The sequence below is a fragment of the Rattus norvegicus genome, chromosome 4 (genome assembly GCF_036323735.1).
Source record: "Rattus norvegicus strain BN/NHsdMcwi chromosome 4, GRCr8, whole genome shotgun sequence".
Classification (NCBI taxonomy): Eukaryota; Metazoa; Chordata; class Mammalia; order Rodentia; family Muridae; genus Rattus; species Rattus norvegicus.
The window spans coordinates 78866344-78936378 of record NC_086022.1 but is presented as its reverse complement, the minus strand read 5'-3'; the positions used below and the strand labels follow the sequence as shown (position 1 = coordinate 78936378).

The window sequence follows — 70035 nt, the reverse complement described above, 5'->3', positions numbered from 1 at the left end:
TGACAAGATAAGGAATATGTGGCTCATATACACAACATTGACATGGTGTTCTGGTGGAAGCAGGAAGTTGGGAAGAAGAGTGAGGGCAGGTTCCCTTGTGGAGGAGGGGTCGTGGAACATAGGTAGAAGGAAACTAGAAAAGAGTCGTTTAAGGAGGGAGGGATGTGTATATTGAGAAGATGAGGGAATGCAAAGAGGATTAGCTATGGAAAACCTTACGGAAATCTACTGCCTTACATGCTCCACCCAAGAAAACTCAAAGGGAAAAACATATTATTATTTTCTACTTGTTATTTCTTTCAAAGGAGGGCTCCTTCAGTACAGGAGAGCCATATAGTGTGGTGGATAGAAGCAGGTACTGGAGAGAAGCCAGCAGCCCTGGAGATGTCTTTTTTTCTCAGCCGATCATCAGTGTTAGACCTTGTCTGAGCAATTCACTGTGAGAGTTTTAGTTCTTAAACAGGGCAGACCCAAAAATAAGCTAAAAAATATCTGTGACTTCATAGGCCAGTATGTCCTCACTACAGAGATTCTAGCTACTATTGCGTAGTGACCCATGTTGCTACACAGGACACACAACTAATGGAAGTCAGTACAAAGATACTCTGAACCAGTGAGAAGTGTTTCCTGGTCCTGAAGTAGAAATTTCTGGTTTCTTTGGAGACTCAGTTGTGTAGTGGGATGTTTTTCTGGAAACTGTCTTATGAAAGTATGTATTTCCTGAAACAGACATGTGAGAAGATGCTTTGCTGAGGACAGACATGTGGTGCTTTTCTGGAGGCAGCCTGGGAAAGAGGCTTGGGATGTTTTGCTAGAGCAGATGCTCGAGAGAACACGTGATATTTGGAAAGGGTACAAGGATAACCAATGGACAGTAGATGATGCTCGATGGTATTGGTTCACCTTGCCATTCTTTGTTGGTAACCATTTGTCATGACTTTATAGAGAGAAATGCACCAGAAAACTTCTGGTGGTGTTCTGGTGATTTCTTGCTGCTTCTACAGACTCAGACCAATTGGCAGAGCCTTGTGGTTTCTTCTGGATTGACCTGCCTTTGCTGACTCAGTAATGGCTTTTGTGAGACCTGCCATTGCTGATCTGTGTTGGTGTTTTGCTAGAGGACTGGACTGTTGATATCTTGACAACAAAGACTGGACTCGCCCCCAAAGAACTATTTTTAAACAGGTTTACTTCCCCCGTATCCTAATAACTTTTTCCCCACTACTCTAGTGTATGGTGGGCTAGAGGGGAGGTTGAATGCTAATTAAAGTAGTTTGGAAAAAATGTATGCCTACATGGTCCCCATCAGGAATGCTAGACTCATGTCCAGGAAGAAAAAACTGAGTTAGGCAGAGAGCCATGGAAATCAAGGCTGGCTCCATAGAACAACAGAGTCCAGAGACACTGGCAGTGTGCTGCTGTACTGATTCGCACACATACAGACACATGTACACACACACACACACACACACACACACACACACACGTCAGGAGTCCTCTGGGAACAGAGAATAGGTCTCCATGTGTATTTTGTTTCTTATTTGTTAGTTTTCCCACTTTTCTTTGGATGGGGCAAAGCATTAGAAGAATATAGACCTGAGTCTAAATGTTTAGGTGATCAACTTACCACACAGATTGTCTCCTTTATATGTCACTCCAGTCCCACAACCCTAGAAAATAAAGGGGAGGATGACACACACACACACAGGAGTAAAGGAGGTCATCTTTTCACACATTTGGAGACAATATCTGCTGATAAGGAAGTGGTCACAGTAAGGTCACTGTCCTCAGTTTCCTTTGTGCGCCTGTCCAATTTTCAATCTCACTGATGCTGTGGGACAGGTTCCCAGAGATGGAGGCATTTCCTGCACCCCATTATTCCCTTGCTGCTCTCCAAATTGGGGATGGAGCCTCTGACATGAAGTTAAATTGTGAATACCTCGCCAGGTATGGAAAATCAAACACATAACTAATGTGAAAACAATATCTTTCCATCTTGAAAATTGACTTTTCTTAGAAACTTCCTAGGCTCCATGTTATATCTGTTAATAATCATGCCAACCAGAAGAACCAGCCTCTGCTTCCCTACCTGCCCTCACCCAATATCTTTAATGCATTATCTCTCCCTCCCTTCCCCTTTCTCCTCTCTCTCTCTCTCTCTCTCTCTCTCTCTCTCTCTCTCTCTCTCCCTCCCTTTCCCTTTCCCCTCTCTCTCCCTCTCCCCCCTCTTGTTTCTTGTTTCAGTATAAGTATGCTATGCATACTATAAAATTAATAACCTTCCATATCCAACTCACAAGTGATTGCCATCAGCACTTACATATCCTTCTATATTTCTCTGTGTTCACCAGGCTTGCTGTTCAGTAAACTGCTTGGTATCAGAAACTTCACACCTGCACAAGTTACTATAGATGGAGCTGCCCCACTCTTTCATGGGAACAATCTGCCTTATCCTATGGGCATCCTCTCAGTGATGGGTCTTTGGGTGATTTCTGATTTTGCTATTCCAAAAGATGCTGTGGTAATCATGCAAGAAACTCTATTGATTTAGGCGATTTAGGGTTATGTTCCTCCTACCAGTCCTACCTGGACTCCACTGTTTTCCGTTTTCAAGGGCTCAAAATATGTCCCAGGGCTCTCCATCATTAAAAATTCAATTGCATCAAGAAACTGGGACACCTGCAGTTCCTGCTGCTTCTTGTCCGCCTTGTTGTTGAAAGCACAGCATCGTTGACTTCCAATGTTTTCAATCAACTTCTTCAGATACTTCTTGCTCTCAATGTGGTTCTGCAGTGTGTCTTCACCCAGCTCATCTTCCCGAGTGAAGACCACAATCATATGTCTGTAGGCTTGAGGGCCAAACACACCCTGGATACCCTCAATGGTCTTCTTGTCCTCCTCTGTAGAGTGACCAATGGGAGTGACCAGAAGTAGCACATAGGGGTCAGCTAAGAGGTCCAAGCACTGCCGCAGGTTCTGCTGTTGAACCTCTGGACAGCCCAGTGAGGAGAAGAGATCTGGAGTATCAATAACAATGACCTGCTTCCCTCTTACTGACACACTCTCACTCTGGCACCTCTTGGTTACCATGTGATGACTGAACCTGGACTCGAACACGGCTTTGCCCAGAATGGTGTTTCCTGTGGCGCTTTTGCCTGCTCCCTGTTTCCCTAGCAGGAGGAGCCGTAGTGTGGATGTTCCCTGGCTCTGCTTGAAGTTGCTCTCCTGGCCCCGACTGGCTCTGTTGAGACAAGAGCAACAACACATCAGTGCTCCATCCATGGCAAGTGGAGAGGGCACAAGAGGAAAGTTGTCCTCCTTGTTCCTGAGAATTTAAACCACTAGGTTGGGAGGCAGCTCAGCTATGAGGTCTAGCTTCACAAGAATGAGGCTCCCGAGCTCAAAGTAGGAGGTGCTTGTAATGACGGAGCAGCAGAGACAGGTAGTCACCCTGACATCAGTAGCCAGCTAGTCTAGCTTACATAGGGATTGAACCAAGGGCTTCGTGCTTTCTAGACAAGCTAAGCCTCATCTCTAGACCATGTGGTCCTGATTACAAAGTTTTATAATTACTCTAGAGGGCTCAGTGTACTCAGAAAATTTTAAGAAAGAGCACAAAATCTCCATAAGCTCATCTCAGAAGTAATCGATGCTTCATACAAAAGCTGGGGCAGTGTGTTAAGGCATTAGAAGGTATTGGGATGAAATGAGCATAGTCTATATGTAATTCAAACTCAAACTTGAGGTCTAGGGGTAGAGTTTTATGTTTTAATGCAACTATTACTAACCAACAACTTGGCTGGATGATGTAGATTTGGAAACAACATGGCTGGGAAATCAATGGTAAATTGGTCTGAAAGAGGTATCTGGAAGGACCGCAGGGAAGACAACCAGGAGAACTTCTGAATGCTCATCAAAAATTGACCTCAGCAAAGGAAGAGCTCAATCACCAAGTTGATGGGATGACCCATTCTGTTGGTGCCAGTCAGTCTCTTCTCCAGTCACCCAATCATCAGCCAATAGGCTCATCACAATGTGACTACAGTAACGGGGTAGAGACTATACACGGGCCTGGTAATATCAGAGTATACAGTGTCATCTGTTCATAGTCAAGATTCATTGGTCAGAATTCATGGGTAGAAGTCAAGTGGAAATGATACCACTTGACATCAGCAAAATTTTGTTTCCAGTCCCCAAGACCTTACACTCTGCTAGCACAGAGGTCTTGGTTACAGTGAGCAGAATGTTTCCACCAGAAAATAATCATCACCCTGTACTGGCAGTTAGGTCGGTAAGTCCATAAGTCCCTCTCTGTCTTCCCCGATGCCACTCAAGGGTACCATGAGTTCAACCATTGGAAGAAGCTTCTGTGATACAGGGATTGTCCCATATCAAGGTGCAAGTGGTCACAGAGAAAAGAGGTCAAAGGGACCCCCAGAGCCCAGCAAGGGAAGAAATTTAGTCCTAGGCAGTGAGCCAGTCAGCATAAGAAAAGGGGTTAACAGGTGAGGGCCAGTTTGGATTAAATGTACATAAACTCAAGATTTCCTTCAATACATGACTAACTGTTTCTGTGAAACGACTGGAAAATGTGAGAAGAAAGAAGACAGAACATGACGATGCCATCTGCTTCTCCAGGAGACCAACAATCCCAATAGCACCCACTGACTTCCTTCTGGGTATCCGACTCCTGAGACACTCCCTGCCGGGTCTTAAACCCCACCCCCATCTGCCACACTTCTGTCCTCTTCTTCCCCCTTAGCTATGAAGCCCTCCCCCACAGACCTCTGGGGCAGGCAGCTGTCCTGCATTCTTTCTTAGGAACAGTACTGTGCATTCCAACTGCAACTGGTTGGAGCGGCATGATTCCAGCCAGGGGAAAAACCTTCCTAGGGCTCTTAAAATCCAACCCAACACCGGGCAGACTGCCTTTTCTGTTCTAAGCTCATCACCCCCCAAAGCTATAACAGTACACACACATGCGCACGCACACACACACACACACACACACACACACACACACACACACACCCCTGAAACATACCTTGGTCTTTCCCCCTGTCCTATTGATGTTTCACAGAGTCTGTGCTCCATCTGACTTCCTGCTGCTGCTCCTTGGTGGGATGAAGTCGCCATCTCTGCCCTCAAGCCAATGGAAGCGAATCCTAAAGAGGGCTAGGAGAATTAAAGATTTACCAGGTCACCCCAGTCTCCCTGGCAGGAGGATTTCCGAATGTTTCTAGGAAGAAAGAGTTTTCTAGAAGCATGTCTTACATCGGTAGAGCCCGAGAAGTTATTCAGAACACACAGGATGAACATGCAAGGGGCTTAGGGAGGGGCCGGTGTAAACACACAGGCACAGGTTTTTCTGGAGATACCCTTGGGGGCCCCCATGTGGCAGAAGGCTGTGGGAGCACAGTCATTCATACTGCTGCAGACAGAAGATGGTAACAGAAAGGCCAGCTTGGGTCTCGTCCTAGTGAGCTTCAGCTGTGAACGTGACACAGATCTAGAGACATTTGAGAAGAGAAAACCACAAGTGAATGACTGCCTGTGGCCATTCTCTTAACTGTTGATTCATATTAGAGTTCATCATGGTGTCCCGTGTCATCCCTCCGCAGGTGGCCTAAGCCGTACAAGAAAGGTAGCTGAGCAAGCCAGAGGGAAGAGTAAGCAGCATTCCTTCCTGGTCTCAGCTTTCACTCCTGTCTCCAGGTTCCCGCCTAGAGCCCCTGCTTTGGCTTCTCTCCTGCAGCTGATAACGTGTAAACTGAAATCAACCCTTTCCTTCTCAAGTTGCTTTGATGTTTATCACAGCAACAGAAAAGCAACCTAGAGCAGGTCTATTCTTTGTGAACACCAAAATCAGAAGTTTTAGACAAAGCCAGTTTGGGGGTAAATCCCAGTAGTTTTCCCTCTTGGCTCATTCCCACCACCACTTCACTCAACCTGGACTGCTGACAAGATGTAGGTAAAACTACAAAGAAATCATTTGCTTGCTCCCTCATAGATAAGTAGAAACTTTCCCTCAGCCAGCAAAACACAGAAATGTTTGAACCTGAGTGTGTTCAAGCAAGGGGCACACTGAGAACATGGTTTCCTTGTTATAAATTGAAGGCAAACCGTGCTTATGCTATAAGGATTCTGAAGGAATGGGGAACAGGGGACACACAGACTCATACATTGGCAAAGAAAACTGCCCCGCCCCACCCCCACATCCACCTTAATAAACAAGGTCTACTCTAAGAACAGTCCCCACCTCTCCTGGGCACCAACCAGGTCAATGCATAGAAAACCATCTCATTAAAATGTTGAGGTGAAAACTTTAGACTAGCACGTGCCTACGAGAGCTGAGCTAGCAAGCTTCTGCTGCTCCAGAACTGAGAAAATCTGAGTAGACCTTGGTGGAGCGGGTGGGGGAAGGGGAAGGGGAAGGCAGGGATGTTGAATGAAATAACTAGTTTGGAAGAGTGCTTAAAGTAAAAATAAAGTTTCACACGACTTCATGATGTAACAGGTCAAGGATTGACTTGCCGAGCTGGCCTCTATGCAGAATGATCTTTCCACAAGATTTTGCTCCGCGCCCTTTCTAGTTTGGCTCTAAGGAAGGATGGGGATCTCCTGCCCTCTAGTGGCCGTGTCTAATAGCACACGGTGCAAATGAGAACTTGCAATGTCCCGGCTGACTCTGCTAGCTTTCAATAGGGACAGGACAAAAAGGGACTATAAACCAACAGAAATTGCATAGGGAGAAAGATGCGGTATTGCGGGTTGGAGTGTACCATGCCCATGAACTGTGTTAGACACAGAGGATAGTCTTTGAGCCACGCACTTCAATCCCAGCACTTGGGAGGCAGAGGCAGGAGAATCTGTGTGAGGTCCAGGCCAACCAGAGCTACATGTTGAGGCTCTGTCTCCAAAAACACACAAAACAAAACAAAAACACAAACAAATAAAAAAGAAGAAAGAAAAGGCCTTTGCAAGGATCCTACAGTCTCAGGTCAGGGAAGCCTGGTATGTTGGCGAGCCTGGGAGCGAGGGAGAAAATGTGCTGCACACCTGTGAGGTGCAGAAATAACCTTCACTCTAGTGCTTGTGGTGGTTGTTGGGACAGCCATGAAGTGATGGTAAACCTCTGTCTGGGGTAGCTCTCTTGTGAAATCAAAGGGTAGATGGACTGCAATTCCAGGCCACCACTGCATATTAATGTATGAGCTAAGGAGTTCTTTTAGCTCCTTGTGGAAAACCCCACTTCCATTCTGCAGCTGACAGACCTAGCTGAGGCTACATGTGGTGGAACCTGTAATCAAGGAGGAAAAATAGCCCTCTGTAGTCTGGAAGGGTAAGCAGCTACCTTTCCCTCTGGAAGGGTAAGCAGCTACCTTTCCCTCTGGAAGGGTAAGCAGCTACCTTTCCCTCTGGAAGGTTTCTTGCAGTTGGTGTATGGCGTGAAGACATCCAGGGAAATTTTTCTGGAGTACGTTGAAGATCTCTTTCCTTCCCCTGCCTGTCCCTGCCCTGGCACTCAGTGCTACTTTTGAGAATGGGCACAAGCAGACCGTGTGGCCGTGGTGTTTGCCCTGCCAGTTTCCTTCCTGCCAGGCTTTCTCGGGTCCTCCTTTCTCTCACACCTGATTTATGGCAAGTTTGGGTTTGTGAGTGTATCTTCTGGGTCAGTCCAGTGTCACCAACCAGATGGCTTTAAGTGAAAACTGAGACCATCAGTTGCATCCCCACAGACAGGGAAGCTTCCTTCACTTGTGGGAACCCAGGAAAAAAAGGTGCAACTTGAGTTAATGAGGTAGGGTTGGCTCTTCTTTTCTCCTGAGAGCCAGCCTTCAGGGTAAACATTGACCTCTGGTCGAACCCGTAATGCAACCTGTGCCCTTTTACTTCCCTTTAACTGACCTCTAGAATTGGCCTACATTTAGTCTCCAGGCTCTGACCTTAAAAAACTGCCAAGCCTCTCCCCCCAGCATAAGTGAGCCCCATCTCTAGTTAACACTAACCAGTTCACTTCGTTAACCTAACCATCAGTAACTAACCTCACTTTGAACCCTTTGCCTTCACTCAGCTGTTCTGAAGACTCAGGTTAAGCTCTGCACTGACAAGGTACAAACTTTCTATCTTGATTCTGCTAAGCATATTCGCCTATTAAATGTAGCAACTTGTACGTTCTAGAGTTTCTTCTTACAATGTTCAGTATTGTTCGCCCCATGTGATTGCTCTACGTGTCATTTGTGTGCAGGTGCAGGGGTTAGCCTGTATCCATGACTACTTGGGTTTCAAACGTCTATTTAACTCAGCAGGTGGGAAGCACTCATGAATATTGAGGTCAGAAGACAACTTACAGGATTGGGTTTTCTCTTACCACGTGGGTCCTGGGAATTGAACTCAAGTTGGCAACAAATGCCTTAACCCCTTGAGCCATCTCATCAGCCTTGATTCAACATGCTTGTTATCAGTATATAGGTTCTGTATGCCATAATTAAAATATATGTTAAGTTCTATGATTTCATGATAAAGTTTCTCCATCCTCAAAAAGAATTTGATGCAAATGGCCTACAGATATGCAAGAGTACATGACCCTTTTCAGACGAGCAGGGCTGTCCAGAAGAGGTTCAAATTAACCGAGCCCCCTGCAGTGGCAGGAAGAAGCTGCATGCTAGGCAGTGAGCTCCAGGTCCCAGCTTTCGTGTCAGTGGGTAAGCTTTGGGGATACAGTTGTCTTTGAGTCGCTTTTGATCCTGTAAGTAACCCCTCATCCATATGCCTATAAACAATCCCAATAAAACTCATGGCTTCACACGACTGCACATCCTGGCTTTGGTCAGTTAGTCAGCTCCCTACATGGGAGTAGACATTTGTCTCCCCAGGAGAAGTGTCACATAGCAGTAATAGAAAACGATTCCTATTGAGCCCCATTTCACTCTCAGAAAAATGACATATATTATTTGAATCAATGGAACGCTGACTTCTCACAAGACCTCTCTCTCTCTCTCTCTCTCTCTCTCTCTCTCTCTCTCTCTCTCTCTCTCTCTCTCTCTCTCCCTACCTCCCTCCCTCCCTCCCTTCCCCACCCCTGTCACAAATAATAACTGGTACACGGAGAGTCACTCTGTTGGAAGAGAATGCAAGGAGATGCTGTATTGTTTCCCAATTTCTTCTATAATGTGATTGTCCATTTACTTCCCCAAGCTAGAATCTGGTGAAATACCAAAATAAAGTGACAGATCAAACCATTATCCTCAAATAAAATTTAATACAAAATTTTATTCAAAAATAAATAAATTTAAAACAAAATAAAATAATAATTAGATACAAAGGACTAATCTTTTCTAGAATTATAGCTAGCTACTCCCTATGAGATCGTAGCTATGTAATCAAACCGTCCAGAAGAAAACTAGATTTAAAGACTGTATTGTCTGTTGATGTGATAAAATACCATACCAAAGCAACTCAGAAAAGGAAGAGTTTATTTGGCTTAAAATTGCAGAGCAGATGTATGGTGGCTTAAATAAGAATGGCTCCCATAGGCTCCTGTTTGAATCCTTGATTCAATCAGTTCCTGGATCAGTTTGGGAAGGGTTAGGAGGCATGGCCTTCTTAGAGAAGACAGAGGACACCAAGGCAGACTTTTTTCTCCAAGAACCATCACTAGAGGGCGCTATGTTCTTCATAAACCAGCGTCCATGCCTGTGAGATTTCTGCATCCCTCGTAGTCCATTCATTGAAGAATTCCAGACAAGTTGAACTTTAAATGGGAAACAAAGGGTTGGGAGTTGTAGCCCAGCGGTAGAACGCTTGCTTAGCATGAGAGATAATGGGTCAATCCACAGACTGGAGAGAAAAAGCAAAGGAGTTAGATCAAGGGCGTGCAAGGACAGAAACGGTATCACTCCCAAAGAGGTTTGTTTTCCAGAAAACACAGTAGAGAGAGTCTACGGATTGGGGGGGGAGGCGTGGGGACTATAAAATTATGAAAGCTAAAGACTGTTCTCACCTCAATTTTTTAATAAAATATACCAGCGATAATAAAGTTAGTTAAATGTTTATAGTACAACTAATTTAATCGGTTGTCAATATGATTTTCTCATATTATCAAACTCCTTAGTTAGCTGAATGATGGCCAAGAAAGCAGAGCCAGAGAGCAGACAAACATCTGACAGCAAAAGTGTTGCGGATGCTGCTGTGGGGAGCGTAAGTCTGGTTCCACACTCTGGGAGCTCAGAGCTCAGAGTTGAAGGGGAGACGATGGGGGTAAGGGGGGCCCAGCAAACAGACAGGCAAGTGCTACGGTCTAATCGACAGGACATTTGTTGGAGTCTTGACCTACACCTGATGGTGTTGGTGGGAGCTGGCAGGTAGAGAAAGGCAGCTTCTAGTCCCTGCTGTTGGGTGTGTGCCCTTGAAGAGGACAGTGTCAACCTCAGCCCCTTCTTCGTCCTCTCTTTACACCCTGTCCATGAGCTGAGCGGTTGGATTTTTTTTTCATCTTTTGTTGTTTTTGGTTTTTCTCCCATCAAGGTTCTCTTTACCACAGGCCCAAAGCAAAACAGCCAAAGGACCGTGAACCACCCCTCCCTCTCAAACTGTGATCAAATAAACCTGCTCTTCACAAGCTGATTCTCTCCAGTATTCTGTTGCAATAACAGGAAGCTACCCAACCAGGACACTGGTGGGCAATGCTAACAGGGAAGTAAAAGCGGGTAACACAAAGAGAATAGGTGTGTGGTGATTTTGATAGTGTCCTTAGTCAAAGCCTTCTGAGATGTCGACAGCTGTACCGGGATGTGGGAGCAAAATATTTCAGAATGGCCACACAGAGGAAAACCACGGGGGAGCTTTCTGTGATGCAGTATGAGTCTTAAATCACAGCGAAGGGCAGGGGAAATAAGCCCATAACCTTGACTGTGGTGGCTCTAGTTTAAGTTTTCAGTGTTACCGTGATGCATCGGTTAATATAAATCCAGTAGCAACGTTGAAGTTGGAATTTTGAGGTTTTCTGGACTAAGGGACACAGGGCAAATTCTTTCCCGTACTGGGCAACACCAAAAAGCCACAGCCCCCAGTCAGCCCTACTGCTCTGCAGGAGACCATAGTGTACCAAACACGCCGGACCTGCAGCGCTTATCGGACTATGATGGAGTTATCAGGAGAGAGCGCCATCGTGAGTGAAGGGGCATTTGTGAGCTGAAGAGCTGGGGAATATGGGAGATCAACAGAAATGACCAGGGGACATCAGTTCCGGGTTTGTTTGGGTTATTTTTCATTCTTTTAAGGGAGCCAGAGGACAACCCCAGGTGTTGTTCCTCAGCAACGGTAACTGCCGGTTTTTAGGGGGTTTGTTTTGTATTTATTTATTTGGGTTTTTTGTTGTTGTTGTTTACTTATTTATTTTGAGACAAGCTCTTGACTACTAGGTTGGCTGGCAGAGCAGCAAGCCTTAGGGATCTAGCTGTGTCACTCCTGATATTTTTATACAGTCTCTAGAGATCAAACTAAGTTCCTCGTGCTTGCGAGTCAGCCACCGTATGAGTGAAGTATCTCACCAGCCTTCTTTAAGCTGTGTTCTGGGGTTAAACCGTCATTATATGAGTGAGAAGACACCCCAGTCACGGCAGCCCTGTAGATAGATTTCTGGCTTTAATTTGCTAATGTTTTACTGGAGAGTTTGTAATTACAGTCCTAAGTGAGAGACTGGCCTAGTTTCCCTCCATGGTACTCTCTGGTTTCGGGAGTCTCCTTACCTGACTTTGAAAGTGTTTCCCACATTCTCTGGGACTGTCCAGGAAAGCCATTTAATGAGGCTGTGGAAATAGAGATCTTATTTTTCTACTAAAAATCCAACTATTCTGGGTAATTGTGATCCAGCATATATTCAGACTAGGACCACTACAGGAATTTTTACAATTTTCTAGAAAAGTGTCTATATCTTGTAAATGTAAAATTGTTTGACGATTTGTCCATAGAGTTCTGTGGTGTTTATAGAAGCACTGTGCGCATGGCCATCTCCGCTTTGCTTCCCAACACTATGTGGGCGCTATGTCCCTCTCTCCCCTCTCCACCGCCATAAGAGGTTATCTGTTTTGTCTTACCAAAGAAGTAGCTTTGATGTATTCTATTTCACATTATTCTATTCTGTAATCCATTATTTTTATTGCATTTCTGTTTCTATTTTGACATTTTAAATTTTTTTCCAATGCTGGAGATCACACCCAGGCCAAGTATTGGTGTCCTGCCCCTGAGCTATACCCTCTGCCTGCTTTTGCAAATTTAAATTGGATTTTTGTTTGTTTGTTTGTTTGTTTGTTGTTATTGTTGTGTTGATGGAAGTTCTAGCTACTAGTACAGGCTAGCCCGGAACGTAGCCCTGATGCCGTCCTCAGTCTCTGGGGTTCTGCAATACAGATATGCACCACCAGCCTGCCCTTAAGCTGAGCTTCTCACTTTTAGATTTCAGATTTTTCTTCTTTCCTAATGAATGTACTTACAGCTAACATTTTCCTCTAATCACTATTTTAGTTATGCCTCACACGTTTTTAATGTACTGCTCTCAGAGTTTCATGTTCATAAATATTTATAAACTCCATTGCCATTCTTTCTTTGACCTGAATTATTCCATACATTTTAAAATCATTCACTATATAGAAGCTTTTGTCTGTAATACATGAGAGACAATGACAATTTGAAAGTACCCAGGATTTACACTTTGGGACTCTGTCACCTGCCAGAGCTAAAGGATGGGTCTTCTGAGGCCATGCGGGTGGCGTAGCAAGAAAGAAGTCCCCTCAAGAGATACCCTGATGAGGACAGTGACCAGTCACATCAGTATCTGCTTGGGACATCCACAAGCAAGACAACAGGGAACAGGGGAGCAGAGTAGTGGCAACAAGCTCTTCTCCTCACCCACCACAGACCCATGGCGGAGGCCCTACAACGAAGGCAAGCTAGGGAGATAAAGCACACAGAGCTATCTCATATAAGCTCTATGTGCCGTGGGAGCCTTCAGAAATAAGAAACTCACGGAAGCAGGGAAGCCTGTTGACTGTCCATTCAGACAGTCAGTTCTACCAGACGGTGACTGGAGAACAAAGGGTTGTTCTTATCTAACAGTAATGAATGTAAGCAAGACCAGCTGGATCCAGTTCTCCCCAGCATCTCTGGCTCTCCATTCCCCTTGTATAGGGAGGACTCCTCTGGAATGCCATTGCTACGGCCTACTTTAGAGGTCAGAGATTCTTTTGTGGAAGTAGGGAGAGAGGGAGGTGGAAGTGACCATCTGACAGCTTTCATCTTCTCAGTTGTTAAGAGGTGGTGTGTGTGCACCAAAGCCATGAACTGTGGTACAAAGAAAAGCAAGCATGAGCCATGGAGCTGCAGCTACCAAGGGAAGCACATGGACCAACAGCATGAACTACAGTCCTTTTGTGATCAATAAATGATGTAGTGTAAGCTTAGATTTTTCTAACCTACTTTAATTCGTGTTACAGAACACTTCAACTTCCCTTCTAGCCGGCCTACCAGAGGTAGGGAAAAAGAAAAATTAATAGGAAATGGGGTTTGTAGACCTGTTTAGAAATAGTTCTTTGGGGCAATGCCAATCTTTGTTGTCAGGATATCAACAGTTCAGTCCAAAACTTTAAACATGAGTCAGTAATGCCAGTCCAGTCCAGGAGCAGCAGTTCCATCCAGAAGAAACCACAAGGCTCTGCAGAATTAGCACAAGTCCAAGGAAGCCACAAGAAGCAGCCAGAATACCGCAAGGTGCATTTTTCTCTATAAAGTCACAACAAGTGAAAACCAGTGAAGACCAGCAAAGCTTTGCAAGGCGAACCAATGCAAGAGCATCCTCTCATTGTCTGTGGGGTTATATCGATAGTCTTTCTAAACATCACATACCCTCTCAAGTGTCTGCTCCAGCAATATCACTCACTCCTCAGAAAAACACCATGTGTCTATTCCAGTAAAACATTCTCTCGTAAGACAGCTTCCAGGAAAACATCACATGACACAACTGAGTTTCCAAAGAAACCAGGAATTTCCACTTCAGTGTGGTCTTTCCCAGTCCAGAGAATTCGGTGCCTTCCCTCCAGGGGCCCACACTACCTGTGATGGTTTGCATATGCTTGACCCAGGGAGTGGCACTGTTAGAGTAGGTGTGTGGCCTTGTTGGAGTAGGTGTGTCACTGTGGGTGTGGGCTTAAGACCCTCACCCTAGCTACCTGGAAGTCAGTCTTCTACCTGCAGCCTTCAGATGAAGATTTAGAACTCTCAGCTCCTCCTGCTCTGTGTCTGCCTAGATGCTGCCATGCTCCAGGACTGAATCTCTGAACCTGTAAGCCAGTCCCAAATTTATGTTGTCCTTTATAAGACTTGCCTTGGTCATGGTGTCCGTCCACAGCAGTAAAACCCTAATTAAAACACTATCTCTGTAGAAAATTAATAGTATTCTGATACAGTCACTCTGCCCATCAGCCAACTCCTCTCTCAATTCTCAGGACACCTAGTACACCTCCATGCCACCCTCCCCAGGAGCCTTCCTTGTCAAGGCTTCTGCAAAGGCTCTCTGGGATCCACATCTGCAAAGGCTCTCTGGGATCCACATCTGCAAAGGCTCTCTGGGATCCACATCTGCAAAGGCTCTCTGGGATCCACATGCTGAAAGACCCCCAGAGAGGACCTTTCCCTCAGGAGGAGTCCCAAGCGCCCAATGACCGAGCTGAGTCCACTGGGATGCAATCAGCAAGAGGGTTTATTGGAAAACACAGGTACCTGCGGGCACACAGTCTCTTCGGAGGACTTGCGCGCCCAGCAGCTCCAGCATGGGGCTTTTATAGGGATTGGGGAAGCAGAAGCGGGTGTACAGAAGCAGATGCATAGTTACGGGGATTGGTGGATTCAAACGAGGCACATAGACATGTTCACATATGATTGGCTATTTCACATGATGAGGTAATAAGGTATAGCTACACACATTGGCAGGTTTGGGGCGTCCTGGATGTCAGGGGCTGGGGGCTTATCTCTTCCTGCCAGGTGGCCTGTGAGTCAGATCCGGTACTCCTGGTCTGTTCTGCATTCCTTTCCTTATCTTTATGGCTTGCCAGTCCTGCCTAGACAGTGTTTCCTGTGCTCCTTTATCTTTATGGCCTGCTAGTCCTGGCTGTAGGGCTTAGCCCTCGGTCTGTGGCCTTTTGGGGTTTATTCTTTTAATTTTGTATCTCCAAACCTAGAATTCGTATAATTCTCCTTTCAATGCTAATCTTGAAGCAGCCTTTCAGTCTTCTAGCATTTCTCCAGATGCCAGAGAAGACCAATTCAACCCCTTGTCAGGAAAATTCCAGCTTTTTCCTACACACAAGGCCTGTGTCCAGGTGTACTCAGTTCATGGTGGTTATAAAGTAAAGTCACGACCACACGGTCAGAAGCAGTTGTGGTGACCACATGGTCAGAAGCAGCTGTGAAATACTGCAGAGCCCAAGAGAAGCCATGGGTAAATGCTTATGGCTTTCCAGAACAAAGTAGGCTCCAAGGTGGCTCTCCTTCAATGCTGCTAGAAACTGCTACTGACTAAAGATTTCATGCCTAAAGGAAAAAAGACAATGTGTGCAGTTCACCACGCACCTACCACAGGGCAGAGGTAATGGCTGTGTGGGAGCCGCAGCAGCACAGAGCTCCTTGCCTTTCCTGGCCAGCTTCCAGTTACCAGGTAGGGCAGGGTTGTGATGACACCCAGGCTGGGTAGCTGTGAGCCTGGTTGTATTAATTCTCATTGCCATGACCAAATTCCTGCCAAGAAGCAGTTTAAGGGAAGGAGGGAGGAAGAGAGGGTTTATCTGCTTAGAGTCCAAAGGAGTCATCCCTTCATGAAGGGAAGATGTGGCAGCAGTGGGAAGGTGCAGCAGTAGGAAGACTTTCCGGCAGGAGCAGGGGAAAGCTGGGGAGAATGAGCCAAAGCTTGTGGCCTAGGCAATTATCCATAGATAGTAAGTCTCAGAGTTGTTATTTGGGGAACTTGGGTGCAAGAAAAAAAGCCCACGGTGACACTAGTGAGATCAGACCAACCACACAAATCTAATGCTGGACCTCCACTCTTCTCCAAAGGCTGAAGAGCTGCCCCAGGAGGTGCACACCTTGAGAGAGTCAAAGGTTTTGAGGCATGCTTTCTGTTTTGCTGGCTTTTACAATGCACTGCCTTGCTGAGAAAAACAGCCAGCCTTTGGAGGCATCCCCTAATTTCCACTACGCTGACAGACTCCACACAGAAATCGCTGCAGACTACAAACTTCTCCAAACAGCTTTAAGCCCCAGACTTGATGAAAGCTGATGTGAACCAGTCTGGCTGATGGAATCACTCTCGGTCTCTTCAGCTGGGTCAGCTTACCACATGTTTCTAGTGAATGCCCCATTGTCTGAATCCCCTCCTGGCCTGTGACTAGCATTCCAGCCTTCCAGGGCCCTGACAATGATGGTCTAACATCAGCCAGAAGTTACAGAAGAGGGTTCATTACCCTTTACCCTCAACAGGCTGGAATGTTAGGTCAAATGAAAAGTCCTGGCATAGGGAAGAAAATGACTACCCAGAGTGCCTTTTGGCATACCAGAAAAGATACCTGTTAAATAGACCCAGGTCTATCATGGTGGTTTAAATAAGTTCAGCTCCCATTGATCCATGTGTTTGAATGCTTGGCCCATAATGGCACTATTAGGAGGGGTGGCCTTGTTGGAGTAGCTGTAGCCTTCTTGGAGGTAGTTTGTCACTGTGGGGGATTTGAGATCTCATAAGCTCAAGCTACACCCTGTGTGACGGTCTCCTCCTGGTTGCCTTCAGATCCAGATGCAGAACTCTCAGCTCCTGTAGCACCATGTCTGCCTGCACTGCGCCGTGTTTCCTATCATAGTCAGTCCATTAGATAATGAACTAAACCTCTGAACCTGTAAGCCAGTCCTAATTAAATATGAGCTTTGCCTTGGTCATGGTGTCTTTTCACAGCAATAAAACCCTAAGACATCTATCAACAGATAGATTCATTATCTGAAACAGTTTTACAATATAACTGGGCACTTGACCTGCTCTATGTGGAGCAAGAAAGTTATTGTGTGGTTTTGGGAGAAAATTATTGTTTCTATTCAAACCATTCAGAAACCATTAGACATAATTTGGCTATACTTAAAAAAATAAAATGCGCACACACACACACACACACACACACACACACACACACACACGGAGGTGAGGGGGACATAAGATAAAATAAATGACTGGTTCCATTTCGCCTTTTTGGGCTTCTCCTGTGTCAGCTATCACAGGGCCTGTGGCCCTTCTGTTTCTGCTAACTAAAATTGCCCTTGTGTCATTAATGCCTTAACTAAATGCACAAATTCCCATCTGGGTACCATTAAGCTGATGGTTATTAGATCCCAATATAAATAGGTACCTACCATGGAGTCAAGGATTTGGCTCAGGATACAACTCATGGGTGAATGTAATGGCTAAAAATATGTTTTAAGTTTAAATTAGTAGGCTTAAGATTTATAAAACAAAATGCCTCTAACCTGTAAGCTACATTTGCCCACAGACGGTAACTTCCTGGAATTCAGGGGACTGTTGTTCATGTAAGATAACAAGTCATGTGTTTTCGCTCTCACAAACAAGCTTGTTTGCCCCAACTGCACAGGGTATGCCTGATCAGACATAGGCTGAGATTGGTGGGTAGTGTGTAGGCAGGAAGTATGTCAGAAGGTATGCTTGCCCCTGATTGGATGAAGGCAAGAAGTATGTCAGAAGGTATGCTTGCCCCTGATTGGATGAAGGCAAGAAGTACATAGCCTTATGGGTTTTGACTATTTTAGCCTCTGACTAGTGTAATTTGGTCCCATACTCTGGGAATGTTGGTGTCCATTGTCCTGGCCAGTATTTAATAAAGCTTACCTCAAATATGGCTTTTAAAAAATGGCAATATTAACTATCACAGTGGCCAACATGTACCACAGCTATAAAAGGATAAGGGGCACTGCAAGTACACACACAGACATTCTCTCACTTGGGGTGAGGACAATGGGACAGTGGATCTGAAGACAGCAACTGAAGCAGGCTATACAGGCGAGGACTAGGATCCTTTTCCAAGATGCTCACCTATGGTTTGGCCCGGGACCAAACAAACATTTCTTAGCTTTTCATTGTCTGCTATGTCTTGTATCCCAGCCCATTCCCATAAAGCCGGGCTGTGCAAGCCAGATGAGGATGGGCTAGTCCCAGGACCATGACAGCAGTAACAGCACTGGCAGGTGGACCCCATGAAGGTACTGAATCCTCTCTTGCCTCTCTACCCCACAACTAGCCCAAGGGAGGACAGTCCTTTACATCTCCTCTTCCCTACCTAGAGATGATAAAGACAGAGCCTCCTCAGAGGGTAGGCATGGATGGACACAGCTCCCCCATGTGGATGGCATCTTTCTAAAATGAAGCTTCCAAATAGAGTCCGGGTTTGGACCCATGGCTTCACATACAAGCTTCCAGAAGACAGTGATGCTCTGGTCCAGATCACACACACCCATGGGTGCAAACACATACATGTCTGTCCACGTGTGCGCGCGCGCACACACACACACACACACACACACATACACACACACACACACACACTAATGCTCATCCACTGGGATTTACCCACCATCCACTCAGCTCTGTTTCCCCCCACCCCCACCCTCACACTGTGGGTGACAGGAAGGGCTCAGTGAAGAGTGGTAATTCAGAAGCCATTCATGCTTCCCCAGGCCATAGCTCATTTTGAGACAGGCCTGTGACCGTGTCTGGAGTTCACAAAGAGGAACTGAACTAAGTCAACAGAGGCTGGGCCACAGTTGCTGCTTCTGCCATGGGAGCTGCGGGGACAGGGAAGGGGAGGCTGGGCCCTGCCTTCAGTTTAGGCAATGTGAATGGAACATATCAACCCTGGCTACTCCACTCCCCAGTCCTCACCTTAGAGCCAAGCTTCAAAGGCCCAGAGTGACATCACACTCATGATCCTCCTTAGCTAATGACAGAATCTAGAGTACTCCCCAGCCACGGTTGGGCCCAAACACCACACACCGTGGAGGCGCACCAGACATTGAGGTGCTGTCTAACACTTGCATTAGAGAAGATGTGACAGGTTCCACCTTAGGGAAAGGGTATAGGTGTACAGCGATTATATATGACCTGCTTGTTCTCACCACGGCTCTGAGTCAGCAAGCAGGCTCTCTTAGGGCTAGAGTGAAGAAATGTGACTGGCCAAGTTTTCCTTTGGAGATAGCCCACCCTGAAGTACAATTTCCTGACTCAGATCTCCTTGGTGGCCCAGCTCTTGAGGGCCTGTGGGCATCACCTCACAGCTCTTAAGCAGATGCTGTTTCATTTAGGGCTGAGAATGACTGGAAGAAGCTAGGATGTGTTAGCCAGACCAAAATAGCAGTCCCAGTCAGGACAGGGAGGCCTGTACTAACTCCGCTGTCGGTTATGATCTGCTTCCTACAGTCTTTGGCTACTATTCCACTTTGAACACAAGAACATGTGACCTTGAATGAAACGCCCTAGAAGAGATAGAAGCTAAGATACAGGCTGAGATCTAAGCCACTACCCTCTTCCCATTCATGTCCCCAAGGACCGTTCCACATACAAGCTGTTGTGGAGAACGTTTATTTGAGTCACCTCCTACAACAGGAATATCCAACCTGGACATCCATTCATGTGCACTCCTGCGTGGCCATGGTCTAGGTATGTCGTGTAGGGGAGGGTGTCCCTCCTGCTTCTACTACAAGGACCTGAGGCCTCGAGCATCTATTATTGATCCAAGGAGTCAGCCCACAGTCCAACACCCTACACCTCTGGCTAACCCATGTGCACGCTCCCCCTTGTACACGACCCTCCACCTCAGACGACCTCCAGCATGTGCTTCATCATCCAGTTGACAAGTGTCTTCCTGAGAGTTGGGAGCCCAGGCCTGGGCTAGACCCAATAGAGGTTGAAGAAGAAATGACAGCCCCTGCCCTCAGGGAGCTCACAGTCTAGTTGGGGACTCAAGATGCGCATGTGCACACATAGCACGTATACATACACAAACACAGAAGGAACAAGCACAAGACTAAACAGCACATAATACTCAGGGAGACACCGTGTGTTAACATGAGGACTGTTAAGGAGGGGCATTGGCTGGGTGCACTGGGAGGCTCTGCCCTGGTGAATAAGAGGGTTTGGGGGCTGGGGAAGAACATTTCAGAGCAGTATAGGGGAGGGCATGGCACAGTTACAGCGGGGAAGAGACAAGCTGGGCAGTTAGCTGGGGGGCACGGTGAGAGCTCCCCTAAGTTAGCCAAGGGAAAGAGGTGTGTGGAAGTTCCCATGGTATGGGTAGCGCCTCCCCTTTCTCCAATCTCTGATTACTCAGTGACCCCAGAATAAGGCATAGGGGTTCTGTAAAAACCTGGAACCCAAACTGAATGGGGAATACAGGCAGTAAGACCCCAAGTCAGGAATCCAGGGGTTTCTACCAAGTCCCAGTAGAAAAGAAAGCCCCTCCCCCTTTCCTAATGAATGGCTCATTCTAGGAAGGAAGGGAGACAGTTGTGGGCCCTCAACTGACCTGCTCATATATGTGGATACGAGTCCTTGACCAGCAGTGACCCAAGACCCTCACCTCCTGGTTGTATCCCTGCTTACTTAGGAAACACACACAACCCCTCCACTGGCTTCTCCCACTGCTTAGACCCACGGGCACCATGGTGCCCCTCTAATCTCACCTTCCCCGGTGATGTGTGCCTGGAGCTGCATGCCTGCCCAGCAAGGAGGCCGGATTGGTTGCATATGGCTAGTGGAAGCATGATTCCTTCTCTGTGGAATAGACACAGGGAAATGATTTACTGACCCTTCAGCAGACCAGCCTTCCCTTGAGACTCCACAAGGCAGTCAGAGCCAAAGCCAAGCAGAAGGCTCCATTGTAAAATCCTACAGCCTGTCAGACACAGAATGGGGGAAAGAACCAAGCCGGGGAGCTGGTCTTGGGCAGTGTCTGAGGAGGGAAGCCTGGCTCCAGAAATCCAGTGTGTGTACTGTCAGATTGCAGAGAAGAGGCTGAATGGACTACAAGGGGCTCAGCCTCAGAATTCTTTATTCCCAAGAGGAGAGCAACACTTGTGTGGAGTAAGGGAAGGATGGGAGATGGAATCCCCAGGGCTGAAGTCTTTAGGCTGGAGTCCAGGGGCTCCTGAAACTGCTTGGCACTGTGAATGCTCCATGAGTTCTAGGAGAAGGTCCACAGCCTTCATTAGCCTTCATCAAGCCCCTGAACTGCTACCCTTTCTGGCTCAGAACGGGCACGGAAGCCCTCAGGTGCTGTTCACATCTTGAGGGAAATTTTGCCGCTTGAGCCCAGTCCGACATCAACTTGCTGCAATAGCACAGTCACTCCTTGCCCCGCCCTTCCACTATGTGCTGGGCCAGGCTGGGAGAGAGAAACCGCCTCTCCACACAGGTGCTGTCTCTGCCCCAACACCTGAGTTGAGGTCTAGAATCAGAAACTCAAACGAGGCTTGCCCAGTTGTGACTCAAGTCAGATTTGGGGAGTTTTCCCACCAAGGCATGGAATCAGCTGCTAATTCATCTACTCAACACAGGGCACCTCCAGAGGTAGGTCTTCTGAAGAGACATGTCCTCACACCAGGAACCCAGGACTTTTGAGACTCCATTTTAGTTTCCATGCCTAGATGCACCCTGCAGGTCCTGGGCCACAAAATCCTGTCCGTTTCGTATCTGTTCACAGAAGCAGAGACCATGGTCAGTACATTATAGTGACACGGCCTTGCCTACCAGCCCATCTGAACTACATGGACACATTCATGTGACCCACTCTTAGTCTACATGGGACCTTAAGAGAACCCTCTTACTACTACTCCCCAACAAAGCACTGCCAAGATTAGCCTGTTTACACACGACATGCCTTGGGTCTGAGTACCTGACTGACTGACTAGCTTCTGATCTCCCAGAACCTTGTTAAATATTTTCTGCCACTAAATACTAGTCCACATTACAATAGCCACCAGGGATCTCAGGCAGAGGCCAGTGGTTCCAGAGGAGCCACATGGCACTGAGGTGGGTCAGAGAGCAAGGGCAATGAACTGTCTTCAACACCAAGCACAGGCCTGGCTGAACACACGGGCTCAGGGAACAGAGGCCTGCTCAGAGTCCCCAGCATCCTAACTTCAAGTCCCCACATCTGTCAAATCCAGTGATGCCCTACCCATGATGGCCTAATACCTGGCCACTGGCCACATGCCCAGGTTCTCCCAGCTACATTTTCAATAATTCAACAATAAAGATAAAGGGTTTTCAGGTTCAAAATGGAAAACAAAGCCCAGACAACCTACTAACACTAGTAACACTAATTATCTGCTGTAATTTGGAACAAGTTTGGGCGAATCTTGGTTTCCTTGTTTGTCAAATGGCAGAGAAGGCCAGTGCCTCAGAGTGCAACTTGTAAACATGGATCTTAAAGCAAGCCCTAGCTAGCATTCTTACCAGATGATCTTGGTCATCTTGGCCAAGGCCTCCCTTCTCATTATCTGAATGAACCTCAAAGCTCTGTTCATCCGTCTGTCCTTCCAGGGCCTCTGTTCTCATTCTAAATCACAGGTCGGTGCTTCCTGTACTCATGGCACATGTCTGGTGTACCTGTCCTCTGATTTGTGGAACAAATCCTAGCCCTTGCTTTCCCGAAGCCATCCTTCCACACCTTGACTCTTCCTACAGCAATTCTGTCCCTCTAGGACTCAATACAAAGCCATGAAACCTCTCAGGGGAAGCCAGTCACCATCCAACCCAGAGCAGGCCTGTATCTCTGTGCAGACACCTTGACACCCTGTCACAGGCATGAGTGGGGGCTTCTAAGGGCCTGGGCCTGGGGGGGTCCCACCAAGAGTGGAGCAGAGCGCAACCCAGAACTAGTTAGTACAACTCTCCAGACAAATGGCTTCTTCTGATAACAGTGAAGTCTCGTGGTACCCAAGGGAAGAGGAAATGTCTCTCGTCTTCATCTCCAACTTACAGATAAGCAAACTGAGACAAGAAGTGAAATGGCTTCTCAAGGCCACCAGACAGTGGGTGCAGGAGGCTGAGGCTTTGGGGACCAAGGTTGGGCCTGGGAACTGTGACAAATGTCCCTCTTCAAGTCGCTTTCAAGTCTGACACGCTGGGAATGAAGATCCGGTAAGCAGCAAGTCATGGAAACCAACACAGGCCCCACCGCCCAGTCCTCACCTGGACAGCCAACACTACACACCCACCACCCTCAAACCTCAGGGGACTTTGGCCAGCCCTGGATCTCACCTGCTCTAGGCAGCCGCAGGAGGCAAACTAATGCAGGTGCCCAAAGGTACATGCAGCCAGCTAAGGGGTCCAGGGTCAGAAAGAAAAGGGGGCTGTGGCCCGGAGGCCTATCAACACCCTAAGATGGCCCCACCCTCCTCCCAGGAGCCCATCCAGACAGGGGACTGCAACTCAGCACCCTTGGATGCGGCTTCTGGATTGGAGGCAGCTGGTGGTGGTAGGTCTCCCACAGATCATAGCACACTGCTCAAATGGGCCGCTTGACTCTCAGGCCCGTGGCCATGGCTGCGCTGGTGGGTCTTGAGCGAGCCCTCACGCGCGAAGCTCTTGCCGCAGCGAGGGCAGAAGTAGGGTCGCCGCTCCCCGAAGACACCGGGACGGCGTGGGTGCGGTGTGGGCATGCGCGCGTGGGTACGCTGGTGGTTGAGCAGGAAGCGCGGCTCGCGGAAGCAGCGACCGCACTGCGCGCACTGGTGCGGCTTCTCGCCGCTGTGAATGCGCTGGTGCGTGAGCAGGTTCTGCTTGAGGCTGAAGCAGCGGCCGCAGTCGGGGCAGGGGAAGGGCCGCTCGCCGGTGTGTGTGCGCTGGTGCACTTCCAGGTTGTGTTTGACGCTGAAGGCCTTGCCGCACTCGGGACACACGAAGGCGGCTGCCCGGCCAGCCCCCACGTGCGCTTTCTGGTGCCGCACCAGGCTAGGCTGCTGGGAGAAGGTCTGCCCGCACAGTGGGCAGCGGTGGGACTGTTCCTCCGCTGGGTGGTGGATAACCAGGCCTTGATCGTCTCCCAGACCCTCCTCCCTGTCCCCTATAGGGGACCCTCCCCTGGAGGACACCAGCTCTGTCATGGGCACTTCCGGATGCAATCACCAGCCCCTGGAGAAGCAGAAGCGGAGAGAGGGATCAAGGAAGACCCCGGGGTCAGCCATTCTCCAGCCTGAAGAATCACTCACTTCCCACAACCTCCAGTGATTGCCCAACTACAGTTTTGCTTTGTTTTGTTTTGTTTCATCACAGTTTGTCGTTCTGGGCTCTTCTCAAGAGCTACCTCCTTCTAGAAGTCTTCCCTGGCCTCTCTAGCATCCTCTTACAGTCTGCTGCCCTTTATCATCACCCTGAAATAACCTCAAGAACAGAGAGCTACCTTCTATTACAAGACACATCAAGCCCTGCACCTTTGACATACAAGACATGAGCTAAAAACGGGTAGAAAATTCTCAGGAGCAGTTTCTCTAGTCAGATGCCCAAGGAGAGGAGGTGACCCAAAACCTTCAGGAAGGAAGGTCACCAGCGGCTTTAAGCAGGAAGTAAAATACCCCCATGCCCCATAAAGTTGAAAGTGACCTCCCTGGGTTAACCATTAAAAGCAGTCCCACTGTTTAACAAGATGAATCGTACATTTGAAAAGCTGCAGGTCACTGAACCAAAGCCAGAGCTCCCAAGGAGACAGGCCTGGTCCAAAGGCTGACCACCATACTCATCACCACAGCACTGGGCTCCCAGCATGCCTGCTGGAGAGCTTGTCTTCCCAGGCCTCTATGCCTCTCTAAAAATAGTCCCCCACTACCCTCACAGCATCCTTGAACAAGGAGAAGAACAGTGTCCCTGAGCCCAGGTTTGTAAATGGAACGATTGAAGCTATGTGAAACCAACATACTTGTCCAAGGTCACACGGCAAGGTGAGCCAGGACTAGGCCCTAAGTCTCCTGACGCACTGTGGAAACTCAAAATCTTTCAACACACTAGCTGCTCAGCAACTAAACATCACACACACACACACACACACACACACACACACACACACACACACCTACCAATACCCCAGCCACCACAAACCCATTCATTCTCAAAGGGTCACTGCTCCTACCAGACCTACATGGTGTCTTGCCATCACTCCCATGCCTTGAAAAGCAACTGGGACCCACTCCATTCACTCCCTCCATCAGAAAGGCTTGATTAGGGTGCCCTTCAAACCTCCCTTCAGGTCTTCTCCATACTTCAGCCTCAGTCAATCAATCTGCAGGGTGGGGGTCTCATAGACACCCTCTGTTTTCCCCTACCTTCAGGCCAGGGTGGAATTGGCACTCACCTTGGAGAAAGGGATTAGAATCCATTGCTCTGAGTCTCCACCCATAATCCCTCCCCAAACATCTGTGCTGGCATTTGCAAAGACAGACCCATCAAAGTCTCCTTAGCCAATCTGAGCCTGGTCCTGTCATTGGGCAACCTTCCCACTTTCCCTACTAGACCTCTGACCAGGGCCCAGAGGGTCTAAAGCCAAAGTTTTCCATCCCTCCCCCATGTCCCTCCATCAGGTGCCACACTCACAGCCCAACCTGCTCCCCTTCTGCAGTCTGCAGCAGCTTTTTCCTCAAGAGTCTGGGCAGCCCAAGGAAAACACAGTTAAGTCTCCCGCAGCGCTGCGCCCTTCTTCCCCCGCCCCCATAAAGCCGAAAAGCCTCCTGCAGCGCTGGTCTGGTCAAACCCCTGCATTAATCCCAAGAGCTCACCCCACCTAGCATGACTCTCACAGCCTTGTCAATTCAGGGGTCCGAACAATGTGGCAAGCTGTGCATCGCAACCCCACCCCTAGGAACATAAATAGGCCGCCACCCAGCCACCCAGCTGCCGCCCCCCACCCTTTTGGACTGCCAGTCCCAGCTCCTGGAGGAATGCATGCAATCTACCCATCCCTGTGCCCGCAGCGCCCCCCGCGGGACCCCGCGATCCTGAGTAAACAAGTAATTAAGTCGCGGCACTGACACTCCCAGAAAGGACTTGCACGGCTCCGGGCAAATACGGGAGCGCGCCCGCAGTGACCCGGCACCAAGGGTCCCCCACTGGCCTCGATAAATACGGTAACCTCCCTCCTGATCTTGGGCTCTAGTCTGGGACTCACGTGGCGCCGCCTCTGGAGCCCTTACCTCTGCTGCAGAGCCGCAGTCGCCAGCTTAGTCGCTTCCGCACAGCAGCCCCGTGAGGCTGGGAGGTCTAACCGGCTAACAACTTGCCTGGTGGAGAAAGGGGAGGCAGCGAGCGCTGCGCCTGTCCGGGGAAGAAAGGGGTCCAGATTCTGGGGCCAGCGTTGCCTTGCAGGAGGAGTCACCCCAGTGTTCCGACACCCCCGTCCCGGGCCATCCTTCTTTCCGGAGGAGCACGACCTTCATCTCCCTCATCCCTAGGACCTACCCCAGCTTCTAGGAGCTGGCCGGGACTCTGGGACCAATGCGCTTTTCCGGAGGAGCAAGAAGGGAAAGAAGCAGGGGACCCAGGAATGGAGTCGCAGAGTTAAAGCCCCATGAAGTCCCCTCCTGAGGATTATTGTGGTCAAACCAAAGCTGTCCCCTAATGAACTGTTTGTAACCCCCAAGAAGTCAGGCATGGTGGCATGCATTTAATCCAGCACTTAAAGCAGAGCAAATCTCTGGAGTTCGAGGCCAGCTTTATCTCCATACTGACTTCCATGCAGGCCAGTGAGGCAGCGAGGCTCTGTCTCAAATGAATGGATAAGTAAATAATGAATGAACGAACGAACGAGTGTGGGGGATGCACAGAAGCAAAGTGGGAGAGGTAGCACTAAATTCCGGGTTCCCACTGCCATTTAATAATACCCCTTGCCTATCCATATCCTTGCTTCTCACACCACCATTTCCCTGTACTATCTCATGGGAACTTCCAGTTAACCATCTGCATCTATAACATTGTTATGATCCCATTTTATAGATGAGAAAAGATTTTTAAAACGAAACACAAGGTGGCTTCCTCTAACACCCACAACTTTAAAGGTGGCAAAGAAACCTACTGGGAATGATGTTTAACCACACCAGGGCCAGTTATGAGTTCCTATGGCATACACAACCTGACCTCTGACAGACACACTTCCTCCACATCCAGCTCCTGCTGCAGGAGCTGTCAACTGCCAGGGAAAACGGGTTTCATCTCTTAAGCAGGCCACAGGAGAAATGGGGACACTTACAGAAGACCAAGGTTTTCAAAAGCAAATAGAGTAATCTATGGAAGGACAGGACCACACCCTTAACAGCATTTTCTAGGTAAGCGACGCCAATATATAAAGGGAAAGCACAGCTGTGGGCAGGATGGGAGACAGGGGATGCCATCCAAACCCTATGTCTATGAGGGGAACGACAGGGTGAAGGCTGAACTTCAGCTGAATCACTACTATCTTCCTATTCCCCATGCAAGCGCCTGTCCCCAGCCCAAGCCTATCTTCATATGCTGCGGCACACACAACAGCATGACCATGTGATGACATTCTGTATACACAGCTATGTTTGCTTATCCAGGCAGGACAGTGGCCCACATGTGGCCACCACCATCCTGTAAGAGTCAGGAAGCAGCTGGAGCCTAACAAAGGTCTGTGGGTCCTCTTGCATGGGTGAAACAGTAATTCAGCAAGCCCTGTTCAGGTCTTGTGCTGCATTCGCCTGAGACCCACCAGACAAACAGGTGGTTCCAGAATGTTCCTGAGGCTCCTACAGATCACTGTGCTGGCCGTCCTTGAGCGCTGCCTACACAGGAGTAAGTCTCCAGGACTTCCGTCTCTCTCGTTTCCTCCCAAGAGCTCTTTCTATCTGCAGATATCAGGTCATGGTCCCCACTACACCTCACCAAATATTGTTTGGTGTCGCCCCTGCCAAATTGTAAATTTTCAAGAGTGGGGACTGTGTTTTAAGCATCCCTGTACCCTCAAGAGTCTGTTGTAATGAGCCCTTTTCACTGTCTCTTCAGTGAACAATACATGTTTACAAGAACATTCGCTATCTCCAGGGGCAGCCATAAGGAGAAGAGAATGAGGAGCTGCAAGTTAAACTGCAGATCCAAGTACAACTTAGAGGGGTGCTAGGAGCCGAGGGGACCTGACTGTAGATGTAGGGCTCTGTGTGTGAGGTGTCATCTGTTGTTCCCAAGTCCTTTCTTCACACTTAACGTCCAAGACCAGACCTGTAACATCCATGCAGCCAAACTTTTAAGTGAGTGGCAGATGAACTGTGTGGAGAATCAGTTCAGCTCGGCTACTACCATCTAGAGACAATATGCCCTCCCTTCAGCAGGGGCTCTCCACCTTCCTAAGGCTTCGGCCCTTCAGTACAGTTCATGTTATGTAAACAAATGCTACTTCATAACTGTAATTTTGCTACTGTTGTGAATCGTAACGTAAATATCTGATATGCAAAGGTGCCATGACCCGCAGGTTGAGAACTGCTGCTTCAGTGGCTCAAGGATTAATCCACTGATGGACTCTGGGGTGGAATGTTGGAAGCGGGGCCTTGTTGGAGGAGTAGGCCTTTGGGGGGAGGGGTTCCCATGAATGATATACCTTCACCCTGATTCCTTACTGTCTTTCTGCTTCCTGGCTGCCTTAAGATGAGCAGCCTTCTTTGCCAGACACCCCTACCACCATGATATTCTGTCTCACCTCAGGCCCAAAGAGATGGAGCCAGGTAAGCCACGGCCAAAAACCCAGCCACGTATGCCCTTAGGATAGGACCTAAGTTGTTCTCAGGTACTTTCCGCAACAGAAAAACTGAGTAATACAGATCCTCATAGAGACAGAGCTCAACAGGGAAAATCCTCCCGTCTTCCCCGCTCCCGCTGCCCCTACCCCGTGTCTGTAGTGGAATTGCTCTTCAGGTAGCCACACAGGAAGCTTATTAGAATCATAACAGCAGCTTCCAAAGGAGGGCCTGCAGGGTGCTTCACCTGCCAAGATCCCAAAGCCTCAACCCCAGAGCTGTAACTCTGTCCTTGATTGACAACAATAAAACCCCACCTTTTTCTAGATTTGGGCAATGGGTAAAGGGCAGAGGAAAGGGTGGGAGAAGACAAGGTTTCTAGGTTTTTGCCTAAAGAAGCATCATTACTACTAGGGAGCATTATTACCTCGTGTAGCCGTTCTACACAATCCCAGTTGAAACCCAGTGGGGTGTGTGTGTGTGTGTGTGTGTGTGTGTGTGTGTGTGTGTGTATACTTAGTTGCTTTTTTAGTTTCTGAAAAGAGTCCCATGTAGCCCAACTCTGTCAGCTTTTCCACCCAGCCTCCCAGAGCAAAGATTAGTGCACCCACTGGGCAGCTGCTCCTGAGGCCTCTGCATCCCACCCCCCACCTCCCCTCCCTCAGCTCCCTGTGGCAGATTGACCCTGGGCAGAGTGCACCGAACCCTCCCAAGGAGCCTGACCCCTCTCCCCCTTTGCTGCCAAACTTGATGTTTTTGTTGCTTACCAAATGCCAGTCTCTCATACCATCTAACTTCAGCCTGCTCCTCCCAGAAGACAAGGGTTGCAGGATCCAGGCCCAACCAGCTGATGAGGCCTTTAGCAAGCTTAGCCACAGTGCCCCTGCAGGCTTGCACTCACTCACCTGGCAGAGGACAGGATAGAAACTCTTGGGGTCTTGTTTCCTTTCTCAGGGCTGGCTCCTGTGTGCGCCTCCCCCTTAAACTCTGCAATGCTGCACAGCACCCCACACTGTAAACCTCCAGGGTCAGTACCACCTTGTCTTTGATCTTATGCCACCTCTTTGATATTCTCTAACCCGCTTTACAAAGAAAGGGAATCAGAACTGAAGTTGACAGCTCTGTGCTTTCCTTTGAGAAGCCAATATTCGTGACAATAGACCTTAGGCTGACCGGCGGCCTGGACCTGTCATCAATGTAGAAGGACTGGTGAGCAAGTCCACTACTGACCCATTTTCCTCCAAATGCATGACAATAGCACTGCTTCACTCAGATCATGGACCACATGGAATTAAATGAGAAAATGAACAAGAAAGCCTCACTAACAAGGCTAGGGCTGGAAGCCACTCTTTGAGAGCTGGGCATACAGACTGTGACAAGTTGCACGACATATGAAAATGATTCCTTAGGAAGTCCTTCAGTGAGGGCAGAGGCCATGTTCTACTCATCTTGCACAGTCCTGGTACACAGGTCTGTTAAGGAGCCAGTGCTTTGCAGACCCCACCAGATCAATATGCATATAAACCATAATTCACCCCTCTGGTATTTGGCCGTCTACTCTGTGACCCTGTGAGACAGTCGACAAACAGGAAAAGTGAACAGGCATCCTCACCAACTTGCACAAGCAGGGGCTACAACTAGGCCTTGTTAACCCCGAGTCCTACTGACACACCACTGTGATTTGACATTAAGCACAGGCCATTTGTGGGAGAGAACCTAGTCCACTGAAGGAAGGAGCACATCCGTTATCTTCTGTGAATGCCCGTACCACCCTTGCCCACTTGGTTCTCTAGGGAGCCAGTGTTTCGGCAGAGTCTACCCTGACGGCAATTGTTCTCTAGCCCCAGATGGTGGTGCCCTGGGATCCTCGCAGGAGTAGGTCATCTTCTCAAGCTAGACTCAGGATTTGCTAGCTGACAAAGATGAAGAAACATGGAAGGACTCTGTTCTGGTGAGATGCAAGACACTGGACCCCCCTGGGAAGGGCAATGCAGGGTAGGGAGACAGGGGAGTGGTGGGGGGAGGGGCACAGGGAGCTCTGCAGGTTCAGCTCCTGTTGGTTCTCAGAGCTCATCAGCACACCTCACCCAGCGCAGGACTCGGCCCAGTTTACAGTCAAAGAACTCGACCAAGAAAGTGCAGGCCCAGCTTGAGGCTAAGCTTCACTGGTGCTGTGCTCCTCAGGAGAGGTGCAACGGCCGGCCGTAAGGGTCTTGTTTGCCCTCCTGTAGCCTTACCCGTCCTTCCATAACACTACAACTAAAACATCTCCAAAATAAAAGGCCAAGCTATTCTCCATTTAGAGTGGTGACCAGAAGCCAGGCTGGGCTCTGCATCCTCGGGAACACAGGCCCCAGGACACCCGCAAGTATAGTTCTCCCTCCTCCTGAACTTTACCTTCCTCCTGCTTCCAGGGTATCCTGACCTGGTACTCATCTCCCGGAAGGAGTACAAACCCAAGGCCTCATAGCCTGGGCTGGAGCCCTGGCTTCTGTCAGCACCAGCACATCAGCAACCCTTTTTTAGAGAGACATGAGAGGTGACGTCAGAGGGACAGGGTGGGACAGAGGATCGGTGCATGGGAAGAGACAAGCAAGTGACATGAATGAGAGTGGAAGTCAGAAAACTACCCTCCAGCTTGGGTAGGAGTAGGACACAGATGAATGGTTACACCTCCTGCACCACACACACACACACACACACACACACACACACACACACACACACACACACCCCTTATCCTAGGGAGCTCACACATCTGGGCTCCAGTAAGGATGATTCATAAAGAACAGTGACACCATGTGGAATATTCAGTGCTTCATTTTTCTCCAATACCAGTATGGGTAAGGACCCAAGTCAGTCACAGAAATCCATACACTTTGCACAGGCAGCCTGTTCTTGCATAGTCACTGCCCCAAGCAGCCAAGCTGTGGAGGAGACCACCTGACTGCATGACGACTCCCAATCTTCATACACATTTTCAGTCAGGCCAGTCTGCAGTACCTAGGCCCCAAGCAGCAAGATCTCAGAGTCCCATCAGACCAGCCAGTGGGGCAATAATTAACCCCTTCTTAGCCACAGCTTTTGTTCTATTGGTATCCTGGAGTCTGTGACCGGCTTTCCCATGGGGACCAACCACCCTACTGACCATATTGTAACCTGTGTGACAGGCTAGTGCTACCATTGATCCGTCCCAGGTCATTTCATACAAGGTGGCTTTCCTAGGGCCCCCATAGACCCCTCACAAGGTACCTACACATGGCAGCCAATTCGGAATGGTCTACTAACAATCATAGCCCATCCTAGACATTCACAGCTTTGATCTCACCTCCCCTACTAGGCACTTTTCAGGCTTCCTTTGAGATGCTTCTAGAACACCATCCTCAGGCTTCAGAACCTTGATGAGCCTAACTCAGGGAGCACCTCTTGTTCCTGATATACACCCTACAGCCACACACTCCACCATCCACCACCACCAGGTGCACAGGGCTCACTACAGCTCTTTCTCCGGGACAGGGTGTGGTGCCTGAGCTTCACGATGGACTCGCTGATGCTTGAGCAGATGCTGCTTTTGTCGGAAGCCACGGCCACAGGCTGAACACAGGTAGGGCCTCTCCCCAGTGTGGTTGCGCCGGTGCCGTGTGAGGTTAGGTTTCTGGCTGAAACAGCGGCCACAGTCTGGACAGGCATAGGGCCGCTCGCCTGTGTGGATGCGCTGGTGGATGGTGAGCGCTGACCACCATGAAAAGCTCTTGCCGCACTCATTGCAGATGAACTGGCGCTGCTCATTGGGCACAGTCAGGGTCTCGAGCCCCTGGCCACAGAGCACCCTCTTAGCACCCTGGGGACCTTCGGGCTTCACGGCCACACTCTGGGCAATCTCAGCTTGTGACTCAGAGCTGGGCACAACACCCCGGACTGCAGACTGCGAGCGCAGCAGCTCCGCAGCTGCGTGCACACGCTGGTGGGCTCGCAGTGCTGCACGGCTGGGGCAGCTCTGGCCACAGCTGGTGCACCTTGCAGCCTGGGCGCCAGGCAGGTGTGTGCGCAGGTGCTTGAGAAGGTGCTGCTTCTGGCGGAAGCTGCGTTCACAGTGCGAGCAAGGGTGTGGCCGCTCACCCGTGTGGTTGCGTAGGTGCCTCGTGAGGTTGGGCTTCTGGCTGAAGCGGCGGCCACACTCAGGACACGCATAGGGTCGCTCACCCGTGTGGATGCGCTGATGGATGTTCAGCGATGACCACCAAGTGAAGCTCTTGCCGCAATCATTGCAGATGAACTGGCGCTGTTCACTAGGACCTAAGCGGGTGTGGGCTGTTGTCCGGGCACCATGCTGGCCCCACCAACTCCGACAGAGCCCCAACCAGGTACACTCGGGATGCCCGCGTGGGGATTCTGGGCGCAGGCGATACGCCCAGCGACGTGCAGCAGCATGCCGGAGCATCTCGTGTAAGTTGACCCGGGCACCTAGGCGGTTTCGGGCATGTGCTCGCTGGTGGATGCGGAGGCCCACTTGGTGCCGAAAGCAGCGCTCACATTCTGGACACGTGTGAGTGGCAGGCCGTGAGTGTGTCTTCTGGTGCTTGAGTAGGTGCTGTTTCTGACTGAAGCGTCTGGTGCACTCCAGGCAGCAGAAGGGCCTCTCGCCCGTATGGTGGCGCTGGTGACGCACCAGGTTGGGCTTCTGGCTGAAGCTCTTGCCACACTTGCCACAGAGGTAAGGCTTCTCGCCTGTGTGTGTGCGCTGGTGAATCTTCAGGGACGACCACCAGCTGAACCTCTTCCCACAATCGACGCACACAAAGTGACCCCCACCCGCAGAAAGTGAGGGGCTCAGAGGACCTGGGGCTGTCCCTGGAACTCGAGTAGCCAGCGGTGCATCGTGCTCAGGAAGTGGGGTGCACCGTGCATCTCCAGTCTCCTCTTGTGACCCCAGAGCCCAGGGCCGCCCCATGGTCTGGCAGGGTGGGAGACCACTCTGCTGCTGAAATATGTTTTCCTTGTCCTTCTCCGGAAGCACGGCCTGAGGTGCCACAGTCTGCAACAGCCACTCTGGCTTCTCCTGCTTGATCCTTGCCACCCCATCTCCTGCAGAGGCAAAGGGAGAAGTCAGAAGACATCGCTCTGGAATGCAACAGCCTAGAGAAGGAGAGGGTTGTGGACCGGTAAGGACAGCTGAAAGGGTAAGAGGCAAATAGCTTTAAATAAAGGGACAATCAGGGATAAGAAAGAACGGGATGGGAAAGACTGGAAGGACTCTACATGAAAGGCAGAATGTGGAGTGAGGAGGAAGCCCACAGCAAAGACAAGGGCCTGGCTGGCTTGCCAAGGCCATGGGCATGCAGATGCTGTCCTGCCTTCTCTACCCAAGGCCCAGAAGATTCAGAGATGTTAAAGAAACCAAGCAGGGATGCTTTCTGACCCAGGGAGAAAAGAAGGCCATGCTCAAAATTATCACTATAAGAAAAAATACCTCCCCAACACACACACAAGTGTGTGTGTGTGTGTGTGTGTGTGTGTGTGTGTGTGTGTGTGTAGGCAGATGCAAGGTGGCTATGCGGAGGTTAGAGGACAACTCTGTGGAGTTGATGTCCTCATTCCACAAGTAGGCTTTGGGGATTGAACTTGGGCTATCAGGTTTGCCCTGTAAGAGCGCCACCTGCCGAGCCATCTCACCATCCAAAAGCTTGCTGTTCTGTTTCTAAGAGTTTGGAACTGGATGCTCTGTAGGCAAAGGCATGCTCAGTCTCTCAGTGGTTAGGGGTACCACACCCCAAGTCACTAACCTTTCCTCTTCCTTGGCAGGGCCCCTGCTCCAATACGACAGCCGTGAAGCAGTAACACCACACTGGTAAGATCCCTGGTTCAGCAAGTTCCCCAAGAGTAAGAGAGTAGGTAGGCCCCAAAGGCTCCAAATGGGAGGACATATTCCGATCCCTCTCAATAAAGGAAATCCACGAGAGCTCGGGGAAAGTGCTACCAGCCCATACCTTACACCCAAGCTCCTGGCAGTAAGAAGTCATAGTGAAAATTGCTTCAGAAAAGACTGTATGGATGTGGTCCACTTTATGTGACCATCAGATCTGGTAAAAACTAATCTGTGAATTAGAAACCAAGTCGGTGTCCCTTGATGTGAGTCCTGGTCACAAAGCTGGGTTTGCTTTGTAAGGACTTATGGGCCTGGTAACATGTGCATCTTCAGTAAGATGCTCACACCTGATAAAAAGGCTGTGGTGTGAGACAGTTGTGAGCCAAGAGAAAGATTTGTAAACAACAGTCTTCAGCGTCAGCACAGCAGCACATTCAAAGTGGAAAGGGGGTGTTAATAAGGTTAAAAACAAAGACTAGCAAAAGTACCAAAGGAGTCCCAAAACCCTAAAATATCATGTGCAGCCTTTATGTCACTAAATCTGTAAATATAAAGTCATTAATTTTACCAGAAAATATTAATTAAAAATTATTTCAGAGCAGGTTAAAGGGGCTGGAGAGATGGCTCAGTGATTAAGAACATGGGTTGCTCTTCCAGAGGATCTAAGTTCAGTTCCCAGCACCTACAAAGTATCACATAACCACCTGTAATAGAGTCTCAGGAGATCTGATGCTCCCTTCTGGTGTCTATGCATACAGGCGATGCTCAGAAATATGCAGGCAAAACACACATACACACAGAAATAAAGACAGCATAGCATAGCCGTTTCATCCCAACACTTGGGAGGCAGAAGCAGGCAGAGAGAGCTCTGTGAGTTCGAGGCTACCCCGGCCTACATAGTGAGTTCCAGGACAGTCTTGGTTATGTAAAGCCTGGTCTTTAATTTTTTTAAATAAAAACACATTAAAAAATAATTTTAAATAAGATCATGCTTTTAAAAACCAGACTGTAGGGGGTTGGGGATTTAGCTCAGTGGTAGAGCGTTTGCCTAGCAAGTGCAAGGCCCTGGGTTCGGTCCCCAGCTCCGGAAAAAAACAAAAACAAAAAAAAAAATAGACTGTATAAACATGTATAAGAGGCTAATGTGGTAGCTGAATTCTAGCACCAAACTGAGATATATACAACATGGCTACATCAACACATTCTATAAAAAATTCAAAGGAAGGTTTGGGAGATGGTTCAGAACCTAAGAGCATGCCCTGCTCTTCCCAGAGGACCTGAATTCAGTCCCCAGCACCCACGTGGAGTGGCTCACAACCAACTGTAACTTTAGCTCTAGGGAACCTGACATTGTCTTCTGCCTCAGTGGGAACTGAACGTGTGCAGCATACATTCACAGACACAAGCCCCTCACTCTTAAATAAAAATACCTTTCAATTTGTCAGAAAGAATTGCTCCCAGCTCTGGACCACCTGTTCAGTAACAGGAAAGATTAATGGGAGGCTGGGAATGGGGAGCACTCTAAGGCAAGCTTACGGGAACGGGGAGCACTCTAAGGCAAGCTTACGGGAACGGGGAGCACTCTAAGGCAAGCTTACGGGAACGGGGAGCACTCTAAGGCAAGCTTACGGGAACGGGGAGCACTCTAAGGCAAGCTTACGGGAACGGGGAGCACTCTAAGGCAAGCTTACGGGAATGGGGAGCACTCTAAGGCAAGCTTACGGGAATGGGGAGCACTCTAAGGTAAGCTTACGGGAATGGGGAGCACTCTAAGGCAAGCTTACGGGAATGGGGATTAGGCAGAGATTTCCTGCTCTAAAACAAACACAAACATATGCGAAGCAAGTTCATCAGAATCAGGAAGAATATATTATAGCCTAGCAGAGATCCTCCCCGCTCCCGAGAAGCAAGGCTGGCTTGATATAATTCTTGAGATCATCTTATTAAGAGTAAAGACACCATGTGGAGCTGTAGAGCGAGTGCTCAGCAGCCACGAGGTCTGCTCCAGCATTAAATTAATTCTTCAGCATTACAAAAAAAAGTATGTCTTATGCCATTCTCAGTAGATGCAGAAAGGTCATATGATGAAAACGTCATTTCAGGAGGCAGGAGGAAAAACATTAGCAAACTAAGAATATAGGGAAATTTAACAAAAAAAAGTGTACTAAAATTACAGCAAGCATTCTATTCAACAGGAAGGATAGAAGACAGTGTTAAGAATAAGAATAAATAGTATCATTGATACTATTTAACCTTGTCCTTGGGGAATCAGCCAAAGGATATAGGGAAACACAAAGATACTGGAAGGGGGGACCTCTCCTCTGCTCAGGTTTCCAGAGAATTCACTAACAAGTAGAAATGCTCAGCAAGACTGTCAGACACAAGGCATTCAAACGTAATCATTATGAAATAACTGTGAACGCCTTAAAAAGCACAGAAACCTTTCGTAAAGAGAATCACTAAACTTTACTGAAGAGGCAAAGAACTTGTGCTGTTAGGTTTAACTGTCACCTGGGAAGAGAGTTTTAATGAACAGTTATCTAGATCAAGCTGACCAGCGGGTATGTCAGTGGTGAGCCGTCTTGATTGTTAACTGAGGTGTGAAGACCCACCCCGATTCATGAGGCACGAGTTCAGGACCCGGGCTCTGAACTGTAAATGTGAAGAAAGCTGAAGGGCTGCGGCAGGCAGTTCCAGACGCTTTTACTCCCTCCGTGCTCTGAAATGTGACGTGACGTGATCAGCTGACTGGCTTCCTGCCATGACTTCCCCAAATGATGACCTGTGACCTGGCACTGTAAGTCAGGTAAGCTCTTTCTTCTCTATATTGCTTTGATCAGGGTATTTTATCGCAGCAAAAGAAGTAAAACTAGTACAGAACCCCAGGACAAATATATTCCGAAATGAAAAGGCAAATAATACTCAAATTCAGCATAGTCCCATTTAAATTAACTTATAAAATATATAATGTATATAATTTGATAAGAAAATCCTTAAAAGGAAAATTTGGCTCATACAATATTAAAAGTAAGATGCTACCACAGAATTCTAACACTGCCAGAAGCCTAAAGGCTGGCGATGTAGAGCAGCAGGGGCTCATTCCTTGGCAGAAGGAATGAAAAATGACAATTTCTTCAAAAGACGCTTCAGCGACGTATTAAGGAGCTGAACGCAAGCTTATGGTACAATTCAGCAATCAGTGTTGTATTGACCCAAATAAGTAAAGAACAGTTCCCAACAAGATGCCCTTGGAGGAGTGAGCATCAGGGGTAGATGTTGCTATGTGTATATACGGAGTGGTATTTAGTCATAAAAAGAAGCCCGCTGTCAGGTCACAGAAGGCTGGGGCTCTGGGGAGACCTAAGTGTATATTGCTAAGTTAAAGAAGCCAATCTGAAAAGCCACATGCTGTGTAGTGCCAGCTGCACAACATTCTGAAAAGGCGACTGCTGTAAAAAGGAACTGGTCCTTCAGGTTAGAGGTAGGAAGGAAAGTCAGTTGGGTACTGTATTTGGAGTCAGCAACATTACTCTATATTCTATACCAAACCCATAAAAAGTCTGGCTCCAAGGGTTAGCCCTCGTGTACACTGCGGGCTTTGGGAGTTACTATGCTAATATCAGCTCATCAATCATACTTCACTAAGGTAAAATGTCAAAAGGAGAGGGGCCTCCACTCTGTAGGTTTTTTTTTTTTTTATTTGCTCTGAAACTAAAGTCCATTTAGGTGAGGAAATGTTTAACTAAAACCCTGCTGTGCTGAGGTTGCTCCACCATAAAGCTGACGCTGCTAGCCCAGGAACTGCACCAAAAGAAAATTTAAAGAGCTAAGGACATCACGCACTAGACAAACGGGCTGATGGAACTGAAGAGTGTGACATACGGCTCGAGGTGGCACTACCAGTCCTGGGTGGAAGACTGACCTACGCCTTAGTGTCAACAGACTTTCTGTGGTAGTTTGAATGAGAATGGCCTCCACAGGAGCCATATGTTTGAATACTTGGCCCCCAGTTGGTAGAAGGAAGTATGATCTCATTGATGGAAGTGTGTCACTGGGGGCAGGCTTTGTGGTTTCAAAAGACTTGTGCCATTCCCAGTACTCTCTGTCTCTGTGTATGTGTGTCTTTTTCTCTTTGTCTGTCTGTCTATCTCCCCTCTCTCCCTCCCTCCCTCTCCCCTTTCCTTCCTCTCTCCTTCTCTCTCTCTCTCTCTCTCTCTCTCTCTCTCTCTCTCTCTCTCTCTCTCTCTCTGTTATTAAGATGTGTCCTCAGCTGTCCCTCCATTCCACCATTATGGAATCTAATCCTCTGAAACCGTGAGCCAAATCAAATGCTTTGTTTTATAAGTTGCCTCAGTCATGGTGTTTTATCACAGAAGCAGAAAAGTAGCTAAGACACTTTATTTCAGGGAAAAATAGTTATGATAGATTCCTGGTGCATAATGTTAATAAAAGTCAATAAAAGTCAGTTCCAAATAAATGTTGGTCTTCCCTGTGCTTGCTCATGAAAATTCATTTTAATAAAGCCATGCTTTAGAAGGAAAGGTAGTGACTTCAATTATATATTGTTAGGACTTGAATACCCGAGTGTAATGAGTTGAATTGATTATAGGGCTGTCCCCTGACCTGCACTGAAATCTGGACAAAGGAAGCATGTGGTACCAAGTATCCAACCTGGCAGTGAATCTGAGGTTTATTCATTGAGAAGAGATCACTGTCCCTGATTGACATGCTGCCAATTAAAGTAACCCAGAGATCCCCATGTTTAATGCTTTGCTACTTAAACTTGCAAGGTTTGACATCCAACCAGAAAGATGACCCTGGGCAGAGCTCTTCTCCATCTGCCCACTGAGAGGTAGAGAGGAATGTGGACAGCACAGGTCCCTGCAGGTCCTACAGCTGAGGAAGGGGGTGTGCTTGGACCTTAGCCTGCCCAGAGGCCTATTCTCTTGGGCTCAGATGTGATGAAAGCCCCTGGCCTGTGGGTACTTGTCCCCATTCGTTAATAACAAAATGATGCTCCCTGTTGCCATGACAGAACTGCTACTAAGAGATGAGAGGGCCATTTGCAGTAGGGGGGTTTTGCAGGCCTGCAGTGGGCTCCTATCAAGAGCACATGACCAGGTAGGAAAATTTTCCACTTCAGGCAGCATGTGCCTGGGAAATCCCCAGGCTGGCTACTGTCTGTCATCATAGCAGCCACAGAGAGATGAAGACCTTGCACTCTGAGTGACCCCAGGATCTATGGTACTCTGGGTTCAATAAATACCAGCTTCTCTTAGCCAGCCATCCTACCCTGAGAGCTCATTCTCCAAATCTGACCAGCCGGAGAGTCTTCAAGCCCCAGTTCCACACCCAAAACATACCCCACTTTTTACCCAATCTGCTGCATATCTCTACCAGCCCACCTTTGCCCCTCCCCCCTCAACATTAATGTCCTTGTTTTATTCTTTGAATGACCTTCAAAGTCTTGGTACCCACACTGAAATTCTACATTCTGGACATCAACTTACATTTGGCTCCAAGGAGGGCGAGGGGTCTGGGACGGGGAGGCTGATTCTCTTACCTGAGGTGCTGCCAGCAGGGCCCCTCTCCATCCCTGCAGGTCTCCTTCTGCATCGGTGCTGGTGAGGTCCCAGCCCTGCCACCTGGGGGCTCAGAGGGAAGAAAAGAGAAAGAATGGCTGATGGCACATGGTCCAGACCATTTGCCCAGCCCCCCTCCCTTCTCATAGCCCAGGCTTTTTTGGTTTTGGAGTTTTTTTGGGGGGGGAGGAGGAGGTTTGGGTTTCTGTTTGTTTGTTTGTTTGTTTTTCAGTTCTATCCATTCCCTCAGGTAAAATTGTGCAGATGGGAAGGTTGGGTTGGCACAATTCTCATGTACAAAGAGGAACTGGGCCCAAGAGAGGCCTTGGTGTGCCCAGAGACATAAAGATGACTGAACAGCTGAACTGGACAAACCCCCCACTAGAGACTTAAGGCCCACGGCCTCAGCATGGGTAGAGGGTGTGTGAGCAGCATGCCACCTGAGGACCAGGTCTATCAGGTAAGGATAGATGTGGGGATTCTGCTAGAGAAGATACCTGGAGGGACTGGGGATGTAACTCCCAAGAGCAGAGCGCTTGCCTAGCTGTGTGCAAGGCCTGGAATTCAACCCCCAGCATCATCACAAAACCAAAACAACACATGGAAGGCAGACCTTCTCCCACGTGTCCTAAGTCAGCGGAACACTCTTCCAATGCCCCAGAGTAAACCCCTCCAGGACATCTCACTGCCGCTGCCGCTGATGCCATCACTGCCACCAAGAACATGCTAGCCCACACTCCTTATTCATGATCTAGCATTCATCGATCTTATCTTACTTCACACTCATCTTCTGATTCCCAACTGCTTCCCTTTATACCTGGGTATGGCTTGAGGCAGTGTAGCTGTGTGGACACCCCAGACAGACCGTGGAGCTTCTTGGCTACCCAAGTCTGAGCTGCACTGGTCTTCTCATCCCCACCTGTCTCACTCTTGAAACCTTCTTCTGCTTAAGTGTCACCTTACCACAGTAGCTGGCTTATCCTGGGACCTGCATGGACAAGTCAACTCCCCTCACATTTCTTTTCACCCACCCCCCACAGTATTTAGAGGAGTATAAGGCAGGGTCTTGTGTATCCCAGGCTACCCTTGCTTATCAGGTACCCCAAGAAGATCTTCAGTTTATGGCCCCCTGTTTCTATATCCCTACTGCTTCCATCATTGACCTGTGCCTGGCTTTTTTATGCAGTGCTAGGGCTAGAACTCAAGGCTTCCAGCATCTCCCCAGCTCACCTCCAACACTTACTGGTTTGTGCATTTCCAAACACTGTGCCTGGCTTTGAGCTGTGGCTCACGGTGGGCTCATTCTACCCACCACAGACACATGACTTTCTCTCCTAAAGTTGGGGTCTGGCTTTACCCACTAATGCCACCTTAACACAAGGAGGGGCTATGTTAGCTGCCCTGTGGACTTCATGCTGGCCTTGGACAGGGCCTTTTTGGTACTTTTGATTGGGTTATCGTCAACTAGAAAACAAACTCTGGGCTCTAGAGACCTGAACAGAGACTATCTCTCGATTGGATAATCCCCAAGCCACCTTCCTAAGTCTGCTTTGGGAGTAGTTACCCAGGCTAGAAACTGGTGCCCTGACTGGAAAGACAAACCCCGGCTGTAAGGAAGGGAAGAAACATCTTTCTTTTTCTCAGAACATTTTCTCTAGAAACTTGCAGTTGCTAAGCTCTGGCCCTGTCCTCTCTAAACAGCTGTAGATCTTTGCAAAACTAAATAAGCCTCTTGCAAGCTTGATGACCCACTAATGTCTTCCTCAAGGGTCTGGAAGCCATCATTGGAGATGTGAACAGAAAGGAAGCCCAGAGCCTCATCTTCCAGAGAGAGGTAGGCTGGCTGAAATAGAAACTTTTCCCTTATAAAAATACGATGTTTATTTTTAATTTGGATTAGAGCCATTATCTAACAGATGGCACCCCAATGACCAGGTGGGCCATGTGATGCTGCATGTGACGTCCTCCTGCCTGGGGACCAACGTGATTTGTTGGGAGAGCATATATCCGGGGCTTGAGTTCCACTGTCTGGCAATGTCACCGTTCTTACTAGTATTTATTCAACGAACAAAACAAACCTCAGCCTTTTACCCCTGTGGAGATCTCTTCTGTGGAGGCAGCAGGTTTCCCCATGAGGATCTGGGGAGAACTTCCACTGTGCATTCTCCTAGACACTGAAACCCACTGGTGGGCAGACACAAGGGAGTAACAGGAAGCTAAAAGCAACCTCTACCTGAAGAGTCATCTTGGGACTGCAGCTCCCTCTTGCCTGCACCCACTGTCTCCTGGTCCCTCTACATCCCACACCTTGGGGACCACCTCAAGAGGCCTTGAGAACTGCAAACAGAGAGGTCACATACCCATGGGGAGACTCAGACAGAGAGCGTGGGTCAGAAATGCAGAACCAGGTTAGAGGGCCAGGTCTCACCTACACCACACAGGGCAGGCCCTAAACCACCCAGTCAGAGCCCACCTTACCTACTCTGGCTTCTAAGAACTGATTTAAAAACGGAACCAGAAAGGCTTCGGTTCCTGGTGACCCAACCTGAGCACCACCTTAATATGTCTGTCCAGGCCACAGCAGGCCACAGCAGGCCACAGCAGACCACAGCAGGCCAAGCAACTCTTCTGGGATCTCAGCAGGGACAAATGTGGGGACAGAAGGAAGGAGACCCACACATGCTCAAAAGAGTCAAACAAGGGAGGATACAGAAAGAGACAGAGATGGGGGAGGGAGGCCATGGCTTTTGAGACCTACTTCCTGTAAGCTCAGATGTTCCATGTCTGCAGAACAACATCCTAGGAAAACCAAGCCCAAGCCCAAGGCAGGCCCTGCATGTGGACCCTGTTGGGTCCTCTGTGTCACCACAGACTCTTACCAAGGGTGTCTGTCTCTCATTCCATCCATCATTCTACTACACCACTTAGCCTTCTCAGAGCCCACCTGATGCACCAGTCAGCTGACAAGAGTGAGCTGACTGTCCACCCAGCAGGACACAGAAGCTAAGGGACAGGGACAGGTGTACACACACGCACCTTCCTATACAGCCTCACCAGACAGGAACACATGTTGGTCTATCACAGGGAGCCTGACCTCTAGTCCTGACGCTCTCTTCCTTCCACCCCACCCACAGATACCATAAGGACAGAACACATACAAGATAGAGCCCTGGTCACCTCCATCTTCCCATGCCTGCTCAAGCCTAGATCCCCACACTGGGTCAGGTTGCAGTTTGGAAATGGACTCCCCTGATGGGAAGTCCCCAAGCCACCAGCTGCACTGCCAACTGCAGAAACACAAAGAGGGGAGTGTGGCCTGCAGCAGGTGGTGGGGCCTGGGACTGGGAAGATAACCAGGGACTTTGGTGTCAGCATAGACTGAAAAGCATGAAGTGCAGAAGTAGGAATGAGATGAGGCCAAATGCCAGGGACCAGCACCTCAGGGACCTGTCAGGTTTCCTCACCCCTCCCACAGTGCAGGACCCTGCCCAGGAATGGAAGTGAGAAGCGGATGGTACCTCACATCTCCTTCCTCAGTAGTAAAGTAGGACTTCCAATGATAAAAGCCCAGCCACTGGCTTTCCTCAGTCAAGAGGTCCCACAAAGTCCTCGCCCTGTTGAACTCTCATATGGACTAATGACCTTTTACCTTCCCAGGAGACCCAGACAGGAGACAGTCTGCCTAGGGGCCCTCCCCACCTGCCAATCCCCCCGACCCCCCTACCTGCCAATTCCCTCCTAGAACTCACTGACCCCACCTCTCCCCAGAGCACCACCAGTGACTGCCTTCTGCTCGCTTTCCCTGCCTGCCTGCCTCACCAGGAAATTGCTGGAGAGCTGAGACAACATCTGCATTGGGATAGATGAGAACAACCTCTGTGTCTCTGTGCGGTGGGGGTTCTCAGATCTCCCCTTGAGGCAGAGGAGCTGCAGCGCCCACATCCCCCCCTTGTCGGAGGAGGGGGTAAGGCTTCTTTAAACACCTTGACAATGACCTGGGGAAAGAAAGAATGGGTGGAAATCCTGCCTCCAAGAGGCTAAGTCATTGCTCAAGTCCTGGATATGCTGGTACCTTAACTCTGTAACTATGTGGCCTCCAAGAGAGGGCATGAGACTTGGAAGGTGACCGAAAACAAACCCGCAGTTCCTCATCTTCAGGAGTTTGGTGTCTATGCCCAACTCTGTTCTTTAAATTCAAATAAAGTGGAGATGACTCAGCCCTCCAGAGGTTCAATTCCCAGCACCCACATGGCAGCTCACAACTACCTGTAATTCCAGTTCCAGGGAACCTGATGCCCTCACACAAACATACATGCAAGCAAAACATTACTACAAATGAAATAAAAATAAGCAAAATCATTTTAAAAATACAGCAAAAACATCCTCAATTCAAATAAGCTAACTTTAGATTCAGTCTCTCAATGACACTGGTCATGTGTGAGTCAGAGACCACGTGTGGTCATGACTAGCAGCCAATGCCACTGTGTCTTCCAGGAGGAGCTCTAGGAAGGCTGCCCTGCCAGAGCCCTGACACAGAAGAGCCTCCACTAGCACTGAAATGGCTGGCCAATTAGACTGAAGACTTAAATGCTGTCACTCCTCTGCCCCAGTCCTTTGTCAATAACAACACGTTTTCTCTGCCTTGGAAAAGACTTCATTCAAACATGCTGAAAGGCAAGCAGGAAGCTTGGAAGACACAAGCAAATGCCTCCTATTCAAATCAGCTACGGAGACAGGAGACAGAAGTTCAAGGACACAGAAGGGAGCTCCAAGGGGCCCACCCATTTGCCCACAGTGTGCTTTCCAGAACCTCACCTGGTGCAATACATAAGACATTTTGAGAGAACCAAGAACCACATGACATTTATTATGGTACAAATGTCCTAACTGTTATATTGAAGCGTTAATTGACCTTACCCTTTCTGTATGTCTGATTTATAAATTACACTGTGAGATTGTGTGCTGGAAAAGACTGAATATGGTCCAATATTAGCTGCAGTTTCAAACAACCACTGGGAGACAGGCAACACTGGGACAGACAACACTGTCCCTTAGACACAGGAGGACTGGAAGGCTATACTTGTAAGCAAAGAGGAAAGCATCTTAGAACATAAGGCACAGGGGCCAGAGAGGTGACTCGGATATTAAGAACTCTTGCTGCTCTTGCATAGGATGGGGTTCAGTTCTCAGCACCCACATGATGACGGATCATCATGTGTAACTCCTGGAACTGGAACCGACTCCCTCCTCTGATCCATAGGCACTGCATGTATGTAGTTCTTAGACATACACATAGGCAAAGCACTTAGACACATAAGGTATTAAAAATAAGTCTTTTTAAGGTGCATTTCCAACAGTATACAATGGTGCCAACGTGAAGCATATCAACACAGCTCTCTCTACTGTCCACTCGTGACAACGGAAACAATCAGTCGTGAGATACATCTTCTCAAAGCTGAACAGTCGTACATTCATGTAACCTAAGCTTCCAGTAACAAGAGCGCCAGGAGTTCAAGTCCAGCCTAAGCTACATATCAAGTTCAACACTAGTCTGGGCTACATGAACCCCTGTTTTTGTTTTTTTGTGTGTGTGTTTTTAAAGAGTCTTTGAATATCCAGAGCCATATTAACACAGCTACTCACTCCAAAAGCCAGAACTAAGGGAGCCAGGAACAGAGTCTGTGCAGCCTTCCGGGACATAAAAAAACAGACTGTGCCCAGTAGTCCATGCAGTGTGAGCTCCTCCAGGGCCTAGCCCTTACAGGAGCAAAGGCCCCTTTCCCTCTACCAACCTTAGGTGAGTTGTGTTACTCCAAGTCTATATCATCAGCCCAAGTTTCTCCCTTGAGCCCACACCCAAGGTCAGCAAAGTTCTTCCAGGCTTTCTCATGGCACCTAGCATGGGAATCAGGAGCCTGGTGTCCTGGGCCACCTGACACCAATCCTGAGTCCAGATCTCACCATTTCTCACCTAAATAACTTCAAAAAACAAAACAAGCTTAATGCAGCAGTTCTCAATCCGTGGGACACAGACCCCTTTGGGGGTCGAATGACCCTTTCAACACAGGTTGCCTAAGACCATATCAGAAAACACAGATATTTACATTATGATTCATAACAGTAGCAAATTTACAGTTATGAAAGTAGCAATGAAAATAATTTTATGGTTAGAGGTCACCACAACATAAGGAACTGTATTAAATGGTCACAGTATTAGGAAGGTAGAGAGCCACTGGCTTAGTGGGTTAAAGTATTTTGACATGCTAGCTGGTTGACCTAAGCTTGATACCATGGAATCCATGGAATCCACATAGTAGAGTGAGAGAACCATCTTTCAAAAATTATGTCCTCTGTCCTCTCTCTCTCTCTCTCTCTCTCTCTCTCTCTCTCTTCCTCTCTCTCTCTCTCTCTCTCTCTCTCTCTCTCTCTCTCTCTCTCTCTCTCTCACACACACACACACATACCCATACAAATTCAATGAATGAATGAATGGTTTTAAAGTTTTACTGATTTTCTTGGTCCATCCAAATCCATTTGCCACCAGAACCCAAACTGATCTCTCTCTCTCTCTCTCTCTCTCTCTCTCTCTCTCTCTCTCTCTCCTCTCTCTTTCTTCCCCTCACCCTTCACAAGACAGGGTTTCTTTGTAGCCCTGGTTGTACTGAAACTCACTCTGTAGGCCAAGCTGGCCTCCAATTCAGACATCTGCCTACCTCTGCCTCCTAAGTCCTGGGAGGTGTGGGCCACCATCACCAAGTTCCAAACTGATTTTTCTAAAAGTGTGATTTTGACATTTTACTCTCTTAACATACTTTAAGAGCTCCCTGATACTTGGAAATTTAGACAAAAATGTCTTGGCAAGGCATTCAAAATAAAGTCTTTGGTTAGTTTTCCCCCATTGTCCCCAGTATATCACCTAATATCTCACATGCCTGCCTACCTATAACTTACTTGTTTATCTTTCAGTGAACCTTGCCCTTACTCCCCTCCCTGGCCCAAATCAGGGGTCACTTTGCCAGAGACAGACACCTTTTGGAGACTCGAAGCTACTGTTTAACTTATGTGTCACCCAAACAAGTACCTGTGGGGGTAACTGTCATCCATGCTTTTCCACCAGAACACCAAACGCACCCGAATACAGGATGCTTCTATTCCTAACACACAGTCCAGGCCCCAGCCTTGTAAACCATTACAAAATTCGGTTATGAGGGCTCATTTACATAAACGTCAACCACAACTGATTGGAAGAAGCACAGAATCATGGAACCTTGGAACTGGCAGGACACAAATGCTATGAAATGTTCGAATGTTATTGCTTAACACAACTAAAAAACCAAAAGCAAACAAATAAAAATGCAGAGTCTGGACTGTCACTTCCTCCAGCCTCAGGTGACCACACCCAACTTCCCACTGCTGCTAGAGACCATTCGGACTCCGTGTCGCCAGACACCACACCCACTGAGGCTGCTGTGGTCATTTTACTTGAAAGAAGCCTCAGTAACCACCCCTCAAGACGCGCACACATTTGTAAGTTCTAAGTGTTTTCCTCTTCCTCCATCTTCATCCCGGCTCACGGAATCGCTCACTTAGGGATCCCCTTACTACGAGTCTTTCTGTAGCCGACACTGGGATTGCTGCCCCAAGCTCTTCTACACCGGGTGCAGACACAGACAGGGAACTCAGAACAACCAGATGGTCAGGAGGGGCCGCCTCTAGGTTCTCCAACGGTCCTACCCTCCAGACCTTACCGCCCTGGCCTGTTGCCCTCCCAGCCAACCTCAGGTCCCTCCCACTGAGCTGGGCAGGGTGCTGGTGGTGCAGAAAATTGGGGCCCAGAGCTGAGGCGCACGCGGGATCCCGGGCACCTCAAGGCCCGGTACCCATCTTTCCTCTACAGTCCGGGACAGCAGAGCAGCACGGGAACAGCAGTCGGGCGCTGGTCCGTCCCTGAACCGCCCCTCCCCGCCAGAATTGCACAGGGACTCGGTGGGAGGGGGCCTGAGAAATAAATACCTTTGACTTTGTGGCTAAGGTTAACGGGAACTGCTACCCAAGGGGCGACTTGGGTACCGGGCTCCGGGCCATGGCCAGTCCCGGGGCAGGCGGGGCAGGCGGGCGCGCGTGATTGGCTGGCCGCCCTGCACCGCCCCGCTGCGGATTGGATGCTCGGCTCAGATGACACTCCCGGTCCTATTGGAGCAACCCGCGGGGCGGCCCCTTTGTTCTCCGGAGCCAATAGCCAGGGTCTGACCTCGCCTGGCCCCGCAGCCCTAAGCAATTTATCTGTGAGTTGAACACTGCTGGGGTGGGAGAAGGGGTCCCTGACGCTCTGTGCTCTACGACAGCGCGATGATTCTGTGCCTGTCCACCTGGTGCCTCCGATCTGCCTGCCTTTGAGCGCTCTGCTTCACGCACAAGCGTGTATTGACATCTGAACTCTCGGCATAAGTGCGGGGTACCGCAGTAGCGAGGCGCTACTTGGTGTCCTTGCTTGGAAGCCATTGCGGGACACATAAAATATACCGCTTTTAGGAGCCCTCTGGAGACTTTATTGGACTTTATTGGACTCTTTTTCTTTATTCCCTGAAAGCTGTGTTTAGGTGGCATTGCTCACACTTGCCTGTTGCACATTGCAGGGCTCTTTTGCCTCATGAGTGTACAGTGAGCCATTGCTAGCCAGCACATCAGCTGACCACACTGAGTCATGATAAGTGATGTTTGGAACTGTTTGCAAATGGCTTTGGAAATCATTGCAGTCAGGGGCGCCTTTTCTACCTGAGAAAACAGGTCTGAAGAGATTACCTAACCGCACCTAATTTCACTGCGCACTAGAGTTGAGTTGAGTGAAACATCCTCTAGCTGGTGACCAGGTCCAGACTGCCAAGGAGGGTGACTGGTTCCCAAACACCTCTAGGAAAATGTGTTTGTTCCCATCCCTTCCTATACATCTGATAGGAATTCCTCCCACCCTTGTCTCAAGTTTGGTCACAGCTGGGAAATCACAGTGGGGTCAACTACAGGGAAACTGCATTTTCTCTCCAGAGCTACTTTGAAGGTTCATTTGGGATCAAGGTGGGTGTCTTTTAACCCCTACCATGGCAACAGTCCATAACTGATCAAGCCCCTAGGCCCAGCTGATGTTCAGCTGTTAAGCACAATGGAAATGGGGGCCAAGTTTCTAGCCGTTTTCTACAAGTTCATGTGCAGTAATCACAGGAGAGACTCTTCTGTTTCTGGACGTTTGCCTGTGAAATAGATGGAAAGGCTTTCCACCTGCTTATGTACCTTTCTGGATTTCCATTCCTACCTCGCAGAGCGGCATTCTAGCTTCTGATCCTCCACCAGCTAGTGTGGCCCAGGAACTTTGAATCTAGAGTGACAGACTCCAGACTGACATTCAGGATCAAGGCTGCTTCGGGCGTGGAAAGAATGAAGCACAGTAAGTGAAGGCTAGCCTACATTACACAATGAGATAGTGAATTCAAGGCCAGCCTGGAGAACTGTATTAGACCCTGTCCCCCTGCCCCCCAAAAAGGCAAACTATGTGTTGATGCCCATATATATACACATGCACAGGGATCTACGTTATAAAGTGTGTATGTGTTTGGGTTGCATGTGAAGGTCAGAGGATCACATTATGTATCTTTAGGCACCTTCCATCTTTTTTGAGATAAGGTCTGTAATTGGCCTGGAACTTCAAGTAGTCTAAGCTAACTGAGGGAACCGGGAAGATACTGGGCTCTCAGTACCTGTGAGATTACAATTGTGACCTCTGGGAAGCAACACTCCAGTCTTCATGCTTGCAAGGCATACATGTTCTACAAACTGAGCCATCTCCCCAAACCCAGTATTATGTAACCAAAACCAGCACACTAATTGCTTGCTTGCTTGCTTTCTCTCTTTGTCTCTTTTTCTTTTTTTCTTTTGGTATACAGCAGTGGTCAAAGCTGAAAGGAGGAGCCAAAGAGTTGGCTCAGGAGTTCAGAGCACATGCGGGCTCACAACCATCTGTAACTCCAGTTCCAGGGAGCCCAATACCCTCTCCTGGTCTGGCCTCCATGTGTACACACATGTACACAAACATACATGAACACAACACACAAACACACACATGCTTGACAAAAAGGGTCAGAGACAGACAGACCTGAGTCTCAGCCTATAGTAATTAGCATTCCAGGACCCTGTGCAGGTGTTTGCATGAGTTTGAAGGGAGCACAAGAGCATGCAGAACAGCCCATCAGGTGAGATCAGATAGAACTTAGCAAAGCCCATTCACAAAACTCTGAGGATTGATGCTGAATTGACAGGCAGCAGGGCCTGTGGTGCCTGACAAGAATAGCAGCCAGCTGTGTGTGAAGCTATCAATGAGGGATGTGCATTCAGCACACCAACCAGGGAGGCCCTGCCAGACCAAAAAAAAAAAAAAAAAAAAAATCAAACTACCACCACCACCTGAGCTTAGGGGACCTGCTGACTCTGAGCTGACCCCAGAAAAGGCTGAGCTCATGTCTGCGTGGATCTGTAGTCAGTGTTGGGGGATATGTGAGCTCTAAGTTGTGTTTGCTGCTCAGAACATCTCTTTCCCGTTTTCATGACAATGCCCAGACAAGGCTGCAGATGTGAGCAAAGTGACCAAAGCATGAAGGTCCGCCACCTGCCCTTCAAAGGAGGCTCTTGTAATGTGACGTGTGATAAGAAAAATAATGATTATCCTGGGTCTCATATTACAAGACCTCGGTTCCAAAATGAGCATCCTTGTTCTCTGGTGCTCTTTCCCACCACACAGAATTTGCAGAGGCTGGGTATATCTACCTCTGCCTCCAACAAGGACTCGGGGTGGGGGTGGGAAGTCAGTGGCTTCCCAAACCCCATGTCCAGGCTCCCTTTTGGGGAACAGAGTGACATTTGCTCCCCCATCACTTCAGCTCTTGCAGAAAAGAACACCAGCAGCCACGAGTTCTAAAACCAAATCTTTATTCTCTAGTTTGTAAAGGAAGGTAAATGGTTGTTACGTTTCGATCCAAGGAACAAAACAAGACCCAGTAGGCAGAAGTCATAGGAAAGCAGAACCCAATCCTTGTAAGAATTTCTAACAATTAGACAGTAGAAGCAATGCCTTCTGGAGGTAACGGTGACCCAGCACCCAGGTGCATGGGTAGAGGCTGGCATCTATACCCTGGAAACCTTAAAAAGGAAATCTACCCAGGACTTTCCCTGCAGCCAACCCCCCAGCTAGTCTTTCACATAACCCCTGAAGCTCTGAAAAGAGTTGGGGAGGGTCAGGGGTTTAAACAAAATCACCAGGAAGGCGTATATTTGGGGAAGAGCGGGCAGATAAAAAGCCAGGCAGGTAAAGGAGTAAATAAATGCCCTGGGAGGATAATATGCACAAAAGAGATGGAATTGCTAGCTGTGGATGGGTCGCTACACATCTGGGTACCTCTGCTGGAGGCATTGCAGAAAGGTTCTGGTAAAAAAGAAAAAAGGAAGGAAGGAAGGAAGGAAGGAAGGAAGGAAGGAAGGAAACAAACAGCTCAGCTTCATGTCTGCTGCTGCCTAACAAGCCAGCAGGTTCACCAAGGTGCAGCCGGCTGGCCCATTTTCCCTGCTCCAGGATTCATTTGCTAACGACTATACCACACCTACTTTAAAAAAAAAAAAAAAAAAAAAAAGACCTGAAGTAACTCATAGTAAAGACTGGGGACATTAAGGCGTTAACACCAGAGGATGGAGTGGCTCCCTTCCCACTGGTGGCTAGTTGAGGACTCAAAGGGTAGATGGGGCTGCTATTGCTATTTTTTCCAGGGTACAGGGCAGTCTCAGTTGACCTTTAGAAAAACCAGCTGGGGGCCTGACTAGCTCAAACCCAGATCCCGGCATTCTAAAATGGGTTCCCTGGTCACCTGGGAGAAAGTCCATTCCTAAACAGAGCCCAGATCACTGTCTCCTCTATCCCTCTGGGATCTCCGCCTGTCCCTCTAACAGTGTCAGTGTAGGTACCCCACCCAGGCCACTGACACCCTGTTGCCAAGGACATCTAGGCCTGTCTTCCTGGGTCCCTCTCAGGCATCGTGCTTCTTCTGGTGCATCAAGAGACGGTCCTCATCGTCAAAGGTCTGGCCGCAGATGGCACAGCAGAAGGCGCCATCCCGGATGTGGCTCTTCCGGTGTGTGATAAGGTTGGACTTCTGACTGAAGCTGCGATCACAGTCGGGGCAGGCGTAGGGCCGCTCACCTGTGTGGATGCGCCGGTGGGACACCAGGTTGGACTTCTGGCTGAAAGCTTTGCCACAGTCGGGACACACATAGGGCTTCTCGCCTGTGTGGATGCGTCGGTGCGCGGCCAGGTAGGGCTTGTGGCGGAAAGCCTTGCCGCAGTCTGGGCACACAAAGGGTCTCTCTGGTGCATGGTCGCGCCGGTGGGCTGCCAGGTGGCTGCCCTGTGAGAAACGGCGACCACACTCCTCGCAGGCAAAGGGCCGCTCGCCCGAGTGCACGCGTGAGTGCGCCACCAGGTGCGTTTTCTTGCCGAAGTTCTTGCCACACTCTGTGCAGGTGAAGGGCCTCTCGCCTGTGTGCTGCCGCTGGTGTAGCCGCAGGAAACGCTCCAGCCGGAAGCTGCGGCCGCAGTCAGTGCAGCTATGCAGGGACGCAGGTGCCTCGGCCGGGGTCCTCAGGGACCCCAGGGGCACCCCAAGCGCAGGTTGTGCCATAGGCTCCGCTGCAATCAAGTGACTCCCGGTGTGGGAGGCAGCCTGCGCTGAGACCTCTGAGCGCTTGTGGATTTTACTGTGCGACAACAGGTTGGGTTTGTGGCGGAAGCGGCGGCCACACTCGGTGCATGGGTAGGGCTTCTCGCCCGTATGTATACGGCGGTGCGAGGTCAGGTAGGGCTTGTTGGTGAAACGCTTCCCGCACTCTGGGCACTGGTGTGGTCGCTCGCCAGTGTGCACGCGGCGGTGGGCAATCAGGTTGGGCTTGTGGCGGAAGCGCTTGCCGCAGCAGGCACACTGGAAGGGGCGGTCCACAGCATCTCCACCAGGCCTGGGAGCAGTCACTGAAGGACGTCCTCGCGGGCGAGGACCCAGGGCCTTGGCTGCTGCCTCCTCCAAGGCCTCAGCCACGTGCACCCTCTTGTGAACAACGAGCTGGTCCCATTGGGCGAAGCTCCGGCCACAGTTGCCACATATGAAGGGCCGGGCCTCAGGGGCAGGGGGCTGGCACCTCCGCAGGTGAGCTCGAAGCTGTTTTTGTCGCCAGAAGCGTTTGTTGCATTCAGGGCAAGTGATGGGCCTCTTTGAAGCCGAGTGAGCCCGCAGATGCAGAACCAGGGCTACCCAGCCTCGGAAGCTATGCCCACATAGGTGGCAGATGAAACCCAGGTCAGGGACTGCAGAAGCATGAACCTGAAGATGCAGCGCTAAGAAGGGGGCGTGGCGAAAGCGCTGGTTGCACTCATGGCAGGGCAGAGGCAGCCGGGCCTGGCACCGCCGAGTGTGAAGCCACAGGGCCACCCAGCCTGGGAAACGCTTCCGACAGTGGGCACAACGATGGACCTTGACTGGGGCTGGGCCTCCTGGCTGTGCTACTGATTTGCCTTGATACCTCAACCCTCTGTTGGGCTGGGAGGACTCCTGGGAGGGCCCAGAAAAAAGCCAGGGATGGGCTGGGCCCATGGCCGTGGGGCCCCTGCAGCGCCGTTCCAGCATCGGTTCTTCCTCTGCTGAGGATGGAAAAGCACAATCACTGCAGGAACTAACCCCAGTTTCTCCTTTCCGACCCCAAGGAAGAAGAAAGCTTCCCTTTGCGAACTGTCATCGCTGTTCTATTTTGTTGCTATTTTGGTATCTTTATTGCCCTGGAAACTTACAGAAGGGAGGCATGTTGATACTCCTTGGGATTTCTCCCATGGTATCTACCTTACGTCAGAAGGACTTACAGAAAATATTCTTGAATATTCGTACTGTACCCTACCTCCTGTTGCCTTTCCCTGTGGCAGGCACTCCCTTCTACCACATCGGAGCTCCCTACTTGACACATGAAGCAAGTTTGAGGCATAAAATGGTGGTAGGACTTGCCTGAGGTGACACTGTAAACCATTAGTAAACCAAAGTTGGGAACAGGATCTGGTGAACATCCAGGCCAGTGTGTACTCCTCATTAACACCTAGGTGTGCGGAGATCTCCTCAAAACCCATCTGACTAAAACCTTGGGAAGGTTCTTTCAGCCTCTCCAGCTCGGCTCTAAGCATGGAGGGCAAGTGGGAACAGCCTTTCTTCAGACCCAGGAGGTGGGCAAGGTGGCTCTAATGCCAGGCCACCTCGTATCCAGACTATCCACAGTCTGCCTGCCAGCCTTCTCCAACCACACCCAAGCAATTGCAATTGGAACATTGGATGGGGGTTGGGGGGAAGCACTTCTCAACCCAAGGAACACCTACAGTCTGCTGCCCCTCCCCTGAGGTGAGGAAGAACCCTGGCTCAGCACCTCTTAAGAGTGCTAGGGATTGCTGGGGTAAAGAAACGAGTGGGAAGAAGAGATTGTAATCTCTGTCCCTTGCCTGATCCTGCCCAAACCGGGCCAAGGACTGCCCCATCTTCGGCTATACCCCACAGGGAGCCCAGATTCCTGAGAGCCTCCTACACAGAGTCAGTTGAGGGGTGGCAGTAAGACTTTCCAGAGACTTTCATGTCTGCTCATGGCCTCTGTCCAGAGGCAGCCTCCTGGGTCCTTTACAACCTGCTCTCTTGAGGGACTACGGACTGACTCACAACCCCATCAACCCCCACTCCACCCACGCCTGAACCCAGGGAAGACTCCACGATATGAGAATGGATTCCTTCCCCAGTACGTCCCTGTTCTGCAAGTATACGAGACATGAGCGCTCAGTTTGGGGTTGGTTTGAGGGCACAAGAAAGGCCAAACTCTACCCTGAAGACTGCAGAGCTGGGGATGAGGCTTTTTCCAGCTCCTTCTGGGGATGTTCCTGGGGATACTTCTGCTGCAGCGCCTGCTTCGGCCCACACTTCGGTAGCCCCCGGATGTCAGAGAAAACTGTAGCAATAAAGACATCCCTATCCCCATGGCAGAGCTCAGACCTCTAACTGCTGAGAGGTCAGCCTTACCTGGGGAAGGGAGAAAAAAAGGGAGTGTGAGGCTCTGCGCTCTGCCAGGGCAGGTTTGTGTCATCACCCAGTCCCTCCCAGATTCAAGGCTACAGGGTTCATTCAGCCTTAAGCTCCATACCCAGCCTGGCCGAATGACCTAGCGGGCACTGGACTAAAGCATGAATATGACCCTTCACTATGCAAGCACAGTGCTGCCTTTAGGGGCCACCTCCTAGCCTGGTAGGGCCACAGAAGAATTCTCCAACTGCGGCGAGGTTCTTTCTCGGTGGCCAAAGGGCTGCCTAGGCAGTAACTCTGGAATCCCTATTGGCTCCCCTTCCCCCACTCTCCTCGCAACATAAATTCCAGGCCTGTTTCCCGAGGGTCTAAGCAGAGAGCGCCAGTGTGCCTGGGACTCGCCAGAATCCCCTTGGATATCTAAGGCAGCCCCGGGTGGGAGCATGCCCACACACTCCCCCTTTGTATCCGTGCGTGTCCTCCGTCCACATTCGCTGGCTCGCCGGTCCAGTTCCGATTAGCGAGTGGGCCATCTCGGGTCCCACGCACGGCGCAGCCCGCGGAGCCTGTGCGCAGGTGCGCTCGCCCGGCGCAGCAACACTCCCTCCTCCCCATTCCGCGCGCGCGCGAACCCCACAGCCGCACACACTCACGGTCACGCGCCCCACAGGTGGAGCTGCCCCCGCACGCCCTCCGTGGCCCCTGCGCCCCTACTCGAGCCATACCTCTCCCGCGTGCTCTGCAGGGACGCGGCGCCCATCCATAGAGCACCAAGCCGGCCTCTGCGGCCGGTTCCCCGCCCTGCAGCGGCGACAGCAGCAGGTTCGAGTTCACAACTGCCAGGCCCGTCCCCAACCTCCCCCCACGCGCCGGGTTCCCAGCTCCACGTGACTACAGGAGCTGCGGAGGGTCAGTCTCGGCTAGGCGGCCGCGGCCTGGGGGCGGGGCGGGCCAGGTCACCCCGCTGCTCTCCTGCTCGGGCACAAGGCCAAGGAGGGCCCCCTGGCTCCGTCGCCATGGCAGCCATCAGCTCCGGTTTAGCCACGAGTCGGAGCTTCAGTTTCCTAGCCCTCTGCCCTGCAGAGGATGCTCGCCCCTGGGCCACCTTGTGGCCAGGCTGTGGTCACTGCGTCTGGTCCACCCTTACTGGCTTTTTTTAAAGAGTCAAAGCCAGAGAGAACTAGACAAGACAGCAATGGTTCTCCTGGCGTCGAGCCTGGGGCTTTGCCCAGGGCGCTCTAGCTTGTGGCTGCAACGCAGCACCACGGCAACAGAGCGCATCTGGACGGATAATGAATGGACCGCAACTGTGAATTCTGCAAGGCCCTCTATTCCCACAACTAAGATCCGGAGTTGCCTGAGCTCTAGAGATGCAGGCCAGGCCCAGGTGGCTGTTGGCACAAGTGGGTCATTTACCCATAGAAAGGCACAGCAGCCAGTGTGGCGTCTGCGGAGGCAGGTGCAAGCCTGTGGTGATGACTCACCACCCACTAGCAGGTGGCCTTGGCTTTCCAAAAGAACCCCATCTTGGAGCTTCCAGACCAGTGTCTTTTAATGCTTTCAACAGAATTTGGATTGTACAATTATTTAAAAAAAAAAACACTTTTAAAATCTCTCCCATATGTAGAAAATTGAGGGCCATCTAGCCCTCTCATATATTAGCCTCCTAGAGTCAATTACATTTGGTATTTTGACATACTCGAATGTTCTAAATAGTATTTTATTCTGAGGAAGCCTGGGGTAATCCCTTGCAACTGTATATGCTGGCTCTTCACTTAAGATATTATAAATTTTCTCCCATTTCATTGTTCTCTTTCATATATTTTAATGGTTGTATTACACATTATTCCTATATCCTTATAGATTAAGGCCTCATTCCCCATGCCCAGGATCAAACTTTTGGAGGTGAGAACAGATGGTCAAAGACAAGGTGTATATTTTTAAATGATCATCCAAGACTCATTAGTTATCCCTGAGAAATGACCATTTTTCCATTTCCTTGACAACATGGGCTATTTCCGCAAATTTAATTTAAATGACTATTTGCTTCAGTTTTTGTTTCTCAGATTGCTGGTTTCCTGAATTGTTTCTTTTGCATGATTTTTTTTAACCAGTTTATGCTATGACTTTTGAGAATTTTGCCTGATTTTCTATTTGCTCACTTTCAAGGCTGGGAAAATTGGTTTTGTTGTTTGGGTTTCATGCTTAAAAGTGTTAATTTGTCATGTATGTGGAAAATATTTTCCCCAAAAGATTGTTCTTTGGGACGGAGCAAGATCTCACTATGCAGACCCCACTGACCTCATAACCAAACCCAGTTGCCTGTCTCCCGAGTGCTGGAATTACAGGTTGCCTGCCTCACCCAGCAGCATTAATTAATCTGCCCATCGTTTTCCTTCTGGTGTTCACCTTTCTGTTTGTGTTTGGAAAGTCATCTGCCCCCAGCTACTCTTTATGTTGATAGTTTCATCACAGGATAGTTTAACCACTTCGCAGTCTCAGCACCCCCTACAGTGAGTCTGTCTTGTTTTGATTTTCAAATTCCTTGTCCAGAATCGCTCCTGTTTTTCCACATGAACTTTAGAATGTGTCAATATTATGAAACCCGGTTTGTGTTTGGAGCGAGTGGAGATGTGCATCTCTGCACTATGTGGGTCATCCTCCTCCTCTCACTTTGGAGTTCTTGGTATGTGGGCTACACAGAGACCATTCACACTTCCCATACAGTACAGCTGAGATGATAGAGCTCCCCTCCACACAAGCACGGAAGGAGCACGTGCAGAGCATGCACCCAGCACAAAGGTTGCAGGAGATTTTGTAAGACCCGCCGGTTTCACCTGCATGTTTTGTGACTGATTAAACCCTCAGGGGAACTTGCTTCTTCTGTGCAGTATGGTGACAAACTCCTCATGCACCGCTCGATCCACCCCCTCAACAGCCCCATGAAGCAGGCTCTCTGCTCCTCATTTTACAAATGTCGTTCTGAGCCTGGGAGATGTTCAGAGGCAGCACAGCTGCACGGTGGGTGATGGGAACACGGCAGCCTCACCCTTAACCACTGCAGTTGGTGGTGGGGAAAGCACTACGGTGATGGGCCCAGCAGAGTGAGCGTGAAATGTAAACTGCAGGCGGTTAATGAGTGTGCAGATCAGATGGATGCCTCGAGGATGCAGTTGTTTTACTGTATCCTTGCAAGAGCCCCTCGAGCAGAGTTCATACACACAGAGACCACTTCATCCCATCCGTGATCAGCCCTTCTCCTTTCTTAAACAAGGCCCTAAACCAGTGGTTCTCAACCTGTGGGTCTCAAACCCCTTGGGAGTCACCACAATGTGAGGGATTGTATCAAAGAGTCATGGCATTAGGAAGGTTGAGAGCCACTACCTAAAGCAGCCCTTTTCTCCCCACCTGCTCCCCCAACCACCTCCACACACAAGATGCCATCTGTCCTTACTTCTGACCTAAATAAAAGGAACAGAGCACTAGGCTCGACTCTGCAAGGGAATGATAGGCGAGGAGGACGTGGGCAAGAGTTCCTGAGCCTTTGTGCTAGTCAGAAATGTAAGACCCTGGAGTTGATGGCTTAGCCAGCCAAATGGCCAAGTGACCTAGCCTAATGTAGAATGACCCAGCTTTTGACATGTTTACTGGAGCAGTACAGGACCAGACAAGACTGAGGACACCCTGGAGGGCCCTGGGAAAGTCATTGTCTCTTCCGGAAGAGCTGGTCCTTATTTTGAGTTATGTGGCTATAGGCATAATTTTTTCAGCCATCTTCAATAAGGGTTCAGCCTCCCCTCTAGCCCACCGTCCACCAGAGGTAGTGGAAGAGAAAGGTTATTAGGACACAGGGGAAGTAGGCCTGTTGTCAGGATATCAGCAATCCAGTCCTCTAGCAAACCACCACCCACAGACCAGCAGCTGCATCCCTAACCACTCAGCAGACACCACACAGGACAGCAAGGAGCTGTGAGAGGCACCTCAAGGCTCGCCAACCAGCCAGGGTCCGAAGAAGTGACAAGAAGCTGCAAGAAGCCGCAGGGACCTCACGAGAAGTTCTTTGGTGAGTTTCTATCAAATGGTGTCACCACAAGCAGAGCTCAGTAAGACAATGTAAGGCGAATCAGTACATGTGTGTTCTTATCAATGAATAGCGAGGTGGAGCAAAGCAAAAAAATATTCTAACTCCCACCGTCTGTGGGGTCAAATTTATATTCTTTCATCGTGTGTACTTTCACGCGTCTGCTATAGCAAAACATTCTTCCACCTGTGTCTGCTTCAGCAAAACGTCATGTGACATAACTGACTTTCCAAAGAAACCAGAGGTTTCCACTTCACATCGCTAAGTGGATAAGCAGCTGGAGGATGAAAAAACAGGTCTGAAGATGCCCACAGAATACCCCAGCAGTGCCAGTTCATATATCCTGCAAATATTTAGTTAAAGTGAAAAATCTTCTATTGTGCAGGCACTGAGTCTCCTCATGACCCAGCAGAAGTGACCCGTGCTGGCTTTCCAGAATGAGAGAGAAGGGCAAGAAGTTCTTAACTGTAGTATGTCGTTAATGATCTCTGAATGGTTGGCTGATGAAAATCTGGAAATGAGGGATTGGGGGAGGAGAGGGGAGAATCCACTGTAGTAGACTTCCCATAGGGTTGGGGGTTTAGCTCAGTGGTAGAGCACTTGCCTAGCAAGCGCAAGGCCCTGGGTTCGGTCCCCAGCTCCGAAAAAAAAAAAGAAAAAAAGAAAAAAAAAGATTTCCCATGACGTTGCAAATTAACTGCTGCCTCTGACAACATGCGTGAGGCCAATCACAGGACCCTCGGAGCTGTTCCGGGAGAGAATGCAGTAGGCATATCCCACAAAGACCTGGGTAAAGGGCAAGCCACTGGCCGTCACATCCTACACAACCCTTCCTCCTTGGCTCTCCCAGCTGGTGAACAAAAGAAAACAGTGGGAGAGACCAGAATAAGATCCTTCCAATACGAAAATTGCTGCTGGGCTGGGGACAATTAAGGAATAGATGTGGAAAGGCCCTGTGTCCACCCTGGCCTGTTATGAGACAGAAGATGTTCACCACCGGGGAGAGCCAAGGCCCTGAGGACAGCTTGAAGCCCTGGGAGGCCCTTAGACAATACCAAAGTAAACCATCAATAAGATTTACTAGCTGTCCTTTGTGGCCCCCACCACCATTTCACAAGTTGCCACCCTAGAGGCTCAAAGTCCTTTACCTTGCCTTGCCACAGTTTGAGCTGTGATATAGCTCAGAGTCACTATGATTAACAGGAAGTCCTGGGTTAGGTTAGGTTTCAAACACAGTGGAAAACTGATGGTAAAAAAAAAAAAATTAGAATTCCCTCTTGTTTATTGCGGCACTGAATGTGCTGAAATTCAAGGCCACCTTATTGAGAACTACTCTTAGAAGTCTCTTAGTGGCCCCCACCTGTGTAAAATGGTGGAGGGAGCATCTGACTTCTGGTCAATCCAGATTGTGTGATAGGAGTCAGATACAACTAAGACCCTGTTGAGGTTGAGGAAAGGAAGTCCTCCACAGAAGCCCCGACACAGCTGAAGCAAGTCTGCTGTGAGCGAGGATGGCTTATCCCCTCTAAAACACACACTGACTGACAGATCCAAGTCCTGCATGGAGAGAGGTGGGGAAGGGAGGTGGAGAAGCCTTGTGATGGGAGACTTTAAGGATGGCTGGGCTTTAGAGAGGCTAAGGCCTTTCTGACAGGACAGGGTGGGTTCTCATGGAAACAGGTTGTCATAAAGTCAGGGTACCTCCCATGCTGTCTCTTCCATGCATGTCTGCACATCCTCTTGAAACCCACCACAATGTGACATTCTATACGGTCCCCACCAGAAGTGACATCCTGAACTTCCCAGCCTCCAGGACACTGAGCCAAAGTCAACGTCTTCTCTTGTAAGTTTCTCAATTGCAGGTATTTTGTTACAATAGAAAACAAACTGAAAGGCTGGGAAAGGTGGTACCCATCTATAATCTCCACACTCAAGAGACTGAGGCAGGAGGATCTTAGATGGGAAGCCAGCTTGGGTTGCAAAGCAAGACTGTGTCCAAAGAAGGGAAAGGGCTGAGGATCTAGCTCAGCAGCAGAGCACACATAAGGCCCTAGGTTCTGTCTCCAGCAATTCACACACACACACACACACACACACACACACACACACACACACACACACACATAGACACACACAGACACACACACATAGATACACACAGACACCTACATAGATACACATACAGCACATACACACACACACAAACACACTTAGATACACACACACACACACACACACACGCACACACACACACACACACACACACACCATTCTAAATCAGCCCCAGCCTTTCCAAAGGTTAGCATCTTAGATGGAAATGCCCTTGACGGCCTGTGTGGAAAAGATCAAAGTGTTTCAGCTATAATGTTCTAAAAATAGCTGTAGCTGCATGGAGACATGCATACTGCATGGGGAAGACAAGGCCACGAGAGGCCCTCAGCCTTGAGTGGAGATCGGGTGTCAGCTCTGCTACAGGAGGCGCTTTTCTATTGCATACCCAGTTCCTGGAGTCTCTTCTGCTAAAAGAAACAGAATACAGCTGGTAGGAAGGAAGCCAGTAGGTAACTCAGGTTTCCTGCAGAGGAAGAGAATGTGTGTGGGTGCCCCACAGCCATGAGGTTCTCTGCCCACCCCCAGCAGCTGCCCACTCTCCAGCTTCCCCCTTGTTTCTTTCCCTTCATCAGTTTGACACTTTTAAAGGTGAATCAGGGCAGACTGCATCCTTGCCTGAGAGAGAGAGAGAGAGAGAGAGAGAGAGAGAGAGAGAGAGAGAGAGAGAGAGAAAGTGTGTGTGTGTGTGTGTGTGTGTGTGTTTCAGATGGGGTTCCATGTCACCTAGTCTGGCCACAGATTTATAATAGAGCCAGTGATGGCCTTGAACTACTTATCCTCCAGCCTCGTCTCTTTATGATAGGATTACAGATATATTTTGCCACACAGAGTTTATATGATGCTGGTCACTGAACCCAGGGCTTTGTACATTCTCAGCAAACACTCTATCCCTCCTTTGTAATTTTTAATAGCATCCAAACCAGTACCACTATGGCATGAACTGGAATAGCCAGCCACTCTCAGGCACATTGAATACCTGCTGACCTCAGCTCTGGCCAGTCACAAATTGCTTCCAACCAGCCTCTGCTGGGCTGTCTGCCCAGATGATGCCCTACAGTTCCTCTCAGGACTCAGTTTTGCCTGGATTCAAATTTTGGTTCACTTGTCCCACCTTCACACTACATTCCTTGGAGCTGTTGTAATAAAATGTCACCAGGTTGCTGACTTAACAACCCAGCTTATTCTTTCAAAATTCCAAAATGAAATCAAGTTGTCTGATGGGCCAACCACCTTTCTCCAGGGAGAACCTGTGTCCCTGCCTTGCTCTGCAGCTGTATCCTCCTGTCCTTGGCTCATAGCCCCTCCCACCATCTGCAAAGCAAAGTGTCCAGCCTCAGTGTCACTTTGCTACATGGAATTTCCATGCATCAACATATAAAGGCCCAGGCAAGTGTGCCCAGATAATCCAGGATCACTATACCAACAAATACAGGCAAAAAGGAAAAAAAAACCTCCCCACAGCAGGCTCCCCCTTGGCTAAGACATTCACCCCAGAAAACTTGTAGTTGAGAACGTCTGTCTATTTGAGGCCCGATTAATTCTTTCTTAAAGCTATGGTGCCTCTCTCCAAGGTCACCTACAGCGATCGTCTTACACCAGGACAAAAGTCACATCATGGAATTGTAATCATCAAAGCAAATCGAACTGATCATCCAGGCTCCAGGGAGTGGGGAACTTCTGAGGTTTCCAAGTGGCAAGGCAACTTCCAGTCATAAACGTAGGTAATGGCATGCCTGCAAACTCAGCACTGAGGAAATATAGGCAGGAGGGTCAGGAGTTCAAGACCACCCTTGACCAGATAGTAAATGCCAAACCAGCCTAGACTACAGGAGACCTTGCCTTAAAGATACACACAAGGTTCCCTTTGGATGCGGGCAATAGAAGCACAAGTGAGTGGCTTTCTCTAATCACTGATAGAATTTAGAGTGAAGTACTAGTGACAGATGATGATATCGGGTCCTCCTGCCTGAGAACTACTCATTCTCCTATGTAAAAGATTTGAGAGTGGGTAATTTTTAAAAATACCCCCACCTCACATCCATCCTCCACTCTTGCAACCTCTTCTGAAACAGAAACAAAAAAAATCTGTTATGAAAGCTGTAGTGTGTCACAGTGTGTCCCACAGTATAGCCTTTTGTTCACACTTCCTTGCTTGTGAATGACTCATTGATCTGGTCTGAGACCTCAGCCTTCTGCTACTCTATCAATAGTGGAACCTCACTGGGACTCCTCTTGCCTATCCTGTTGTTGCTCTGCGTCATGGAGATCTTGCTGTTTTGGATCTGTAGGATGAGCCCCTTCACACAGTCCAGCAGTTCATAGATGGGCTGGGTATTGCTGTGGGCCAATTCAAAGGCCTGGATCTGGGCCCAAGAATTACCTGAGCTGGTCAGCCCACCAGCTCTCCAGCACCAGGACTGGGTAATATTTTATTTGGTTTTGGTTTAGACTTGTTTTGAGACAGGCTATGTAGTCTAGGCTACCTTGGAATTTGTAACCCTCCTAACTCAGCCTCCCCACTGCTGGGATTACAGGCTGGAACCACCATGTCCAGTTCCCAACCTGGGGATTTATAAAGAACAGAGATTGACTTCTTATAGTTCTAGAAGCTGAGAAGGTCAAAGCCAAAGGGCTCACACCTGATGAGAATCTTCATAATGGATGGTGGAAGAACAAATGGCATATATACATCACACATGAGAGGAGGCGCAAGTGAGGCCCACATATCCCTTTTCAGGAACCCACTCATTCAATAGCAGCATCAGTCTGTTCTCTCAAGACCTAATCACCGTTTTAAGGCCCAACTCTAACATTGCACATTGCAGATTAAGTTTCTTGTGTGTGTGCTTTAAGGGGTATAGGAGGTGCCTCCCTCACTGCTGTGATGGACTACCTGACACAAACTCCTGAAGAGTTTACCTCACATCATGGTCTGAGGGAACGGTCCACCACGGCAGGAAGCAGAGCCAGCTGCAGCAGCCGGAGCCTGAGGCAGCTGATACGTTATCTCTGCAGTCAGGCAGGAGAGAGAGATGATGGTGATCAACTTGCTTTCTCCTTCTATTCAAGCTAAGCCCTGTCCATGCCCGCACCGACACGGCACCGAGAATTGGGCATAAGCCTGCTGGATTAAAGAACACACACACACACACACACACACACACACACACGGGTTATTGGTGTTAAGCAAGAAAAAGGTAATTCTGTAGCTTTATTCACCGAATATATACCCCAAGTTGACCATGTGGAAAAATCTGGGAAGCACAGTGGGAAACCCGGGCTAAAGGCAAAATTGACCGAATATGTGCCCCGAACTTACTGGAGAGAAATCCAGGAAGACCAGCCTAAATCCCAAAATCAAAACTCTGGGAAAAGACAAAAGGCAGGAACGAATTGACACAACCAGGTGTGTCCAGGCCAGGCTGTTCCTTTGTTAGGAACAGAAGGCTTCCACATGCATCCCTAAGGCTCAGCATGGGTCAAACCGTGCAAGGGACCCAGAAGGGTCTGACGGGGGGGGGGGGGTGAAACACTGCAGAGGACCCAGGAGGCTCTGACAAAGGCCCTCATCCAGGATGCCATTCACACTCAGGGGAGGTTCTCCTCAGCTAAACATCTCTGGAGACTCTCTTAGAGACATTCCCAGAGGTGTGTCTCCTAGGCAGTTCCAAGCCGGGACAAGGTGACAAGGTAGATGAGCCATCAGGGGGTCTGTAATACTGAAGCAGGTGTGTGTGTCTAGCAGACTATGGAAAAGGGTGGGTTTTCATGTCTGCATTCTCAGCAGCTCTCATCATGGCTTCAAACAAAGCTGTTTTATTTCTCTTCTATCTTTATCTAGACGCTTTCCAAGTTTTCATATTTTTCCCAATTTAATCTATTATCATTATTAAAATATTTTACTTTTATTCATGTGTGTTTGTGGCTCTGTGTGGGGGCGTGTGTGTGTTCGTGAGCACACACATGCATGCAGATGCCTGAGGAGACCAGAAGAGGGCAGTTGTGAGTTGCTCGATGTGGATGCTGGGAACTGAACTCAGGTCCTCTACAAGAACTGCAAATGCTCTTATGCCTGAGCCATCTCTCCAACCTCCTCATGTCACGACTCAGTTTGATCAGTGAGTTTTTGATCATGTAAGGTAAGATTCCCAAATAGGGGAAGGGTCACCTTCGGGGTGTGCTATTCAGCCCATCACACCATTCCCATGCCTTCTAGCCCAGGGCTCAGCTTTAACGTTCTTCGTAGCATCTGCTGATGCAGCAGACACTTACAAGGCTCTTTTCCTGCTCCCCACCACAAAATGAGCTATAAGAAGACAGATGTTTGGTTTGTTGTACAGCAGCATCTTGAAAGGTATCTGGCTCAAGGTGCCTGCCCACCAGGTGCTTGTAAGAAAGATGACAACGTTAGCTCCGCCCCACAGCTCCACCAACCTAAGGAGACCACACAGACTTGTCCAGCTTCTTCCTTGGCTGCCTTTGTTAAGCAGGACAGGGAAGCCTAAAAGCAAGAGAAGTAGTGCCACTATTCACAGAGAAAGAGTCCATCAGTCTATGAGAGCAGTAATGAGCAAGACAAAAAGCCTCTCAGACAGACTCTGCATCAGGGCCTTACCCACTGTTTCATCTAGAGCATTAGTCCAGTCAAAATAACTGGGTGCAAGACACTTTGGAGAGCCCTGCCTCTGAAGAGGGTCTGACATCATGACACAAGAACACACTTGGTGGAAGGCACTCTGCAATTTACTTCCACACCTCTTTGTGACATAGTCCAAGGCGTTGCCAGGAACACATCACACCATCAGGTGCTTGTCTAGAGAGAGAGCAAGTGCTTAGCTTGGTTTAAAAATCCTTTGTTATCCCTTCAAAAGACTATTCTTACACACCTCTATTAATGCCTAACTGGGGTCCAGTCACACTTTATTCAATTTATTTTTTTAAATGGATTTAGAGGCTGGAGAGATGGCTCAGCAGTTAAGAGCACTGACTGCTCTCCCAGAGGTCCTGAGTTCAATTCCCAGCAACCACATGGTGGCTCACAGCCATCTGTGGTGAGATCCAATGCCCTCTTCTGCTGTGTCTGAAGACAGTGACAGTGTACTCACATACATAAAATAAATAAATCTTTTCTAAAAATGGATTTAGAAGCCAGTGTGTGTTTGTCTGCCCTTGCTTTAGTATCTACTAAAAGCCAGGTCTGGCTCAGAGAAGGACAGAAACTCTGTCTTGTCACGGCAAAGGCTGTGGGGTGCAGCAGAGCACATGCATCATGAGCACTTTGCTCCCCGTGGCTGCAGTGCTGTTGTTTGCAGGTGTCCTCTGTACTTCTTTACTAAATAACTAAGCCCTTGGGCTGCGGCTTCAGCCTGCCCGAACACCCTTTCAGTAGAGCCACTCAGGTGATTGAAAGAATTGTCACTGTGTTGGCTTGAATGAAGTCCCTATAGGCGCGCATTTGGATACTCGGTCTCATTTGTGGCATTGTTTAAGGAGGTTATGGGGAGGCACAGCCTTGCTGAAGGAAGTAAGCCTCTACCATGCCTCCTCCGCCATTGCGAGCTCTCCTCCTCCGCCATTGTGAGCTCTCCTTCTCCGCCATTGCGAGCTCTCCTCCTCCGCCATTGTGAGCTCTCCTTCTCCGCCATTGCGAGCTCTCCTCCTCCGCCATTGTGAGCTCTCCTTCTCCGCCATTGCGAGCTCTCCTCCTCCGCCATTGTGAGCTCTCCTTCTCCACCATTGCGAGCTCTCCTCCTCCGCCATTGTCAGCTCTTCTTTCTATGTGGTGGTATCCTATTGCACTAACAGAAAGGAAACCAATACAGTCGCCTCGACCCCCCGTCTTTACCCTCTGGTTTGTTTGAAACTCGGGTACATCTTCAGTTAGCTCAGAAACTCCATCTTCATCAGATAAGCAGTCTGCCTTGGCCTTCTTAGGAAAGGAGGAGACACAGCTCAGTATCGGTGAGGGAAGCCTTTTTAATTATGTATTATTTGAAACAGCAAAATTGTGATGTGTATAACAACTGTATAACAATATTCCTTCATCATCTCCACCCGATACCATACTAAAATTAATTATTATCACATATACAGTTTATGAATAGTACGTTGTATAGTAATATGCCATATATCTAATGACTGAAAGTATTTTTTTTATATTTTATTTATTTATTTATTATATATGAGTACACTGTAGCTGCCTTCAGACACACCAGACAAGGGCATCAGATCTCATTACAGATGGTTGTGAGCCACCATGTGGTTGCTGGGATTTGAACTCAGGACCTCGGGAAGAGCAGTCGGTGCTCTTAACCACTGAGCCATCTCTCCAGCCCCGAAAGTATTTTTTAAAGACTTTACTTGAAAAAAAAGCCCAGCCTAGCTTGTCTTCTTGGTGTGCTCTATGCTGGCCAGATACCCTGTCTCAAAAATAAGGTGACTAGTTATTCTGTGGAATAACTCAAGGTTTTCCCCTGTCCTCCACACACACGTGCATACATTTGTACCCACCCCCTGCTCACACACATACACACTGAAAAACATAAGCTACCGAATTGTCTCTCCCAGCTGAGATCTCCTGCCCTTGTCTGTGCCATGCTGGATGGCAGTTCTAACAAACACATGTGTGGGACAGAAAACTAATACCATAAAATGACATGAGTTTGGGTCAGAGTGGAGGTAGGAGACATTATTATTAGAATTATGGCCTATGGTGACGAAGGCTGTGGTCAGTTTGGAAGAAAAGTCTACAGTCCTGTAATTTGAAAACCTTTAGAACACCCCAACTGAAGAAGGGACACAGCTCCTGCTAAGCAGCTCCATCTAGTGGTAGGTCTTTGAGAGCATTCAATATTTGCCTCACATTTTGACCACTTTGATTTTTAAAAGAGTTCACTCATGAAAGGAGCATGAAATATCTACTTTATAATGATGCAAGCTCCTTTCGTTAGTTGTTGCATTTTCTTTAAAGAGTAATTGCAAAGTTTCTAATACAGTTATATGTGTGTGTATACAACACATACATACACATACACATATATATTGCATTATCAAAATGCATCCACTTACATCAAAATTTCATTTCCTATTGAGGCAGGACAGTGGGGCAGGAAAAGGAGTGCATGAGAGCTGTGGGGATAGCATATGAGATGTGCATGTTAGCGGAGAGAAAGACTAAAAACCTCAGGCAGGACTTGGGACCACATATGAGACAGAGCGTGGAGAAAGCCCATACACCTAAAGGCAGGGGCAGGCCAGCATCATGGAAGAGATACATAAAAGGTACATTTCTCTACTCCCAGACAACATTGTGGTATGCTATCCTACTGAGGTTTACCCTGCCTCACACCCTTGAAGGTGAATGAAACATTCTTGGATGTTAAGACCAATTTGAATTCACTTGGAAAGAGCAATAGTAGATCTCTGGGTACTTTCCCAAGTTTACCGTCACAGTCCCACTATTCGTCATGAGATGGTGGCCCATGACTGGCTTTACATCATACCCACTGACAGAGTGCCTTGATGATAAAACAGGATTCATACAAGGTTACAAACGATCTTGCTCAGACAGTCCAGCAAAGACTATTAGCAGAGATAATCTATCTCCCAGGAGTATCTCTCTTGCTTGAGGTAGAAAGACAGACGGCAGAACTGCATGTAATCCCCTGGCTAAAACAGTTTCCCAATTCTCAAGCTCTGCTTTCTGCCCTACAAGGGGTTAGTCAGCTTTTTTTCCTTGGTAGACCCCTCAGTTTCCTTCCCCTTCCTGCGTGTGCTAACAAAGACAGTCTTGTTGGTCAAAGGTCAGACTCTATCTCTTTTCTGCTTTCTGTGTCTTTATGCTGCCTCAGAAATCTAACAATTAGTGCCCAAACCCAGGAAGGGCATCCAAGGTCCACTGGCAACCCAAGCCCTCCACACGGACCTCCCTTGCTCTCACCTGCTGGGGTCCCCCATGTGGCTGACCAGCACCCCCATCTCTTTCAGGCAGCTTTTCTTTTTCTCCCTTCTCCAGACTTCTCTAACTTGTCTCTATCTTGCTCTGACACAGTCTGACCTCCAGGCAGAAGGCCAATTCTCCATTAGATTAGACCACGAATCCAACAGGGTCAAATTGTCAGGACAAGGAAATTCATGGACGCTAACTCAGAGGGATCCTGGTTGGGTCTCGGCTCCAGCAGTCACACTCTGCCTCGTCTGGAAACTCTCTCAGTCAAAGGTCCCAGGAACTTTGCACAGGCCTTGAGAATTGATGAGTTCTGAACTGGCTCCTTATTCTCTCAACTCCTAGAAACAGAGAAACATGGAGATGTCTCTCCTACGTTCTAGGCCTCTTTGGTTAGTTTAAAACCCGAAGGACATCAGGTGGCTGGATTTGGCCCATTTTGTAACCTGGTTCTGTACTCACCATGACCTCTAAATTGTCTGCACCAAAAGACA

At 48.9% G+C, this 70035-nt stretch overlaps 4 protein-coding genes and 1 pseudogene across 20 annotated transcripts in view; all 5 read right to left on the bottom strand.

Annotated features, from left to right (window-relative positions):
- Gimap8 (GTPase, IMAP family member 8) overlaps positions 1-5376 on the bottom strand; it is an 11489-nt gene extending 6113 nt beyond the window's left edge. The window contains exons 1-4 of one of the 3 annotated variants that reach the window (XM_039108126.2): positions 5275-5376; positions 5045-5175; positions 2587-3241; positions 1628-1670 (exon numbers count right to left, since the gene is read on the bottom strand). In XM_039108126.2, the coding sequence (XP_038964054.1) occupies positions 1628-1670; positions 2587-3241; positions 5045-5175; positions 5275-5319 (874 nt within the window). In that variant the 5' untranslated portion in view covers positions 5320-5376. Of the gene's footprint in view, positions 1-1627; positions 1671-2586; positions 3242-5044 lie in introns of all 3 variants that reach the window. The other 2 variants (XM_006236441.5, NM_001033923.1) reach the window with 2 other exon arrangements.
- A 14286-nt stretch (positions 5377-19662) lies between these two features.
- RGD1559747 (similar to Zinc finger and SCAN domain containing protein 2 (Zinc finger protein 29)) lies at positions 19663-29389 on the bottom strand. 5 transcript variants are annotated; one of them, NM_001402001.1, is made up of 4 exons: positions 25446-25602; positions 23360-24232; positions 23079-23222; positions 19663-21787 (listed from the first exon to the last, which is right to left on the bottom strand). In NM_001402001.1, exon 2 carries the CDS (start codon positions 24202-24204, stop codon positions 23593-23595), a length of 612 nt encoding a protein of 203 aa, NP_001388930.1. In that variant the 5' UTR covers positions 24205-24232; positions 25446-25602; the 3' UTR covers positions 19663-21787; positions 23079-23222; positions 23360-23592. The 5 variants fall into 5 exon arrangements, 2 of the variants coding, with proteins under 2 accessions (NP_001388930.1, XP_063142099.1); XR_010065639.1 differs by lacking the exons at positions 23079-23222; positions 25446-25602 and adding an exon at positions 26281-29389 and having other exon boundaries at positions 21130-21787; XR_010065637.1 differs by having other exon boundaries at positions 21130-21787; positions 22553-23222; positions 23360-26272.
- A 793-nt stretch (positions 29390-30182) lies between these two features.
- Positions 30183-48439, bottom strand: Zfp775 (zinc finger protein 775). 4 transcript variants are annotated; one of them, NM_001107859.2, is made up of 3 exons: positions 48292-48349; positions 40260-40341; positions 30183-33915 (listed from the first exon to the last, which is right to left on the bottom strand). In NM_001107859.2, exons 2-3 carry the CDS (start codon positions 40288-40290, stop codon positions 32324-32326), a joined length of 1623 nt encoding a protein of 540 aa, NP_001101329.1. In that variant the 5' UTR covers positions 40291-40341; positions 48292-48349; the 3' UTR covers positions 30183-32323. The 4 variants fall into 4 exon arrangements, with proteins under 4 accessions (NP_001101329.1, XP_006236484.1, XP_063142098.1 ...); XM_006236422.4 differs by having other exon boundaries at positions 31633-33915; positions 40260-40348; positions 48292-48439; XM_063286028.1 differs by having other exon boundaries at positions 31633-33915; positions 40260-40351; positions 48293-48353.
- Positions 48440-51235: 2796 nt separating this feature from the next.
- Positions 51236-56469, bottom strand: Repin1 (replication initiator 1). Of its 8 annotated transcripts, none has more exon segments than NM_001398903.1 (3): positions 51236-54001; positions 55209-55332; positions 56129-56469. In NM_001398903.1, coding segments are annotated over 3 exon segments (1824 nt in total). In that variant the 5' UTR covers positions 56168-56469; the 3' UTR covers positions 51236-52340.
- LOC100363281 (hypothetical) lies at positions 56438-67287 on the bottom strand (annotated as a pseudogene).
- Positions 67288-70035: the final 2748 nt, after the last annotated feature.

Excerpts from the sequence above, each read along its gene's own strand:
- RGD1559747 (XM_063286029.1), bottom strand. The coding sequence starts at position 24,204 with ATGACAGAGCTGGTGTCCTCCAGGGGAGGGTCCCCTATAGGGGACAGG.
- Zfp775 (XM_006236421.5), bottom strand. The coding sequence starts at position 40,425 with ATGAGAAGGGAGGGGGGCTGGGCAAATGGTCTGGACCATGTGCCATCA. Across the intron at positions 33,916-40,259 it reads CCCTGCTGGCAGCACCTCAG|GAGATGGGGTGGCAAGGATC; the intron begins GTAAGAGAATCA and ends TTGCCTCTGCAG.
- Repin1 (XM_006236427.5), bottom strand. The coding sequence starts at position 55,362 with ATGGGGATAGGGATGTCTTTATTGCTACAGTTTTCTCTGACATCCGGG. Across the intron at positions 54,002-55,208 it reads CCAGCTCTGCAGTCTTCAGG|CAGAGGAAGAACCGATGCTG; the intron begins GTAGAGTTTGGC and ends TTCCATCCTCAG.